Consider the following 72,089-nt stretch of genomic DNA (forward strand, 5'->3'; position numbering starts at 1 on the left):
ACGGGCGTGCGTGACGTACGTGACGTCATGCGCTTCGTTGGCTAGAGCGCCCAAATTGACGGGCGCTCAAGCCAATGAAAGCACATGGACGCGCGTGTGACGTCACGGCGTACGTCACGCGCGCCCGTCCATGTGCTTTCATTGGCTTGAGCGCCCGTGCACTACGGGCGTGCGTTCGTCCGTCTTCGCCGGCGGGGGCAGCTGGAAGCCGCTTTCGCCGCCAGCTGCCCCCTCCGGAGGACGGCAGAGAAGGCTGAAAGGGCTGAAAAAGAAACAAAAAGTAAGTTGGTTACATTTATTCACATATTTTACATGTCGAGTCGCTTCGGGAGGAGGGGATTTTATGTTTTTAGGTTTTCTTTGGTTGAAGTTGGGATCCACTTCCTGGTACCTGTCATTTGAAATGACAGGTACCAGCGCACCCAGGATACTGTATAGGCGCTGTATAAAGCACCTATACAGTAAAATGGGTTGCGCGGGCCTAACGCTTCACGAACGCGGCTTGCATTTGCATGCGATTTTAATACAGTATCGAGCGGTAGGTGAGCTGGGCTGTGCGTGCGGCAAACGCGGGTGCGCCCGGCACTAACGCAGCTCTTCCTACCGCTCCTTACTGTATCGGCCTGCTAGCCAGATGTGGGGATCTCCTGATCACCCATTAGATGGTCCTATATCCCTACCATAGGAGTTAGATAGCTTGAGATAACATCATATCAGCTCCTGCCCCAGAGGCTTTCTGAGATGGGTGGACCCCTTTCTTAAAAGTGGGGGCTAGGAGTAGGTAAGGTATGGCATTTTAGTTCAGTGTTTGGTATATTTTGGAGGCTACTCCTTTCTAGGTATTTCTTGCCAGTCTGGATTTTGGCCTCTAGTTCAGTACAGAGATTTTGTTAAATGTTTTACTATTTTTGAGAAGTTACACTGGAGTGGGAGCCTGGTCCTTTTGGTAATGGCAGTTCCTCGGGTCCGGAGGCCAGGACCCTGTCTAGGAGAAGGACAGATCCTGCAGTGACAGTGAATTCCCTCCAGAGTAGATTTTTGTCCGTCAGAGACTGATACTAATTTGTTTGGAAGAAGGGTTTTGTCCTTTCCTCCTAGGCTGGGCTTTATAGCCTGGTCTTGGTCAGCTACAGACCTTTCCCCCCTGAAAGGTTATCAAGACGGAGTTTGGAGACAAAAGGAAGAAGACAAGAATTGGAGACCCACCACTGGATCTCCCTCCACATACAGGGTCGCAGGCTGCATGACAAAAAAACCCAACCCCAATTGTGGACTCAATTCAACTCGCCGGCCGTTTTCATTACTGGCAGACAGGCCGGTTCTGAAAAGCGAGGCCGAGTTTACCGGCGTCGGTCTTCATAACCTGCAGCCGCGGCAGGTCCCGTTAGCAAGGAGGTGCTAAGGTCGCGCAAGTGACCCTTGCGCAACCCCCTAATTTGCATATTGCATGGCGCCCGCCGTGCGTTAAGAAAGCGGTCGCTGAAAAAAAATCAGCGCCCGCTTTCCGCGAAGATTATTGCATCGACCCTAGGAGAGCAGTCGCTCACTCGTGATATTGCATCGGCCTATGTGTGCAAAAAGCCATGCTTCGAACACAGGATCTGAATGGTGCCAGAGAGGGAGCATGAGGCACAATCTCGGGGAATCTGCTCCAGGCATGCGGCACAACAAGGTAGAGAGCACGGGGTCGGGGTCTGGCGTTGGCACACTTTTACTGCTTCCGGTCCTGCAGTCTATCGGTAACCAGACGGAGAGTTAAGATTTCTTGTTTAATAAGCTCTCTGGCACTTTCACATTATAAAAATCTCCATCAAGTGTAAAGTCACAAAATCGCTGAACAACAAAGACCAAAGTAAAGCCTTGGCCACCCACATTCAATTTGTACTCAGCATAAAGCTCCTCCCCCTCCCCGTGTGACGTCTTCAGTAGGTGCCGCAGTGTAAGTCATCATTCCGTGTGATGTCATCAATCTGTGCTCTCTGCATAATGCTCCTCCTCCTCTGGGTTATGTCATCAGTTTGTTCCAGCGCGTAATGCTCCTCCCCCTATGGGATGTCATCAGTGTACAACGGTCAGACAGAGGACTGGAGACAGAGATGCAAAGGGTCTTTTCTTTAATTTGCAGATTAACATCTCAACCCGGAAGCCTCCCATCCCAAATCTCAGCTTCTGCCCTTCCTTCCCCTTCCTCCTGCTCCTGGAACAGCCCCCGAGCTGCACTGCAAGAGGCAAACCCTCAGCTCTTACCCAGCCCGTGAAAGAGCCCCCGATTCATTTCTAGTCCTGAGAGCAGCAAAAGCAGAGAAGAAAATGCCTGCAGGAGCTTCTGCTCAGGTAGGAGGTTGCCCCCAACTTCCTGCCCTCCCTATACAATCCCTGCTGCAGCTTTCTGACCAGCGATGCTGCAGAGTCAGCCCTGACTTTAATAGCACCCCGAGCAGACCTGGAGTGCAGAAAAGGCACCTCGGGATTCTCCTGAGTGTAAGGAAAGAGATCAGGAGTCTCACAAAGTGAGATTTTGTGTCCCGTGTTCTGTATGTGTGTAACTGGTTTTCAGATGCTGTACCGCTGCTCTTGGTCAATGTGTTATATGACTGAATTATTTACACCCAATAATCTCTTTCCCGCTCTGCTTGAGATCAAGCAGTGGGAGCTCTCCTGATGGATATGATGCAGAAGGTGCTGAGTGTGTTTCTGGGTTGTGTTTCAGGTCCCAGTAACCTTTGAGGACATCGCTGTCTATTTCTCCCAGGAGGAATGGGAGGATTTAGAAAAACAACAGAAAGAGCTTTATAAGGAAGTAATGCAGGAGAATTTTGAGACTCTGATCATGCTGGGTAAGAATCTTTTTACTTTTTATTAACAGCCTTAGGACATCTTGATAAAGAAAATTTACTGGTTTTATTTTATAAAGTGAAAAAGTAAGCAATTGCTGCAGTGATCGCCTTGCCTCTTCTCAGCTGTAGATATTTGGGGTTATCGCCTAGTAGAAGGGAAAATGAAAATTATCTTGGAGGGTATAAAAGCTGACTTAGCATACAGACAGGTAAATCCAAAACCAGTGGGTTATGCACCTTTACCACAGATGGAGACATAGCAAAGCTGACATCACAGTGTATGTACCCCTGCACTGACATCAGCCTGCACGTATTCTCCGTCACCAGCAGAAAGGGGACATGCATCTCCTTACTGGGGATTGCTTTAAGTTTTAGAAGGAGAAAAGAAGAAGGAAATTTAATTTGCTCCGCGCTCCTGTGGTTATACCTTATGGTCCCTCCCTCAGTTGAGAATACTTGAAGTGATTTCCGTGGTCCCTCAGATGAGTGCCTTGGTCTGGTAGCTGTTTTTTCAACTGCCGTGGACTTAGCTGAAAGGCATGCACTGGGTGAGGGAAGCCGAGCGCTGCGGTGAAGGTTTATGCTCTCTCTCCCCCCACAACCGGAGACCGACTTTGTACTCAGCTGGGATGGGCTGAACCTAGGTAAAGGGTAACTAAAAAAAAAAGAGAAAGAGAAAGGGAGCTGACTGGGGATTCCTCTCCCCGGTCTCCGTGTGCTCGGCATGCGATCCAATGGTTGTTCCCGCCTTCGGTGGAGTTCAGGGGATGGGAGGGAGAGTCTAGCGGGTTGAGCAGCCCTTGCGGCTAGGCTCCACTCTAAGGCTAGTCTGGTTCGCTGCATGGTAGGCCGCCGCAGCGTTTCACATGTTTTTGTGCACTACAGATTGCCCTCTTCAATTTCCATTGGCTTGTGCTCGTGTGCCCGACTGTGCGGCCTGCTGTGTGTTTGGTTGTGTGCCTACCAGGACGCACATGCCTTTTGTGCGCATTATCTGAGCATCCTGGGGGAGCTCAGTTTGGGCACTTTATAGGCAGTGTTGTGCGCCTAATTTGTGGGTGCGCTGTTGTCAGATGCCTGTTGGGGCGTATTAACAGACTGATGATGCCCATCGTGAAGAAGCCTAAGTGCCTTGACCTATGCGTTGCTGGTCACATCCAGGCATCTCAGCCTGGCATTCCCTCTGATTTGTGTCAGTGCTGTTTGGAGGCTCAGGGAGAATTACCTCCGTCTGATTTTACTAAGACTGGTTCTTCCCAGCCTGGTGCGGGAATGGAGAAAGAGCTGTCAGAAGGCTCACCTGATCTTGGAGCTCCCCGAACTGGTTCGTCAGCGGGGGAAGGTAGTTCAGTGGGCACAGGACAGTTGCCCCCTGGTTTTGGCATGGATCCTTCTGCCTTTTCTTGGGTAGGATTTTTTCAGGGACTGTACTCCTTCCTTCAGGCGCCGTCCCCGGCCCTGTCCAATCTTAAGTCAGGATCGCAAGTGGTGAAATCCCGCATGCCTGGTGCTGCAGGTAAGCATCGGGTACATCTGGAGCCGGTCTTCTCGATAGTGACCCAGATGGCACAGCTGATGAGACCGATCCTTACTCCCTGGAGCAGTGTTTCTCAACAGGTGTGTCGCAAAGTCCCGGGAGGTGTGTAGCAGAGCCAGCAGAAGACTGCTCTTTCCTCATCAGTCTGGGCAGGAATTGGCTGACTTCTCCTTTATTGGTTATGACAGGAAGCTGCTCTTCCTTCTCCTTTTCCTGGCCAGTGGGAGGTTGTTCTTTCCTCCTTCACCCAGATCAGAGCGCGATATCACCAACTCCTGTTCATATGGTCCCGGCAGGACATCAACATTAACTTCCTCTGCCTGGCCTGGCCTGGCAGTGAGGCTGCTGATGCTCTCTTCACCTCATGGGGCCTGGAAGTGAAAGCAGGAGAATAAGGGAGAAAGGTGCATGCTCTGTAGATCCGCTGCTGCTGCCTCCTCATCTTCCTCTCTGTAATGCTTCTTGCCCTCATCTGCTGCTGATAAAGAGGGAGGGAGACTCTGGATTGGACAGGTCTTTTCTGCTGGCTGGGAGCCAGGAGAAGGGGGAAATGTACTGGGCAGGAAGGTGTGGGAAGATAGGAGTTCAATAGTCTACTGGGCAGGAAGGCATGGGGAGATAGAGAGTTGGGTGGGGGAAAGGAGGATGGCATTGCTGGGTAGGGAGAGGTGGAGAAGGGAAGGGTTGAGGCTGCTAGACAGAGAAGAGAGATGGAGGTGTGAGGTGGCTGGGTTGGGGGAGAGGGGAGTGGGGATGCTGAGCAGGAAGGGGTAGGAAAGAGGTGGTCAGAGGGATTTTGGTGAGGGAAGGGCAGAAAGAATTGAACAGGGGAGAGAGGGAGCACGGGGAAGAGGGTGTGTGAAGGGATGATTGAGTAGTTGGGAGAAGTGAGGGGTGATGGGGGCATGGAGGGGAGTGACGGGGTACAAGGGCCATACTATGTCAGTTTTGAGAATATGCATTTCTTTTCTCTTTGAACTTTGCTTACTGTAGGAGGAAATATATTTCTGTTTCTAGTCTCCAGTTTTGCACTGCATGCAGAAGGTCTTCTTGGGGTTTCCATTCCAGGTTTTGTTTCCACGTTTGTAATTTGTGGCCTTTTATTCTATATTTGGTGAAGGCAGGTCTGTCTGTGTTCTGTGTGTATGTGACTGAGGTGAGGTACTTTACTAGAGGTTTGTATCAGCCTTATTTGTTGTATTTTCTCAATATTATATTGCACTGGTGGTGAACGGTTGCCTTTTCATGGGTAGGGCTATTGATGTTTCATTTCTTGGAGTTAATGCTGCTGAGGTATGGCAGGTTTGATAGATGTGTACAGAGTGGGGTTTGTATTATTTTACAATGCACCTGGTAGTAGAGGGAGTTTGTGATGCTGCTGTTAATTTGACACCAGAATCAGAATATCTTTTTTTGTATGGTGATTTGTACAGGGAAATGTCCTAGTTATGCTTTACACCCATTGTTAGGAAGTGGGGGACTCCTGTGGATGCAGAGCATATACTTATATTAAGTCCCATGATGGTCATGTGAACATCATCTGTCAGGTGTGTCCTGATTGAAAAAAGGTTGAGAGCCACTGCCCTGGAGGATGGGGAAATTTCTCCGGAATTGGAGCCATATAGAACGATGTTGTGGTTCTTTCATAGAGCTGAGCTACCAGCTCTGATTTCCCAGACATTGAAGATGCTGGAAGTATCTGGGGCTGAATCCATGTCTAAGCCAAAGAAAGATCCCATTTTGGTTTCCTTTCGTAAAGTCTCATGCTTCTTCCCTCTTATGGAGGCCATTCAAGAATTAATTGATCTTGAATGGAGCGCCCCAGAAGCTAATTTTAAAGGGGGACAAGTTTTGGAAGGACTGTGTACCCCCTGGATCCAGTTGTGAGAGAGCTACTACATCTTACGAAAGTGGATGCACTTGTGTGTGCTGTTAGCAAGTGGACGACTTCCCGTGGAAGGGGGAGTGGTCTTGAAGGATACGCAGGATAGGAGAATTGAGTCTATCCTTAAACAGGCCTTTGAAGCAATGGCAATAAATTTGCAGATAGCTTACTGTTATTTCCTGGTGGCTCACTCTTGTTTACTGCTCTCTCAGGAGATCGATGAGTGTAAACTCCAGGGAAGTGATGGAACCAGCAGTCGCCTTTTTGCAGGCTGCGATTTGGTCCACACTTCGGCCAGTGGGGTGGCTTCAGTAATAGCGGCTAGGGGTCAGCTGTGGCTGAGAAATTGGTTAGCTGGTACAAAGTCAAAGACTAACCTTACAAAGTTGCCCTTTAAGGGCTTGCTATTATTTGGGAGTGAGCTGGAGAAAATGGCCAATAAATGGGGTGAGTCCCCGGTTCCTCGATTACCCAAGGATAAGAAACAGGTGCCGTGATCCTTCAGCATGAGAGGTCATACTAGGGGGGGTTCAGATGTTTTCAACCCTAGAGAGGAGAGACCTTTCAGAGAACTTGACCTTTGGGTAGATCTCAGTCCTTTCGTCCCAGGCAGCCCAGACGGGACGCAGGCTCAGGTGGTGGAGCACCCCGATCCTCCCAATGAAGGTGTGCTGCTCCACCTCCAGGTTCAGGAGATAGGAGGTTGCCTCTCTCTTTTTTTATCGGAGATGGGTTGAGATCACGCCAGACCAGTGGGTTCTGGAGGTGATAAGGGATGGCTAATTGCTAGAGTTTTGCAGTATTCCTCATGGTGTCTCCCTGCAACTCTGCAGAAAAGACAGGCAGTGGAGTGTATATTGTCAAGACTCCTCAGCCTTCAGACTGTGGTTCCAGTGCCCACATATCAAGAAAATACGGGCCGATATGCCATTAATTTTGTTGTGCCCAACAAGGAGGGCTCTTTTTGTCCCATCCTGGATCTCAAAGGAGTCAGCAGTCATTTGCATGTGACTCTTGGCAGTACAGTCGGGAGTTCCTGATGTCTCTAGATCTGTCCGAGGCGTACCTGCATATTCCCATCCAACTAGAGCATCAATGATTTCTGCATTTCGCGGTTTTGGGATGTCATTATCAGTTTCGAGTACTACCTTTTGGTTTGGCCACTACGCCTAAAATTTTTCCAGGGTTATGGTGGTGGTGGCGGCGGAGTTGAGAAAAGATGGGATCCTGGTACTCCCGTATTTAGATGACTGGCTGATTCGGACCAAGAATCTGGAAGAGAGTCTCCAGGTCTCGCACAAGGTAATCTCCTTGTTGCAGGAGCTAGATTGGGCCGTGAACCTGGCCAAGAGCAATCTTCAGCCATCTCAGTCACTGGAATATCTTGGTGTTCAGTTCAACACACAACAGAGCAGGTGTTTTTGCCAGAGGGCCATATTCAGAAGCTGATGGTGCAGGTGCGTTTATTGACGAACACAATGCGCCCAACAGTATGGTCTTATCTTCAGGTGCTCGGATTGATGGCAGCAACCCTGGAGATGGTACCGTGGGCGAGGGCACATATGCATCCTCTTCAGTGCGCTCTGCTGTCTCGTTGGAGCCCACAGTCTCAAGACTATTCAATTCGGCTCCACCTGCCATTGGAGGTCTGCTCTCAACTATAGTGGTGGTTAAAAGCGGATCATCTAACAAAGGGGGTTTCCCTAAGATCACTGGACTGGCTAATACTCACAACAGATGCGAGCCTCCAGGATTGGGGAGCTCACTGTCAGGAGCTGACAGCACAAGGGCACTGGAGTGTGGAAGAGTCTCTCTGGAACATCAATTGGCTGGAAGCCCGTGCAGTCTGGTTGGCATGCTTGCAGTTCGGTATCAGATTGCAGGGTTGAGCGGTATGGATAATAGCAAGTTTCGCAGGAAATAGTCCAATTTATGGAATGGGTGGAAGTGCATCTTCAGGAGATCTCAGCCTCCCACATTGCAGGAAAAGACAATGTAAGGGTGGAATTTCTCAGTAGTCAGAGTCTGGATCCAGGATAATGGGAGTTGTCAAATGCATTTTAGCTAATAGTGGATCGCTGGGGCCTTCCGTTTCTGGACCTGCTGGCGACTTCTCTCAATGCAAAGGTTCCACACTTCTTCAGTCACAGGAGAAATCCAAAGTCATTGGGCATCGATGCCCTCATGCTTTTCCCCCATGGCCCATGTTGGGCAGAATGATTCGGAGGATTGAGAGTCACAGGGGGATGGTGCTTCTGATGGCACCAGATTAGCCCAGGAGACTGTGGTATGCACTTCTGCGAAGGCTCCTGGTGGACTGTCCCCTCTGGTTTCCGGCGCACATGGATCTGCTACAGCAGGGGCCTGTTCATCACAAAGATCTGAATCGATTCTTTCTTACGGTATGGCCCTTGACAGGGCTCGGTTTCTGAAGTGTGGATATTCTATTGCAGTGATTGCCACCTTGCTATGAGCACGAAAGTTCTCCACTTCCTTGGCCTATGTGCGGGTTTGATGATTGTTGGAGGCTTGGTGTGAGGATCGAAGGGGTTCTTATTTGTTCGGTTAAGATCCTGCTCATTTTGGAATTTTTTCAGGATGGATTGAGTAAAGGGTTGGCCCTTAATGTCTTAAAGGTACAGGTAGCAACTCTTGCCTGTTTTAGGGTTCAGATGAATGGTGGTCCCTTGTCGGCTCATCCAGATGTGGTCCGTTTTTTGAAAGGCGTGAAGAATCTTCATTCTCCCTTGCAGTTGCTGGTGCCCTTGTGTGGAGTCTTAATCTAGTTTTGGAGTTTTTATTGGGCCCTACTTTTCGACTGATACGTAATCCTTTCCTTGAGATTACTGACCTTAAAAATGGTGTTTCTTGTGGCAATTTGTTCTGTGTGTCGAATATCCGAATTACAGGCTTTGTCTTGTCGAGAGCCGTTTCTACGAGTGACTCCAGGGGTGATCCTTCCTTTTTGCCAAAATTGGTTTCAGAGTTTCTCTTGAATCAATTTCCCTGCCGTCTCTGGACAGGGAAAGAGATGCAGAGGAATATGGTCCTTGAATGTCAAGGGCATATCTTGAGGTATTTAGAGATTTCTGAACCTCTCAGGAAAATGGACTGACTGTACTCCTTGGTGGGAGTAAACAGGATGAGCCGGCATTGCGGGCTACAATAGCCCGCTGGATTAAGGAGGTAGTCACGGCCGCATATGTGGATGCTGAGCAGCCGTTGCCTAGTCAGGTTAGGGCTCACTCCACTAGGCCTCAGACAGTGTCACGGGCGGAGATTAAATTGCTGTCTTCTGTTGACATTTGCCGAGCTGTGACATGGTCCTCTTTGCACACCTTTTCCAGGCATTATCACCTGGATGTGCAGGCCCAGGAGGACGCAGCCTTCACAGGTGCAGCTTTGACTGGGCTACGGGTGGCCTCTCACCCTGTTCGGGAGTAGCTTTGGTACATCCATTGGTTTTGGATTCATCTGTCTGTATGCTAAGAGAGAAGAAATTACTACTTACCTGATAATTTCTTTCTCTTTAATAAGGACAGGTGACTCCACCTTCCCGCCCTTGGCTTCTAGATGGTGGTGCTATTGTCCTCCTTCATTTGCTGCATGTTCCAGGGATTACTGGTAAGTGTCATTTCAGTCCTTAGACTAGTGTTAATACACTCTTTGAGCTCAGTGTTTTCCTGTTGGCTGAGTGCTGGAATAGTTATCTGTTAATAATCAAGTTTTATTAGTTTGTCCATAGTTGGCTTTTGCAGAGCATACTGGCAGGCTGATGTCACTGCAGAGGTGTATATACTGTGATGTCAGCTTTGCTCTGTCTCCATCTGCTGGTAGAGGTGCATAACACACTGGTTTTTTTATTCACCTGTCTTTATTAAATAAAAGGAAATTCTCAGATAAGTAGTAATTTCTCCATTGTTTGGGCTTTGGGCTGGAAGTAATGTGAATGAGAGAGAGGTATGGTGCTGGGTATATGTATTAAACGAGATAGGATCTGCTTCTTCTTACAAATCTTCCTCTCCCATAATCCTAGACCCTCCTCTCCCTTCCCCATTTCTGATCCTTCCCCTGCTCTCTTTCCTCCTTCTCTCTCATATTTCTCATTCTCTTCTTTCCTGTCTCATCTCCAGTTCTCCCCTATATTCACTTTTTTTCCACTGTTTCAGACATCACTTTCCTCCCTATGCCTGAGATGCCATCCCCATAACAATTTCACTTATTCCCTTCCCCCCATAACTATTGAAAGACGGAATGTAAATTAAATAGATAAGATTCCTTTTTCACTTCCCATAAAAAATCACACATGAACAAAATAAATTATCCAGACACACAAGAAATGTTAGTTATTTTCATTTTATAAAGTAATATAGGTCCATATTTAATAAACTTTTGGAAATCTTCTATAGAATTTTTGTAACTTTGCCACAGAATTTTCCAGCTCATGATGCAGAATCTACACCTGAGCATTCACAAGAAACAGGGGGTTCTGATTAATGGGAGAGTCGAACAGTTGTCACACAGGATTGTGCAAGTGGGTTATAGTGAACATGGAATGAATTTCACATGGGACTGTCAGTGCCGTATAGTGACGGTAGAATGGATGTCATAAGAACCATTGTGAAGGTGGCTTTGGAGAAATCCACTGTTTATCCCTGGGATAAGCATCGTGGAATCTATTTACTTTTGGGATCTTGCCAGGTATTTGTGACCTGGATTGGCCACTGTTGGAACAGGATACCGGGCTTGATGGACATTTGGTCTGACCCAATATGGCAGAAATTATGTTTCTGGAGTTTTTTTCCAGGACCTTGTCCAACCTTTTTTAAATCTAGTTACACTAACAGTTTTCACCACATCTTCCAGCAACAAATTCCTGTTAGGAATGCAGCTCGTGGAAAAACCATGTAAGCCGTGGTACTCACCTTGACGCCACCCAGTGTGGCTCAAGTCACCATCCTGCGGTATGGACTTTGCTGACTTCCCAGTGCCACGAAGCGCAGCCTCTCACGTCACCAGCCTGCTCCTGCACAGATGTCCATAGGTGTACATGCACAACTCCTCCTTTTAAAGGATCCGGGGTGGGAAAAGCTCCACGGTGCCCCTTGTAGATGTCATTCAGCCCTTACTGTATAAGGGCAGCACAGACTGAGCTCCAGTGCATGAGAAACAAGTCTCCTACTTTGGCTGTGTAGTGCATGTTGCTGCTTTGAATCTCTCCAATGCTGCCTTGCCTCGTCTTCTCAGCTCCACTTATCTCCTAGCCTTTCCTCAAACTGACTCCTGGATTCTATTCTTGCCTATACCTTGGCCATTCTAGCTTGCTGCCTGTCTTTGACCCTAGCCTGGCCCTGGATCGATGCTTACACTATAGCCACAGAGACTCTCACCTAAAACCTGCTGGCCCCCAGAACCCAAGGGCTCAACCCAAGGGGAAAGGGATTGGTATAGGTGAAGCTCCTAGTCTCTGTCTTTCCTGTGTAGCTGCACCAGCTGTCCGTGGGAACTTATGGGGCTTTCCCCGTAGGTTGAGCCAATCTTGCCACAGCAGCAAGGGTCTACAGATCTTATAGATTGCCGAGGACATAGACCCAGAGTGCCTGACCTGGCTCCAGGCCTGGCCCAGCACATCCAAGAATAGCAGGAGGTTCTTAACCAAGTTAACGCTCTACTTGAAAGACTTGTGCACCATAAGGCTGCAGTGGCACTGGCTCTGCTTCCAATAGCCCTGTATTCTCCCCACCCTGTGCCTCCACACAGACAGGTTCTTCAGCTACCGCCGCCACCACGCTGTCATGGGGACCCCAAAGAATTAGTGCCGCATACATTTTCAGCTACAAGCTGCTCTCTTCCCCACTAGTTGGTCCAAGGTGGCCTACATTCTGTTACTGCTAGGTGGCAAAGTGCTGGCTTGAGCCTCTCCCATATGAGAACTTGAAGATCCGTTGCTCCAGAGCCTCCCAGACTTCCTCCATCAGTTTCAGCTGGTGTTCGAAGAGCCAGGTCGGACTTGTTTGGCAGCTGATCTGCTCCAGATTTGGCAAGACTCAAGGCCTCTCAGAGAATATGCTATAGAATTCTGCACACTGGCATCTGAACTGCACTTGGGGGGGGGGGGGGGGGGGAGGACAGTCTCACCGCCATTTTCTGGCAAAGCTTTTCAGGCCAAAGATGAATTGGTTGGCAGAGACATTTCTAATTCGTTGGATGCCTTGATCTCATTGGCTGGTCGCCTTGATCGCCACTTCCAAGAAAGGGCTCAGGAGAATAATGCTACTCAGCGTCTTGTGGTGTTGACCCCTCACTTCTAGTCTTCTCCCAGCCTGGTGTTGCCTCCAAAACCCAAGGGCTCAGAAGAGCCCATGCAATTGGACCAAACCAAGCTTCCCCCCAGAAGAGAAGCTTTTTAACTACTCTTGGTTATAGCGTATTGTTTTATGGTTTATTTTATATTTAATTTTTAAAGCTACGTTATTGTTTATGATTTATTTTAATTAATCATAAAGTTTTTACTATTAATCTTGTATTTGAATTGTAATTCTCTTTAAGTTTATTTATTTTGCTTTTTAACATAGTTAATTTTGTAAACCGCCATGATTGATTGTTAGAATGACGGTATATAAAAGTTTTTAAATAAATAAATTGGACTTGTGCTTATACTGTGCTAGCTGTAGACACCTAACATCACAGTGTCCTGAGAAATCAGGAAACTCCCGTGCCTAGGGTTGATTCAGGGAGCAACCTTAGGTTGTACTTACTCTTCCCCAACTACTGGTCCTCATCTCCAACTCCTCCAAACACTGTTAGTTCAATGCGGAAGCCTTCCTGGATTCTGGAGCTGGAGGGAGCTTCACTGATGAAGTCCTGGTTCGTCAATATCTGATTTCCTAGCAAGTAGACAGATGGACTCAGGTCCAGTGGATTTATACTCCCCTGCCAGCAGATGGAGACAGAGCAAGCTGACATCACAGTATATATAACCCTGCAGTGACCCCAGCCTGCCAGTATTCTCCGTCTCCAGCAGATGGTGGACGTGCATCTCTTTCATGTGATTCCTCAAGCTGTAAATTCGGTAATCTTAGGTTTGCTCTGGCTACAACAACCCCAGCCAGTTATCAACTGGCAATCCTTGGAATTGGCACGTTGGGGTCCCACTTGCTCTGCTACCTGCCCACTTAACTTTGGCGGTCACTATACCACAGTATACTGATTTTGCTGATGTGTTTTCCAAACAGTGGGCTAAAAGCTTCCACCGCATAGCTCCTACGATTATGCCATAGACCTCCTTCCTGATAAGGTGCCCCTGCAGGGAAGGGTCTATCCAATGTCGGTTCCAGAAATCGAGGCCATGAGCCAGTATGTCAAGGAGAACCTGGCAAGGTGCTTTATTTGGCCACCTTCTTCCCCTGCTGCAGCAGGTTTCTTCTTCGTAGGCAAGAAAGATGGGACTCTCAGGCCCTGTATCAATTACAGAGGCCTCAATGCCATCACAAAAAGGAACTTGTACCCGCTTCCTCATCTCAGAACTGTTTGAATGCCTGCAAGGGGCCAAGGTCTTCATCAAGTTAGACCTACAGGGAGCATACAACCTCATTCGCATCAGGGAGGGAGATGAGTGGAAAATCACGTTCAATACTTGTCGGACATTATGAATATCTCATCATGCCATTCAGACTCTGCAATGCTCCAGCAGCTTTCAAAATATGGAAATGAAATATTTTGAGATCTCATGTACTCCTACATTGTGGTCAACCTTGATGACATAGTCAGACTGTGAATAGATGAGTGAGTACATATTAAACAGAGTCTACAGCGACTACGAGATCACCATCTGTATGCAAAACTTGAAAAATGTCTCTTTGAGCAAGAGCAGCTTCCCTTCCTGTGCTACAACATTTCTCGTACCGGCTTTCATATTGATCCTGCAAAGCAGAAAGCAAACCTAGATTGGCCCCAGCCAGTCAGCCTTTGGGCGCTATAGCGTTTGCTAGGATTCACCAACTATTATTGCCATTTCATTCCTGGTTATTCTAACCTCGCAGCACCACTTACTGCCTTGACCAGAAAATCGGTCCACCAAAGGTGTCAATGCCTTCCAGACTCTCAAGGACCTTGTCTACCTCACTCAAATCCTAATTGCCCCTATGTCCTGGAAGTAGAATATTTTGGGGTAGGGGCTGTCCTCACTCAACACAGAAACCAAGAGAGCCTCCTGCCATGCTCCTTCTCTTCCAAAAAGTTCTCTCTGGAAGAGAGGAATTACACAATTGGAGATTTTGAACTCCTTGCGGTGAAATTGGAACTGGAAGAATGGTGGCACCTCCTAGAGGAGGCCAAACATCAGGTTGCGATCTACACCGACCACAGGAATCTGGAATGTCTTCAGCAAGCACAGCAACTTAATCCCAGACAGGCTTGCTGGTCTCTCTTCGTCAACTGTTCAATTTTGAGCTCTGCTACTGTCCCGCAACCAAGAATCCGAAAGCAGATGCTCTCTCCCTGCTAATGAAGGAAGGCTGGAGAGACACAGACCCTAAAAAAAATCATTGTCGTGGCTGTAATGCTAGTCCCTCTTGGGAGGATGGTAGTACCCAAGTGCCTTGAGGGAAAGCTGTCTGTGGGAACCTACGGGGCCTTTCCTGTAAGCTGAGCCATTCTCACTACAGCAGCAAGAGTTCTCAGATCTTGCAATTCCAGAATTTAATTATGCATTGAGTAAAAAAAAATATTTTCTCCTATTTGTCTTTAATGTATCTCCTAGTAACTTCATTGAACGTCAGTGAGCTATAGGAATGGTAAATTAGATAACACATGTGGCTGTATCATTGGCTGTAGTGAAGTCAGAATGGATGTTACATGTGGCAGTGGCATCATGTGAGAATAGGGTTATATGGAGGCTCTCTCCAGGCTCCCCCAAGCAAATCCTTGGTCCACAACTCCATTCATAAACGAGCACTTTCGACAGCGGGTCCGCTCCATTGGAATTCTCTTCCCCCTGATATATGCCAGGAACAATGCCATCTATCCTTCAGAAAGAAACTGAAAACCTGGCTGTTCGCCCAAGCATACAGTTGAAGAAGCCTCTTTCAACCTATATTGACTCTCTCACATACCCACCCGTTACCTCCCCTGCTCTACCTTCCTCTGGAAATGTTATGCTAACATCTGCCTAAGATAAATCTCCAGCCGAATTCAGCAACCTTATGTTAATCTCCATATGTCTCGCTACCATTTTGGTACTCTCCAGTTGTATTAGTTTGAAATCTTTCCTTTCTTCCAAAGCCCATGTTTATGCTCCCTGTTCAATGTAACTTTACCTTCTTTATATTGTTAATTGGTTTCCCCTAGTTCCATTGTAAACCGGTACGATAAGACCTCATCTTGAGCATCGGTATAGTAAAAGAATTTAAATAAATAAATAAATATGGAGTGCCTGGTAGTGGAGAGTTTGTATTGCTGTTACTGAGGTGATATCAGAATTTGTATATTATGTACACTGTACTGCACCTGTAAAGGTATAATTGGGTGTTTCTGCTATGGTGCTTCTTTTATAGATAGAAATGTCATGGATCTGTGGTGTTTTTTAATTACATATTCAAATAAATTAATGTATTTCTCTTATGTAAAGTTTGTGAAATGATAAAGTTGTAGATGGGACCACCGTGTGTGTGTGTGTGTGTGTGTGTGTACGCCTGCGCCGAGTGACCCATGACTACCTCCTCCCACACTTGCTCAAACACCTCCACCATGCAGGCCTTTAGTTTCTCAATGTAATTTATTTATCATGTGTTATATATATATTGTTGTGTACAGGGTGAGGGAGGACTATTTCACATGACCATAGGTACCAAATCTCTTGGCTTATGGTTCTGCTTGCACTGTTCCTGGAAAATTGTTTTGGTGTCCTGTCTTTTCTCCAAGATGGCATCAGTCTGAGAATGCTCCGAGGGCTTTCCCCACCCTAATCCGGATGTTCTGGATGTCATGAAAAGAGACTTGCACGTTGTGTAAGGGATAATGAAGGCTCACACGTATTGAAACGAAGCTGATAATGTAATGCACTGCTCATGGTGGGAACCAGATTAAAAGGATGAGTTAGGAGGAGTTATGAGACATTTCTGAGACCTGCAGGGACTTTAAACTGTTTGTCTTTAACTGAAGGCTTGAATATTTTTCTTCCCTGTAGCTGGTGAATATCTTTTATGCTGGAAATTCTTCTAAATCCTGAATTTGGAGGAAACACATTTAGAGTAATTATGGGGAATCTAATGCAGTGTTCTTACCCCAGGAACAGGCTCTCCGACCGTCACCCCTGATATTATATCCCACATTGAACGAGGAGAAGAGCCGTACATCAGGGATGAGCCGGGATCAGAGGAAAGAGAAACTGGGAGAAGCAGCTGCTCAGGTGAGTGCAGGAATAAGAGGGACCGGGGTAAAACTGCTGAGAGGAAGAGTGGAAGGAGCAGCTGGGAACTGCAGAGACCCCTGCACAAGCTCCTCAGGAGATCTCTCTAATCACTCACAGGGTTTCTGTCACATCAGACAGTGCTGCTTACGGTGCACTGCAGGAAAGTTCTCAATGTGCCGCAGCAACCACAGCCGAGCTCAGTGCTCTTCTCCCTCTTGTTGGCAGGAGGAGAGCAGCACTTCATGCTCCATTTTCTGCTTCCTCCTCCTATTTGATTCTGAAGTTGAAAGCACGGGGCTCTGTAGTCTCAGAGGACTGGCCAGCTCTGTGCATTCAAACACCAGAGAGACTCCAACAGAGGGGAAAGCAGTTGCACCTTGCTGATGACGAGAGGGTGGAGGGAGGCTGTAACATTATAATGATGGCAGAAAAAGACCCAAGTGGTCCATCCAGTCTGCCCAAGTTTCTTGGGGTTGTCATTGCTGCTCTGTGTAGGTTACCCCCATGTGTTTTGTTAAGGGTAGGAACTGTAAGAAAAGATCACTCCTAGCTGGGACAGAGAAACAATTATCCCCAATCAGCCCTGCCTCCACTGAAATCCCCATTACCAATTTCGCTCATTTTCAGAGATCCCGGGACCTGACGTTTGCTTTCCCCTTGATAGTGCTCCAGCTCCAGCTCGTGCCTCTGAGTTAGGCCACTGTGGTTCATCATCTCATCTTCTTAAATGAGAAAGCACACTTAAATACATTTCAAATAAGGTTACATATCTCTTCTGAGCCCTGGTTTATCAGGCTGTCTCACAGTGAAAGAGAGGATGGAAGGGTAGAAGGCACAGGAGAGGATCGTGGGGAGAGGGAATGAGAGAGACTCAACTCATTGAGGTGGGGGTTGGAGTAAGAGAGGATTATTTCAGGAGAGGGAGAGAAGAGTGGATCATGGAGAAGGAAGGAGATGAAGGACCCAAAAAACACAAAGGAAGGCGATCTATAAAAGCCGTCAGGTTGAACAAAGGAATAGATGCCGGTAGTCTTGAAAAAAACTTTTATTAATGTGGAGACACGAAGTAGCCCGACTCAGGCCGAGTTTCGCCGTATCAGGACGGCTGCCTCAGGGGCTTGCGTGTATTCTCTTCAGTACACAAATTAGACAATTTATGTATGGAGGATCATATATACCATTATATGACCAGCAAAAGTAGTGTATCTTGTAGTCGCATGCACGGTTCGATCTCCACTTGTGCGGAAAAACCGCATAATGGTATATATGATCCTCCATACATAAATTGTCTAATTTGTGTACGGAAGAGAATACACGCAAGCCCCTGAGGCAGCCGTCCTGATACGGCGAAACTCGGCCTGAGTCGGGCTACTTCATGTCTCCACATTAATAAAAGTTTTTTTCAAGACTACCGGCATCTATTCCTTTGTTCAACCTGAAGGAAGGAGATGTTCATGGTTAGGGATATTGTAGAGATTTAGAAATCATCATAGGGAGGGTCATGTAATTTTATTGCCGGGTTGTAACATATTTCTTATGTATTCTGTACATAATCTGTATATATAACTATATGATCTAAAGGTTAGGAAGGGGAGAAATTGCTATTGACTATAATGATATTTGCATTAGGTGGCTAAAAGGAGTATGTGGGCCATGGCTTTTTACTGTAATTTGCTGTGAGATTCTGTAATTAAAAGTGAATAAATGTATGAAAATAAATCAATAAAAGGATCTTAGTGAATAGTGGTAGGGAAGCAGATCTTGGAGATGGGAGCGTAATATGTCTTCAAGGAGGGGGGGATTGGGACAGGGAGAGTGAATGGAGGCCCTAAGGGAGAGGAGGAGAAGGTTAATCCGGCATAGGGAGGAAGGATCGTGAGAAGAGGGAAGGGGAATTGGAGATGAGAAAGTGGGGAATCCCTGCTAAGATCTGGGATCAGGAAAGGAAAGAGGATTCCCCCTGTCACACACCACCCCATGACGCCAGTCCTCCTCCTCTCGCTCACATCCCAGCCCTCTCTCCATTCTGCTCATTCCCAGTCCTTCCAAACTCCTCATTCCATTAGCTCCTAAGATCCTCTCCTCCTCTCAACTCGGACCAACTAGTATCCTCCCCCATATTCTTTCCCCACAAACCTGCAGTCCTTTCACTCAGTCTCAGTCTCACTCCTCACTTTCTCCAACACTCTCTCAAAGCTCCTTACTCTCCCTCAGTTTTTCCCACGTCCCTCATTCCCTCACATGCACTCCCTCCCATCTCTCGCTCACCCTCCCATCCCAGCCTAGAGCTCTTGTACCTGAAGATCGTCGGATGGCCAAAAGCGACCATTTCCCGCTGGTTAAAAGTTGCTATTGCTTCTGCCTACATTATGTAAAGGAGTCTTGGTTCCGGAGGGACTCTGGGCTTATTCCACTACGGCGCAGGCTGAATTCATGGGTGGAATGCCAGCGGGGATTGCTGCAGGAGATCTGTCAGATGGCAGCTTGGTCTTTGGCAAATAGTACAGGTTGGATGTTCATACTCTGGACTCACCTGGTTTTGGCGAGAGTTGTCTTATGATCAGGTCTTTTGGGCTCCTGCCCAGGGTAGGGGGAGCTTGGAGACATCCCATGCTTCTGGACTGATCTGGAGATGATAAGGAAAGGAAAATTTGGTTCTTATCTGTTCATTTTCCTTCCTGGAGTCCCACAGATCAGTCCCGAACCCCGCCCTGGATATGAGGACCACATTCTATTCTATGTGTAAATAGGTCAGAGACTTTAGGGAGTTCAAATTCCTCTTTGTACCGATGCCCTCCAGTTGGGGGATTACCTTCCCCATGCTTGGTTGGGAGTGGGGATAGTGGTTGTCATAGTTTTTTGCTTGGGTACACTGCATACTGAGTGACTGCAGATGGCACACTGACTTATGTAAAGCTTTTCCATCTGCTGGTAAGGGAGAAAAACCCATGCGCCTGGACTGATCTGTGGGACTCGAGGAGCGAAAATTAGCAAGTAAGGCCCAGTTTTCCTTTAGTAGCCCTTTCCCCAACAGCAAACCTGGCGGCAGAGAGGCGACATCATATAGAAGCTGTCTACAGCAAGTTTTAATCGTTCATCTCTATCCTCCAAAGGTTGGTGATGTCAATGAAAGCAAAAGGAAGCAAAATCGGTCTGATCTCACCATAATGAAGGGCTACCTGGGGTAATGCAGGTGTCTGATGTTGTTATAGGATCCATCCCTCATGGCTTTTCCAGGGCGCTTATATATAAAAGCAGGTACATAAGGGCTCATAGCCCATCTTCCTAGCTGCACCTTGTCTGGAAAAAAGGGGAGCCCTGTTAAGATAACAAATTTCCAGCAAGGGGAGGTGAACCTTCTTGTGAAGGAGATTATGAAGGTCCAGAATATCTTGTATGGGAAAGTATCATGGAAAGTGGGATCCTACTCGAAAACAGGGGATCTGGGAGAAAACCCACCACTGACTCAATGCAGCCTTTCCCTACAAGAGGAGTGTGCAAGATTGGAGTCACAAGGGCAAGACCTCCAACACCAGATCAAGAAGAAACAGGCCAGAATGAAGGCTGAGGGGGCCCGCAAGGCAAATTTTATTCACCCAAGCTGAACTGAGGATCCTCCGCACCATTTCGGAGGCAGCTGTGGGACAATTGGACGCCTCATGCTGTCAGGGCTACCAAGTTGAGCTGTGTTTGTAAGAAAACCATAAAAGGTGTCATGTCATTACTATAATAGTGTGTCATACCATTCAATTTCAATGGCTTGCAAAAGTATTCGACACCCCCCCCTCCCCTAAAAAGTCAGTAAATTTGTGTTGATTACAAATGACACTTTCCTAGTATATAGACAGATGGACTCAGGACCAGTGGTTTTATGCTCCTCTGCCAGCAGATGGAGATGGAGCAAGCTGACGTCACAGTGTGTATAGATATATATATATATATATATATATATACTTGAAAGGTTTTAATGATCCAAAGACAACGACAAACCTTTTCCGTCAGAAAAAAATCAGCAGAACCAGGGGTCACGATTTGAAGCTCCAGGGAGGAAGACTAAGAACCAATGTCAGGAAGGATTTCTTCACGGAAAGGGTGGTGGATGCCTGGAATGCCCTTCCGGAGGAAGTGGTGAAGACCAGAACTGTGAAGGACTTCAAAGGGGCGTGGGATAAACACTGTGGATCCATAAAGTCAAGAGGACGTGAATGAAGAGTGGTGGCTCGCGGGAATGACGGCTACTACCTGGAGATAATACCCTTTTCCCTGTACGTATCCGGATCAGTCCAGACACCTGGGTTGTGACTCCGCACCAGCAGGTGGAGACAGAGCAAGACTTGTGAGGCTTCCCTACATATAGTAAGGTGCCACCCACAGCCCCTCAGTCTTACTCTGTCTCCAGCAGGTGGTGCAGGGTCACTCACAGCCTCTGGGATCCCTGGGGTTTTTTCGTATAGATAGTCAGGGATAGTTGTTTTTGGAGTTTTTTTGGCGTTTAAAAAAAAAAAAAAAAGGGAAGAAGATTTCCAGAAGACAGTCAGCAGTCTCCCTCGTCCGGTCGCCTCCCAGGGGGGTTGAGAGGTTCTGAGGGGACCATCCCCCCCTGGTTGAGGCCGCTGCTGAGGGTTGAGGGCCCGGCCGGTCACAGGCAGCAGCGTCGGGGGTGACACCGGGGAGCCCGGTTCACTCACCCCCGTGGGAGCAACACATCAGGACCCAGGACAGCGCAAGTAAAAAAAAAAAAAAAACGCACTGTTTTTATTTCTGAGCCGGCTCTCCGTTGTTCCCGTGTTCTGCCGTGGTCGTCAGCGATTTTTTATTTTCGGTCACTGTGGGTCTGCTGCCGCGGGCGGGACACGGTCGGGGATGCCGAGGGGTGCCTCTTGCCGCGCGTGCGGTTCCGGGCGCGCGCGATTGTCGCTGTTCCTCCTGCGTTCCCGGGGGCGAGGGGTCGTCCGGAGGTCGGGGGCCCGATTCCGGCCGGCGCGTTCGCCACCGCGGGACAGCCAGAGACAGGAGGTGGGGGCTGAACCCGTTCCCGCTCAGCGCGGGAACGGAGGCGGCCATTTTGGAGGACAGTGCAGGAAGCCACGCGGAGGGCTCTCTGTAATGGCGCCCAGCCTCCTGCACTGTCTCCACAGCAGCGCCCACCCGGGGGAAGCCTTCCGGGAGGGGGCGGTTCCCCGGATGAGGAGAGCGCAGGAATGACGTCATCGGGGTCGGAGGCGTCCTTTTCGGCGGATTTTGCGCTCCTTTTGCGCAAAGTCCTCAAATGTAAAACGGCTCGGAAAAGAAGTAAGGCAGTGGGAAAGTCGGCGCATAGGCCGGCTTCCCGGAAGAGGAAGGCTGCGGATGGGTCCAAAAGTTCTTCGGAGCCCCCGGCAGGGAAGCGCCCGGTACGGGGCGTCCCTCAGGATACGGACAGTGAATCCACGGACTCGGAGGACGAAGACCAGCTTCCTGAGCCCCTGGGGGGGCCGGGGGACCCGGATGCTGCGGGTCCGAAGCCGCCGGCGGCCGGTAAAGGGACACCGGCAGGTGAGGGGGATGATCCGAAGGTAGTCCGGTTGTTTCAGAAGGAGGAACTGGCTCCTCTGATTCCAGCCATTCTGCAAGAGTTGGGCATAGAGGCTCCGCCGGTGGAATCCAGGCAGGGAGCCAATATGGACCCGGTGCTGTTGGGTCTTGCGGGGCCGGCAGTCGCTTTTCCTTTCCATTTTTCTGCATCGGACATCCTCTTCAGAAAGTGGGATACCCCGGAATTGGGCCTGAAGGTCAGTAAGACCATGGACAAGCTATACCCGCTCCCTGAGGACACGCTGGAACTTCTCCGTCTTCCTAAGGTGGACGCAGCAGTCTCGGCTGTGACGAAGAGATCCACGATCCCAGTCACAGGAGCCACGGCCCTTCGGGATATCCAGGATAGAAAGCTGGAGATGCAGCTCAAGAAGGTGTTTGAAGTTTCCGCGCTGGGAGTGCGTGCAGCGATCTGTACTAATTTTGCCCTGCGGGCAGGGCTACGCTGGGCACAGGTGCTTCAGGCTAATGCCGGTCTCTCGGCGGAGGAATCAGCGCAGGCGGACCAGCTGGAAGCGGTCATTGCTTATGGGGCAGATGCGTTACATGATCTGCTGCGCACTTCGGCCAGGGCCATGGTCTCGGCGGTTTCGGCGCGCCGCCTCCTCTGGCTGAGGAACTGGGCGGCGGATGGCTCGTCTAAGGCTCACCTGGGTGCACTGCCTTTTAAAGGCAGGCTGCTGTTTGGCAAACAGTTGGACGACCTGATGCAGTCCATCGGTGAGAACAAGGCTTTTAGGCTGCCGGAGGACAGGCACAGGACCCGATCGTCTTTTCCAATCGGTCTCGCTTTCGTGGGCCTAGAAGATCGCGACCACAGAGATCGTCTGGCTCCTCCTACCGGCCTGCCTCCTCTGCCAGGTCTACCTCCTGGACCCCGTCGTTTCGAGGGAAACGCTTTGGCAGGCAGAGTGGATCCATGGCGGGGGCAGGGTCCAAGGGCCCACAATGAAACGAGGTTGGTCCATTCCTCGGGGCAGCATCTCGCGGGCGTGCCGAATGTGGGAGCCCGATTAACAATGTTCGCCGAGGAGTGGGCCAAGATAACGTCGGACCAGTGGGTCCTCAGCGTGATAAGACACGGTACGGTTTTAGATTTTGCACGAGTTCCCTTCGACAAGTTTCTGGTGTCTCCGTGCAAGGGAAACTCAAGCGCGCAGCGGTCTGGGACACAGTGCGACGGCTGGAGGCCCTGGGGCCATCCGTCCCGTGCCGCGAAGACAACAACGGGCAGGGTCGGTACTCCATTTACTTCATCGTACTAAAGAAAGAAGGCACCTTCCGTCCCATTCTGGATTTGAAAGGTGTAAACAGGTGCCTTCGCATTCCCCGGTTCAAGATGGAGACGATCCGGTCGGTGGTAGCGTCGGTGAGACCAGGCGAGTTCCTCGCGTCCTTAGATCTCACCGAGGCTTATCTGCACATAGGCATTCAGCCAGCTTATCAGCAGTTCCTCAGATTCTGCGTACTGGGCAGACACTACCAATTCCGAGCCCTTCCCTTCGGTCTGGCCACCGCTCCCCGGACGTTTACCAAGGGTGATGGTAGTCGTGGCGGCCCAGCTCCGGAGGGAGGGGTTGCTGGTGCACCCCTACTTGGACGATTGGCTCATTCGGGCGAAGTCTGCAATGCAATGTCAGCGAGCGGTCGACAGAGTCCTCCAGCTCTTACGCTCCCTGGGATGGGAGGTCAATCTAGCCAAGAGTCGCTTGGTTCCCCTCTCAGTCCTTGGAGTATCTGGGGGCACGGTTCGATACCAAACGCGGCAGAGTCTATCTCTCCGAGGAGCGAGTCTGCAAGCTGCAGGGCCAGGTGCGACGTTTACTGGCCCTCCGTACGCCTTTGGTGCGCGATTACCTAATGGTCCTGGGCTCGATGGCGTCCACTCTGGCTTTGGTCCCCTGGGCTTTTGCGCATCTACGGCCGTTACAATCGGCATTACTATCCCGCTGGAAGCCGGTGTCGGAGGAGTTCCTGCTTCCGCTTCCTCTTACAGACATCGCGAGGGACAGCCTTCACTGGTGGTTACATCCCGACCATCTCCGGTGTGGAATGTCTCTGCTCATGCCCGACTGGACAGTGGTCACGACGGATGCAAGTCTCTCCGGCTGGGGAGCAGTCTGTCTGGGGCGCTCAGTGCAGGGACTGTGGTCCAGGGAGCAGTCACGGTGGTCCATCAATTGTCTGGAAACCAGGGCGGTAACGCTGGCACTGCAAGCTTTCCTTCTGCTGATCCGGGGAAAGGCGGTCAGGGTGTTGTCGGACAATGCAACGACAGTGGCGTATATCAACCGCCAAGGAGGAACGAGAAGCCGGCTGGTGGCGGAAGAGGCCCGCCGCTTGATGAGCTGGTCGGAGCGGCACCTCTCCAACATTGCGGCATTGCACATCGCCGGGGTGGACAACGTACAGGCAGACTTCCTCAGTCGCCATCATCTGGATCCCGGAGAATGGGAGTTGGCGGAGGAAGCTTATCAACTCATCTGCAGGACGTGGGGTCAGCCACACATGGATCTGATGGCTACCGCGCAGAATGCGAAGGCTCCACGTTTTTACAGCCGAAGGCGAGAGCGAGGAGCCGAAGGGGTCGATGCGTTGGTGCTTCCGTGGCCGACGAACGTGTTGCTGTACGTATTTCCTCCGTGGCCACTGATCGGCAAGGTCCTTCGCCGGATCGAGTTGCACCCGACGCCCGTCATCCTGGTGGCGCCGGAGTGGCCACGGAGACCTTGGTTTGCGGATCTTCTGCTCCTGGCGGACGGTCCGCCTCTCCGTTTTCGGGGATCCGCGGCGCTCCTCCGTCAAGGCCCTGTTTGTTTGGAGGAGGCGGATCACTTCTGTCTCGCGGCATGGCGTTTGAGAGGCGTCGCTTATTAAAGAAGGGTTACTCTGCTGCGGTGGTGACTACCTTGTTGAGGTCCAGAAAGCAGTCGACGTCTTTGACCTATGTCCGCGTGTGGACAGTCTTTGAGAACTGGTGTCGGGACCGCAGGGTAGATACTATGCTAGCTCCCGTGTCAGAAGTCCTTGCTTTTCTTCAGACTGGCCTCTCATCCGGGCTCTCTTCGGGTCCAAGGTCCGGGCTCTCTTCGGGTCCAAGTAGCGGCGCTCGGGTGTCTTCGGGGCAAGGTTCATGGGGTGTCTTTGGCCCTTCACCCGGATATCGCCCGTTTCCTTCGGGGCGCCAAACATTTACGTCCTCCATTGCGTCATCCTTGTCCGTCCTGGAACCTCAATTGGGTCCTTTCCGCTTTGTGTTCGCCTCCGTTTGAACCTCTGAAGCGGATTACGCTGAAGGACCTTACCATGAAGACGGTTTTCCTTGTGGCGATAGCTTCGGCGAGACGGGTCTCGGAGTTACAGGCGTTGTCGTGTAGGGAGCCGTTCTTACGCTTCTCGGATTCGGGAGTATCCTTACGGCGGTTCCCTCCTTCTTGCCGAAGGTGGTGTCGAGTTTTCATTTGAATCAGTCTGTGGAGCTTCCGGCGTTTCCGGAGGCCCGAGGTTCGCAGGAGTTACGAAAGCTGGACGTTCGTAGGGTGCTTCTCCGCTACCTAGAGGTTACGAACCCTTTCCGAACCTCGGATCACCTCTTTGTGTTGTACGCTGGTCACAAGAGAGGTGGGGCAGCGTCCAGAGCTACGATTGCTCGGTGGCTCAAGGAGGCTATTGCTTCGGCCTATCTTCTGCGGGGTAAGCCGGTCCCGGTGGGGCTTCGAGCTCATTCCACGCGGTCACACGCTGTGTCTTGGGCAGAGTCCTCTCTGGTTTCTCCTCAGGAGATTTGCAGGGCAGCGACTTGGAAGTCGCTGCACACTTTCACGAGGCATTATCGTGTGGATGTCCAAGCGGTAGACTCGGGGGGTTTTGGAGAGAGAGTTCTCCGAGCGGGACTCTCCGGGTCCCACCCGTAGTTTGTGGCTTTGGTACATCCCAGGTGTCTGGACTGATCCGGTATGTACAGGGAAAGGAAAATTAGTATCTTACCTGATAATTTTCGTTCCTGTAGTACCACGGATCAGTCCAGGGACCCGCCCAGGAGATACAGATACTGAATGTTTTATGTTTTTTTCTGCAGAACGGAGAGTCCGCTCGGTTACTTCAGTTGCGGTTCAATTTGTTTCGATTGATTAGCCTCTAGTTCCGGCTGTGTTGTTCCGGCTGGGGGGTTGTTGTGGAACCGGCCCGGTTTTTTTCGGGTAATCTTGTTAAGTAGTGTGGTTGCAGTTTTGCTTTGACATTACGTAAAACTGAGGGGCTGTGGGTGGCACCTTACTATATGTAGGGAAGCCTCACAAGTTTTGCTCTGTCTCCACCTGCTGGTGCGGAGTCACAACCCAGGTGTCTGGACTGATCCGTGGTACTACAGGAACGAAAATTATCAGGTAAGATACTAATTTTCCTATTCAATAAACATACACATGGTTAATGCAACGCCAACATTGCTCTAAGACTCCAACATTGCTCTAAGCTTCAACGGCAAGAGGAAATGTGGAAAAAAGGATTTGCATTCACAAAAAAGCGGGGCATAGCTTGCTTGTTACGGCAGTTACTACCCCAAACCAAATAAGCCTGATACTTCACATTCAATGCATATTCAGCATAACTCTCTGCTTCAACGGCAGGGGGGATGAAGAAAAGTGGATCTATATACAGACAACAACCAACAAGGACTGAATTACATAGTCTGGGTAAACAAATAAGCATGGGTGTAGCTTGCTTATTGCGGCGGTTACTACCCCTAACTAACTAAGCTAGATATTTCACTTAGATGCAGCTCCATCACTGCTCTCTACGTTAATGGTGGGGTGGAAGGGAAATAGAACCAAAAGGTTACTAAGAGCCAAGAGTAACAGATAAGTATGAGAAGTATGAGAAAAAATAAAAAGTGCGAAACTTGCTGGGCAGACTGGATGGGCCGTTTGGTCTTCTTCTGCCGTCATTTCTATGTTTCTATAACCCTGCAGTGACCCCAGCCTGCCAGTATTCTCCGTCTCCAGCAGATGGCGGACATGCATCTTCCTATGGGGATTGCTTCAAGCTTTTTGGAAGGACAAATTTTAAATTCTGAATTCAGAAAAGAAAGTCCTGCTCTCCAGTGGTGATACCTAAAGGTCCCGTCCCCCCCCCCAGCTGAGAATTCCTGAGGCGATTTCCGTGGTCCCTCAGAGGTGTGCCTTGGTCCAGTAGCTGGGGTTCTGGGCGTGGTCTTAGCTGCTAGTTCAGCTGAAAAGCAGTGGGTGCTGGAGGCTGAGCACCGTGGTGATGGCAGATGCCCTCTCCCCCTGCAGCCAGAGACAGTCTTTGTACTCGGCTGGTAAGTACTGAGCTCAGGTAAGGTTAAAATAGAAAAGAGACAGTTGTCACCTGAATCAGAGACAGTTAGAGGGGTTTCAGCATTTCCTCCGGTCTCCGTTCTCGGCATTCGTTCCTGCTCCCATTGGGGTTGGGGAACTGGGCAGCCGGGCGGGTTGAGCGGCCCCTGGTGGGCTAGGCCCCGCATTTAGGCTTTGTTCTTGCACATCGCATGGTAGGCTGCAGTGGTCGTTTTCGCGTGCTCTTGTGCGTGTTCTGCTGCCTTCGATAGGCTGTCGGTGTGCACAGTGCGTCGGCTCTGCGCACGCGTTGTGCACTTAGTTTTCGAGCGTGTTTTTTACATGCACAAACTTTTTTTTTTTACGTGCTTCACTGGATGCACAAGTTGTGCACGTGCTTGGCCATGTTTTCTTCTAGGCGCTTAATTTTGGGGCGCACCTCTTTTTTTTAGGCGCGAACTGTGCCAACGTATGCTTACCACCATGATGGTGCCAGTAAGCAAGAAGCCTAAGCATCTTCTTATCTGTGTTGCCTGTCATATTAGGCTGTGTCAGCACTGCTCAGAAGCTCAGGGAGAGACGTCTTCCTCGGATTTTGCTAAGCCTGGCTCTTCCCACTCTGATGATGGGTTGGTCATGGCCTTGACTGGGGGGACGCCAGATCTTGGTTCTCCCTTGAGGCGAGGGCAGTTCTGTGGGACCAGATCCAGTTCCTTCTGGGCTTGATCTGGACTCGGCTGCTTTTTCCTGGGTGGAAATTTTTCAAGGCTTACAAGCTTTTCTTCAGGCGCAGTCCTCCGTTTCCCCTGTGTCTGTCTGGTCAGACCCTCAGCCGGTGGCTCCTCCCTCTTCCAGTCCTATGCTAAAGCACCGGAGCTCACCTCGGCTTCCTGCGGGTGTTCCCAAAAGAAATCTGGATGACATTGATGATGAGGTTGATCCTGATTCCCTGGAAGATGGGGAAATTCCTCCAGGACTGGAGCCGTATTGAACCATGTTGCGGTTCTTTCAAAGCTGTGAACTGCCGGCCCTGATTTCCCAGACCTTGAAACAGCTGGGTGTTTCTGGTTCAGATGCCATGTCGGAGCCAAAGAAGAATCCCATTTTGGTTTCCTTGCGTAAAGCCTCTTGTTTTTTCCCTTTGATAGACGCCATTCAGGAATTGATTGATCTGGAATGGAACGCACCGGAGGCAAATTTTAAAGGGGATCGGACATTAGAAGGCCTGTACCCCTCGATTCAGCTGTGAGAAAGCATTTACGGTTTCCCAAGTGGATGCTCTAGTTTGTGCCATTTCTAAGCAGACAACTATCCCTGTAAGAACATAAGAAATTGCCATGCTAGGTCAGACCAAGGGTCCATCAAGCCCAGCATCCTGTTTCCAACAGCGGCCAATCCAGGCCATAAGAACCTGGCAATTACCCAAACACTAAGAAGATCCCATGCTACTGATGCAATTAATAGCAGTGGCTATTCCCTAAGTAAACTTGATTAATAGCTGTTAATGGACTTCTCCTCCAAGAACTTATCCAAACCTTTTTTGAACCCAGCTACACTAACTGCACTAACCACATCCTCTGGCAACAAATTCCAGAGCTTTATTGTGCGTTGAGTGAAAAAGAATTTTCTCCGATTAGTCTTAAATGTGCTACTTGCTAACTTCATGGAATGCCCCCTAGTCCTTCTATTATTCGAAAGTGAAAATAACCGAGTCACATCTACTCGTTCAAGACCTCTCATGATCTTAAAGACCTCTATCATATCCCCCCTCAGCCGTCTCTTCTCCAAGCTGAACAGCCCTAATCTCTTCAGCCTTTCCTCATAGGGGAGCTGTTCCATCCCCTTTATCATTTTGGTTGCCCTTCTCTGTACCTTCTCCATCGCAACTATATCTTTTTTGAGATGCGGCGACCAGAATTGTACACAGTATTCAAGGTGTGGTCTCACCATGGAGCGATATAGAGGCATTATGACATTTTCCGTTCTATTAACCAGAGGGAAGAGTGGCCTAGAAGGATTGAGGCTATTCTTAAGCAAGCCTTGGAGGTGGTAGCCTTGTCTAGGCAGTGTCTGAGGGGTAGGATGCAGCTTCCATTTCCTCACAATTGACCCAACCGTGCTCACTGGGATATCCATGCACTTGTATATTATTTTGTAGCCTTTTCCTGTCTTGTGCATGTCTCTGACTTTATCTTTAATTTCCTTAAAATGCTCTTTGGGCTTCATTTTCACAGCTTTCCTTCAGATTCTCAGTCTGACCAATGGTACTGGAATTAGGGGGTATTTTATTTATTTATTTGATGAGTTTTATATACCATCATTCGGTAGAGCCATCATAATCCATCATTATCATTATCCAGAAAAAGTGACCTTTTTTCATGATTCCTAGGTAGAGGCCAATTACTAGGGCAATATCTTTCCTCTGTGTAAACTTGAAGCTTCCACAGCACAGGGGTTGAATACTTATGCAGGCAGCAGTTTTCGTTTTTTAATTTTATTTTACAAAAGATGCAGAGAAATTTTGAAATGTGACATTGAGAATGTACTTTAAGGTCGTAGTGGTTTGCAGTAAGCATACTGTCTGGAACAATCTGTGTAAGGGTCATTTGTAATCCACCCAAACCTGACATTTTAGGGGGTTGGTTACTTTTGCAAGGCACTGTATATACATGTGTGCCTTTTTAGATATATTCAGTGGTGCTAAAGGCAGATAGGGCCAGCAGCAAAGAGCCCCACCAAGTTGTCTTTTCTCTTTCTGTCCATACATGTAGATGGAAAAATAGTGCATAATTTTAGCTTTGACCCCCATGGGAATGCTAGATTAGAAGGACACTGTAGACTTGGGAGCATTGAGCTGTTGTCTCTATCTAAAAGGAAGGTACAGTGGGTGAAAAGAGAAAAGGCTAGTAAGTGTATTGGGAAGCGAGTGGCCATGATTCTGAAGGTCCTGGACCCGGTGGCCTTGGAAGGGCTAGGCAGCATGCATGAGTGCTCTCGGAAAGCCCGGAGGAAGACAATTAGGGTGAAGAGGAAGGGTTCAACAGAGTCCATTGCTGACAGAGAGAAGCATGACAGATGCTGGGGGCTGCCAAACTTTGAGGAGGAGCCCGGGGCCACCTTCACCCAGTAACCTGCTCCAGAGGTCTTGACGCACGCTGTACACGAGGGGGAAGCCAGGCAATTGGAAAAAGGGCAACTTCCGTGGTAGAGAAGATGACGGGCCTTGCACCCTAGTGGAGAACTGCATGCTGCCACTCAACAAGAGAGTAGCAGGGCCTGAAGGAAGGTAGTGCAGGAGAAATGTCGGGAGTCCATCAAAAAAGGCCTGGCCTTGGCCGAGTGCTACAGGAAGAATCGGAGGCCATGGCCTCAGACTGGAGAGAAATGCTGCAGTGGCTGCCAGTCACAGCCTGCATGGGATGCTCCTTGGCAGCCTCCCCCAGCATTTGCTGCTGCACTAGCACTCTGAATTGTTCCTTTGCCTGCTGTAGTTCCGCCAGCCCAGTGTGTCTGCCACTACTCATGATGGGACCTCCTCCTCCAGTGCTTACACCACCTGCTCCAACACCTTCTCCAGCCACGCACCACCACTGCAGAGGAAGGCTCCCCACTCTGAATGCACAGGTGCGGGTCCTCCTCTTCATGTGCTGCTGCTGAAGAGCAGAGACCCACCACTGCTGGCAGGCCTTCATCCTCTCCCCTCAGGTCAGCTCTCTAGAGCCACTCTGCTCTTCAAGGCCCTCTTGGAGCTTGTACTCTCTGCCACAGGCCTCAGTGCCCAAGCTCTCTGAAGGCACTGTGAATAGTGACCATATACCACCGCGGAGGAGCATCAGCCTGGGCCAGTCCAAGGCACCAGGGTCATCCCCGAAAAGAGAGGATGCCTTAGGAAGCATTAAAGTTTAGATCTCTATGCACAATATCACCTTTTATTGTAAAGAAATGCAGCTTCATTGTTGAAAGTTTGCTTGAATCCAAGTGTTCCTTTCCCCTACAGGATAGGAACATCCTGCTGATGAGTCTGGCAATGTATCTGCTGCAGTTCCTCCTCACTCAGGTCATATGCCACCCCTCCTCAAGATGATCTAGTCCCTCTGGAGGAGGCAGGCCTCTGTTTTGGCAAAGTTATGAAGCATGCAGCAGGCTCAAAAGACCTCCTATCTTTGTTGAGTTGTATAAAAGACATCGCCAGGAGAGGAAATGTGGTTTGAGTAGGCCAACGGGATCAGGCCTTGGACCAGTTCTTGTGAACGGTTTTGTGAGCGACATAACAGAAGGGTTGTCGGGAAAGGTTTGTCTTTTTTTTGCCAATACTAAAATCTGTAACAGGGTGGACAGGAAGGGGTGGAAAACTTGAAGAGAGATCTAGCGAAGCTCGAGGAGTGGTCTGAGGTCTGGCAGCTAGGATTTAATGTAAAAAAAAAAAAATGCAGAAAATGCATTTAGGATGCAGAAACCCAAGGGAAAGGTACAGTATTGGAAGTGAAAGTCTTCTAAGCACACGGGAAGAGTGGGATCTGGGGGTGATTGTATCTGATGATTTTAAGGGGGCCAAACAGGTGGATATAGTCATGGCAAAAATCAGAAAGATGCTTGGCTGCATAGAGGAATGGTCAGCAGAAAAAGAGAGGCACTATTGCCCCTGTGACCTCACTTGGAATACTGTGCACAATGCTGAAGGCCACATCTTCGAAAGTATAGAAACAGGATGGAGTCGGCCCAGAGGGTGGCTATTAAAATGGTCAGTGGGCTTCGTTCTAAAGCATATGAAGGATAGACTTAAAGATCCAAACATGTACACCCTAAAGGAAAGGTGAGATAGAGAAGATGTGATTATAGACATTCCAATATCTCCAAAGGTTTCCATGCACAGGAGGTGAGCCTTTTTCAATGGAAAGGAGGCTCTAGAACGAGGGGTCATGAGATGAGGTTGAAAGGGGGTACATTCAGGAGTAATCTTAGGAAATATTTCTTTACGGAGAGGGTGGTGGATGTGTGGAACGGCCTCCCAGTGGAAGTAGTGGAGACAAAAACAGTATCTGAATTCAAGGAAGCATGGGATAAATACAGGGGCTCTCTAAGTTTGTGATGAGAATTATAGTGCTAAATTATTGAATGGATGGACCATACAGTCTTTTTCTGCCGTCCTGTTTCTAGGCTGAAAAAGAAATCCAACAAAAATAGAGGTTACAGGCAAAGACACTTCTGGGCTAAGACCTTGATTTCCCTGATTGCCCCTTCATCCTCTCTCACCGGAAGAAAGCAGCTTGCCAATCATCAAGTCAAAAAAGAGAATGCAATTTGAAATTGGTGCTTGAAATAGCACTGGTAAAAGTGATAAAATAGCACAATTATACCCTAAACATTCCCACTTTGCTCATGAATAAATGTGACCTACTTGAAGCATCAGCGATGCATACAAATGTCACTCATATGCACATATATGTTGTTTTTACGCATGCAACCCCTTTGAAAATGTATGCAATTGTGTATAACTGATCTCCCTCACTATGACCAAAGTTTTCAGACAGCCAGTTTCGAAATCTAAATTAAGAGTTGTCCATTATTAGCAAAAGAGACATGCATGGCAGTGTTTCTTAACCTTTTCACCTCTTGAGGCAAAAATATATTTACAAAACTGCGTGGCACACCATCCTCTCCGCAATAGCAATGTGGCGCATCAGATCAACGCTCAGTGCACGCTCTCCCTGTCTCACTCAGCCTGGGGATAATCAGAGGCTGGAATAACTTGAAGGGGGCAGCTCAGGAGGAGAAAGATAAGGTACAAAGCAGGGCTCGGTTAGTCATGCCCTGCATGCTGCCTCTTAATTACCACTTTCCCTGGCTCTTGTTGTAGCTAAGAAGAAAAGGCATGCATGATTACACATGTTCGCAGAAAGGGGTTTGAGTCACCACTGGTGTCTCTTGTTTCTACAAAGTGCTGAGCGCAGGCGCTGGTCTAGATCTGACCATCAGGCAGTGGTGACTTTTCCCGGGCCAGCCTGATCAGATCTGACGGTACAGTGATTGGGAAACACTGATGTACAGGATCCACAAATATGTTTTGCTTTCATGGGAAAAAGGAAATGACACCGTTGCTGTACAATGTTATGAACCAATGCTTGTAAACATTTAATATTGTGTCTCTTCTAGAGAACAGCAGAAACAAAAAGAAATGTGCTATTATATTACTGAACTAACAACATTATTTCTCCTATACCCAATTTTTACATTTGTATCTAGAAAAATATGATCGCAGAAAGAGTAATACAGAAACATATGCCTGGGAGCTCAGTGAGAATCTGGAAGGGAGCAAGATGTTATCAGAAAGACACAAAGAGAATATGTCGTCCTGTTCTGACTGTGGAAAAAAGTGCTGGAATCAGTGTATCAGAGAGAAGAAGCAAAGAAATTCTGCAGGAACCCCAGCTGAGGATTCTCCTGTGTGGGAGCAAAGGGCCAGTAATAAAACATCCACAGGAGATGAACTGAGAAACCAGACAATAGTAGAAAGATGTTTCTGTGATGTATGTGAAATATTCCAGAGGAATCCTGTAACTCTGAAATCACGGAAGATATCCAACACTGAAAAGAGATCATCTACATATATAGGCTCTAGGAACACCATCAGTCAAATGGAAGACCTAAAGGCACAACAGAAAACATGCAAAGTAGAGACATCTTTTACATGTTCTGAATGTGGGAAGGGTTTCAGTAGGAAGAGAGAGCTAATGCAACACCAAAAAATGATCAAAGGGAAGAGACTGTGTTCAGCTACAGAATATGGGAAAAGCTTTCTTAACACAAACCTCCAAAATTCCCAGGCAAATGACACTGATGACAAAACATGTTCATGTACTGATAGTAACAAAAGTTTTAATCAGAAAACAAATTTCACAAGAAATCCAAAATTCTACCCAGCAGTAAGAGCAATTTCAAGTAGGGAATGTAATAAAAGCTCTTGTCACAAAAAGTATACTGGTGATACACCTTTCGCTTGTACTAAATCTGACAAGTGCTTGAATAGAAAGTTGGACATATCTCATGACCATAATAACCATAAGGGAGAGAGAGAATTTCAATGTACCCCATGTAGTAAAAGCTTCAATAAGATGATCTTTCTTACATGCCCCCAGAGAATCCACAAAAACAGAAACCCATTTACCTCTGATGACTACTTCCCTTGGAAAGAACAACTTATACATCAGCAAAGAATCCACTCAGGAATAAAACCATTTACATGTGCTAAGTGTAGTAAGTCCTTCAGTAGGAAGGAAAACCTCATACACCACCAGAGAATTCACACAGGAGCAAAACCATTTACATGTACTGAGTGTGGTAAGAGCTTCCGTTTGAAGGCACACTTCACAAGCCACCAAAGTATCCACTCAGGAAAAAAACCATTTATATGTAATGAGTGTGGTAAGAGCTTCCGTTTGAAGGCACACATTACACGTCATCAGAGTATCCACTCTGGTGAAAAACCATTTATGTGTACTGAATGTGGTAAGAACTTCCGTTTGAAAGCACACTTTACACGCCACCAGAGCATCCACTCAGGAGAAAAACCATTTACATGTACTGAGTGTGGTAAGAGTTTCCGTTTGAAGGCACAATTCACAAGCCACCAGAGAATCCACTCAGGAATGAAACCATTTACATGCACTGAGTGTGGTAAGAGCTACAGATGGAAGGAAAACCTCATACGCCACCAGACAATTCACATAACTGTGAAACCATTTATATGCATTGAATGTGGTAAGAGCTTCAGTTGGAAGTCACACCTAACTCACCACCAGAGAACCCACACAGGGGTGAAACCATTCACTTGTACTGAATGTGGTAAGAGCTTCAGTCGCAAGGCACACTATACACGCCACCAGACAATCCACACGGGGTTGAAACCATTTACATGTACTGAGTGTGGTAAAAGCTTTCGTTTGAAGACACATTTCACAAGCCACCAGAAAGTCCACTCAGGAATGAAACCCTTTACATGTTCTGAGTGTGGTAAGTGCTTTATTTCTAAAGAAAGCCTCACACGTCACCAGAGAATCCACGCAGGAGTTAAACCATTTACGTGTACTGAGTGTGACAAGAGCTTTTATTTAAAGGAATGTTTCACAAGTCACCAGAGAACCCACTCAGGAATAAAACCATTTATATGTTCTGAGTGTGGTAAGTGTTTCAGTAGGAAGGAAAGCCTCAGATGCCACCAGAGAATCCACACAGGAGTGAAACCTTTTACATGTGCTGAGTGTGGTAAATGCTTCAGTTGGAAAGAGCAACTGATAAGCCACCAGAGAATCCACACAGGAGTGGATCCATTTATATGTAGTGAGTGTGGTAAGAGCTTCATTGTGAAGTCAAGCTTCACAAACCACCAGAGAATCCACTCTTAATAAACCATTAATATGTTGAGAGTGCAGTAAGGGCTTCAGTAAGAATGAAAGTCTCTCATGTCACCAAAGAATCCACACGTAATTGAAACTATTTCAAAGTATTAGAGATGGTAAAAGCTTTCATTTGAAAGAATGTTTCACAAGTCACAAGAGAATCCACTCAGGAATAAATCATTTACATATTTTGAGCATGCTAAGAACATTATTGTGAAGGCAGATCTCACAGTCCACAAGAGAGGCAGATATAACATGTGCCTGGCAAAGTGAATGAATGTAACCACAGTTGTACAAAAGCTTTACTTCCAATGGCAACAAGGAATTTTGCACAGAATATATGTGCACACAACAATGTGTTTATAGATTAGCACTCTCACATTCAAATCCCATTTTAACAACAGGATTCGCTATTATCCCTCAATCCAGAGAGATGTGCTCAATTTCCTCCTGTTTACTTAACACTGGATTGATTCCTGGTCAATAGTGAAGTAAAGTTTCTAGTGCTAGTTTTAGGGATGCAGGCTGCATAGCCAACAACATTACTCATCAAAGCCTGACCAGTAAATCTCTTCCTGCTCCTCCTTCTCTACCAGAACCCCCACCCCCTATCCTAGTGTTGCTGCTGTGACAGTTTTCTGCTGTCTCACACTGCTGCTGTGTCAGGGTATCCCCAGGCTCCGCTCTTTTCTCTCCCTTTGATACATGCACACAAAACAAAAGATTTTCTGATGCATCATAACATGATTTATGAGTGTAAAAGACTTTTAGATGTACAAAACATGATTTTTGTGTGCATAAATCACATCTGAAGGATCTCCCCCACCCCCAAGCACACATTTTAACTGGCTTCAGTGCACACTTTTAATTCTTAATGCATTTTTTAGCGGTTCTAGTAAGAGGCTGTGTCCTAATTCCAGTGCACAATGTTAATGCACAGCTTATTACATTTACCTGTCAGAATGCATGCAGGTGTAAAACCATTTTTATGTACTGAGTGTGATAAGAGCATGTTTCCTAGCATGTAGATGGATTCAGAACCAGTGGGTTATGCACCCCTACCAACAGATGGAGATGGAGCAAACTGACATCATAGGATATATACTCCTGCAGTGACATCAGCCTACTAGTATTCTCTGTCTCTAGAAGATTGTTAATGTGCATCTCCCTACTGGGGATTGCTTCAGATTTTAGAAGGAGAATTTTGAAAAAAGGAAAATTGTTCACCCTACTCTCCTGTGGTGATACCAAATGGTCCCTCCCCTAGTTGAGAATTCCTGAGGTGATTTCCATGGTCCCTCAGATGTGTGTCTTGGTCCAGTAGCTGGTTTTTCAGCCGGCATGGATTTAGCTGATTGTACAGCTGAAAGGTGCAGGAAGCAGAGCACGATGGTGACAGCATATGCCCTCTTTTCCTGCAGCCAGAGACCATCTCTATTCAGCTGGGAAGGGTTGAGCTCAGGTAAGTTTAAAAAAAACAAAACAGATTAATTACAGAGATACTGATAAGACAGGCTAAGAGAAAATTTGAAAAGAAGTTGGCCATAGAGGCAAAAACTCACAATAAAAACTTTTTAAAATATGTCCGAAGCAGAAAGCTTGCAAGGGAGTCAGTTGGATTGTTGGATGATCAAGAGGTTAAAGGGGCACTTAGAGACGATAAGACCATTGCGGAAAGATTAAACAATTTGTTTGCTTCAGTGTTTACTGAAGAGGATATTGGAGAGATACCCGTACCAGAGAAGGTTTTCATGGGTGATGATTCATATCAACTGAACCAAATCACGGTGAACCTGGAAGATGTGGTAAGCCTGATTGACAAACTGAAGAGTAGTAAATCACCTGGACTGGATGGTATACACCCCAGGGTTCTGAAAGGTCTGAAATTTCATTTTTTAGTTCTATTAGTAAAAATTTGTAACCTATCATTAAAATCATCAGATGTATCTGAAGATTGGAAGATGGCCAATGTACCCCTGAAATTTAAAAAGGGATCCAGGGGTGATCTGGGAAACTATAGACCGATGAACCTGACTTCAGTGCTGGGAAAAATCGTGGAAACTATTCTAAAGATCAAAATCATAAAACATTTAGATAGACATGGTATAATGGGACACAGCCAGCATGGATTTACCCAAGGGAAGTCTTGTCTCACAAATCTACATTTTTTTGAAGGGGGTGAATAAATATAGAGATAAAGGTGAACCGGTAGATGTGATATATTTGGATTTTCAGAAGGCGTTGAACAAAGTCCCGCATAAGAGGCTTCTAAGAAAACTAAAAAGTAATGGGATAGGAGGTGATGTCCTTTTGTGGATTGCAAGTTGATTAAAAGACAGGAAACAGAGAGTAGGATTAAATGGTCAGTTTTCACAGTGGAAAAAGGTAAACAGTGGAGTGCCTCAGGGATCTGTACTTGGACCGGTGCTTTTTAATATATTTATAAATGATCTGGAAAGGGGTACAATGAGTGAGGAGATCAAATTTGTGGAAGACACAAAATTATGCAGAGTAGTTAAATCTCAAGCGGATTGTGATGAATTGCAGGAGGATCTTGCGAGACTGGAAGATTGGGCTTCCAAATGGCAGATGAAGTTTAAGATAAATGCAAAGTGATGAAAAATAACCCTTGCTGTAGTTACATAATGTTAGGTTCTATCTTAGGAGTTACCACCCAGGAAAGAGATCTAGGCATCATAGTGGATAATTCATTGAAATCATCGGCCCAGTGTGCTGTCACGATCAAAAAAGCAAACAATGTTAGGAATGCATTAAGAAGGGAATGGTGAATGAAACAGAGGATGTCATAATGCCTCTAAATAGCTCCATGGTGAGACCGCACTTTGAATGCTGTGCGCAGTTCTGGTCACCGCATCTCAAAAAGGATATAGATGCACTGGAGAAAGTGCAGAGAAGGATGACCAAAATAATAAGGGGCATGGAACGACTGCCGTATGAGGAAAGGCTAAAGAAGTTAGGGCTGTTCAGTTTGGAGAAGAGATGACTGAGGGGGGATATGATAGAAGTCTACAAAATTATGAAAGGACTTGAACAAGTTAATGTAAATCAGTTATTTACTCTCTCAAATAAGGACCAGGGGACACTCCATGAAGTTAGCAAGTAGCTCATTTAAAACAAATCAAAGAAAATTCTTTTTCACTGCATAGTTAAGCTCTGGAATTCATTGCCAGAGAATGTGGTTACAGCAGTTAGTGTAACTAGGTTTAAAAAAGGTTTGGATAAGTTCCTAGATCCTCTAAGATAAACTGCTATGACAGTAATTAATAAGCAATAGTAGCTTGTGATCTGTCTAATGTTTGGGTATTTGCCAGGTACTTGTGACTTGGATTGGCCACGGTTGGAAACAGGATACTAGGCTTGATGGACCCTTGGTCTGACCCAGTATGGCCTATCTTATTTCTAAGGAGGGTTTATTTAAGATATTTCCCTTTCCCGAGCTCTGTTTTCAGCATGCCGTTCCGATGTTCGCCCAGCCCCGAGAGTTGTTAAGGAATGGGGGCAGCCTGGCAGGTTGAGCAGCCTGTTTTGGCTAGGCCCTACTCCAAGGCTTTTTCATGGTGTGCCGAGTGGTAGGCCATGGCAGCGTTTTCGCACACTTTTGCCGTGCGTTAGGCTGCCCTCTACAAGACGTCAGTTCAGCTGGTGCATCTCGCTGTGCATCCAGGTTGTTTGTCCAGGTTTTGGATGCTTAGTTGGGCATCGGCTTGAGTGTACAGTTTACAGCAATGTCTGGTTTAGACGCATGCTTATCCTGCATGCCCAAATTGGGCATATGTTTGTGTGAGCTTAAATTGAGACGCCTAGCCTTACAGCACCTAGTCTTGGGATGCCTAGCCCTTGGACTCCTAAATTTTGAATACATATAAAAAAAATAATAAATGGTGCCTATACTAAGAAACCGAACCACCTTCCCTTGTGTGCTGCCTGTTATATTTAGGCATCTCAGCCTGGCGTGCCTCTAACTTGTGCCAGTGCTGTTTAGAGGCTCAGGCAGAATTATCTTTCTCTGATTTTACTAAGCCTGGTTCTTCCCAGCCTGATGAGGTTAAGGGTAAAGATGTGTCAGGAGGAATGCCTGATATTGGAACTCCCTGGACTGGTTCCTCAGCAGGGGATGGCAACTCAGTGGGCAACTCACAAGTGCCTCCTGGTTTTAGCATGGATCCTTCTACCTTTCCTTGGGTAGAAGTTTTTCAAGGATTGCAATCCTTTCTTCAGGCACAGCCCTCACCCCCGTCCAATCCTGTCAAGTCATTTCCTCAGGCGGTGGTCTCTCCCTCTTCCGGTACTACTTTTAAGTGCCAAAGTACACCTCGAACTGCAGGTGTTCCTGACAGGAATCCGGTGGGCACTGATGATGAGGCAGATCCTGACTCTAGAGGATGGAGAAATTCCTCCGGGACTGGAGCCGTATAGGAGTATATTGCGGTTCTGTCATAGAGCTGAATTGCCCTGATTTCTCAGACATTGAAGATTCTGGGAATCCCTGGGGCAGATTCCATGTCTGAGTCAAAGAGAAATCCCATTTTGGTTTCTGTGTGTAAAGCCTCTTGTTTTTTCCCAGTTATGGAGGCCATTCAAGAATTGATTGATCTTGAGTGGGATGCCCTGGAGGTAGGTCTTGGTTGGCCTGTACCCCCTGGATCCATTGGTGAGAGAGTGTCTGCATTTTCCGAAAGTAGATGCACTTCTCTGTGCCCCATGAAGGGAGGAGCGGCCTTGAAGGATGTGCATGCAGTGGCGTAGCCAGAATTGATTTTTTGGGTGGGCACAAGGTTAAGATGGGTGGGCTGTAGGCATGCAGGTCTACTAGTTGTTTTTTTACTGATAAATAATGCCAAATTATGCAGCATAGCATTCACATCTACGCCTAAGTATGAGGTTTACTTAATGATACAAACATAATTCACGGTGATTTGTGGTACTTTAGCCTTCTTATTATTACGATTTTATACACGGCTCCTACCTGTCCATAAATTTTGAGAGAGCGGTTGTGTTGCTTATATTTAAATTGCTAACATCTCAAAATATAGATATATATTTTTACCTTTGTTGTCTGATCTTTGTATTTTTCTAATCAGTTGGTCCTGGTCTCTTTTTCCCATTTTTTCCCTTATAGCTCATTTCCTAATTCCTTTTCAGTGTCTTTCTTCTATTACTGTCTTCTTCCCTTCCACACACACACACACACACACACACATACACGCTTTCTCTCACAGACTCCCTCTCACACACTCAAGCTCTCACTCTCATATGCTCTCCCCCCCCCCCCCAAGCTCACATTCTCTGCAGACACACATACAAGTTCTCACTTTCTCACCCCTCCCCAGGCTTATATTCTTATGCACACACAGACGCACATCCAGGCACCCATTCTCACCCACACACATAACCCAGACTCCCATTCTCACCCACAAACCCATGCTCCCAGTCTCACCCACACATATTCAAGCTCCCATTCTCATCCATACATATACACATTTAAGGTACTATTCTCACCCACACATACACACATTCAAGCACCCATTCTTATCCACATATTCAAGCTCCCATTCTCACCCACCCACAAACCCAGGCTCCCATTCTCAACCACACATACACACATTCGAGCTTCCATTCACCCACATATTCAAGCTTCCATTCTCACCCACATACACACCCAGGCTCCAGTTTTCACCCACACACACTCCCATTCTCATCCACACATACACATTCAAGCACGTGCACAGCTTCCGCTTTCTCCCCCAGAGCAGGAAGATCAGCTGCCTCTCCTGCTGCCACCGGCCTCCTGCTATCTTCGGGCGTCGGGCCGTACTGCCCGCCGAACTTCCTGTCGGGGGGGGGGGAGCGGAAGCGCAGCGCACAACGTCCGCTTCTTCCCTCCCCCCCAAGCAGGAAGATCGGCCCGACGCCCGAAGATAGCAGGAGGCCGGTGGCAGCAGGAGAGGCAGCTGATCTTCCTGCTTGGAGAAAGCGGAAGCTGTGCGCAGCGCTTCCGCTCCCCCAAACAGGAAGTTCGGCGGGCCGTTTGACCCGAAGATAGCAGGAGAACGGGTGGCAGCAGGAGAGGCAGCTGATCTTCCTGCATTGGGGGGGAGGAAGCGGAAGCTGCGCGCGGCGCTTCCGCTCCCCCCCCCCCCGAACAGGAAGACCGGTTGGCCATACGGCCGCAGCAGCGCCTCCCCATGTGTGCCGTGATGGCGCGCGAGGCATGGGTTCTCTTGTTCGCTGTCGCGGGGATGGGATCCCGCGACAGCCTTGCAGTTCCGGTGCCAGTTGGGTGGGCCTGGGTCTAAGTTGGGTGGGCACCTGCCCACCCAGGCCCACCCATGGCTACGCCACTGTGTGCATGATAGGAGAATTAAGGCCAACCTTAAGCAAACATTTGAAGCAGTGTCAATGACCTTGCAGATAGCTTCCTGTTGTTCCCTGGTGACTCGCTCTTGTTTGCTTCTCTCTCAGGAGGTCGATGATTCTGGAGTGAATTCCAGGGCAGTTATGGAACCCGCTGCCACTTTCTTAGAAGATGCAAGCTGCAGTATGGTCATAAGAAAATGCCATACTGGATCAGACCAAGGGGCCATCAAGCCCAGCATCCTGTTTCCAACAGTGGCCAATCCAAGTCACACAAGTACCTGGCACGTACCCAAAAACTAAGTCTATCCCATGCTACTGATGCTAGTAATAGCAGTGGCTACTTTCTAAGTCAACTCAATTAATAGCAGGTAATGGACTTCTCCTCCAAGAACTTATCCAAACCCTGCACTAACCATACCCCCCTGACCACGAATTCCAGAGTTTAATTGTGCATTGAGTGAAAAAGAACGTTCTCCGATCAGTTTTAAATGTGCTACATGCTAACTTCATAGAGTGCCCCCTAGTTCTTCTATTATCCAAAAAAATAAATAACCAATTCACATTTACCCATTCTAGACCTCTCATGATTTTAAATACCTCTATCATATCTCCTCTCAGCCATCTCTTCTTCAAGCTGAACAGTCCTAACTTCTTTAGTCTTTCCTCATAGTAGAGCTGTTCCATTCCCTTTATCATTTTGCTTGCCCTTCTCTGTACCTTCTCCATCGCAACTATATTTTTTTTTAGATGCAGCGACCAGAATTGTACACAGTATTCAAGGTGCGGTCTCACCATGGAGTGATACAGAGGCATTATCAGGCCGATACAGTACAGTGCCCTCCGATGGAACGCACTGTTAACCCATGTTTGGATGCGCATTTTTGACGTGCTAGCTTTACCCCTTATTCAGTAAGGGGTAATAGTGTGTCGAAAACGCGCGGCCAACCCCCCCGAAACTAATAGCGCCCTCAACATGTTGAGGGCCCTATTAGTTATTACCACGCGATTCAGTAAGTAAAATGTGCAGCCAAGCCGCACATTTTACTTTCAGAAATTAGCGCCTACCCAAAGGTAGGCATTAATTTCTGCCGGCACCGGGAAAGTGTACAGAAAAGCAGTAAAAACTGCTTTTCTGTACACCCTCCGACTTAATATCATGGCGATATTAAGTCGGAGGTCCCAAAAGTAAAAAATAATTAAAAATAAAAAAAAATTTTTAAATCAGCCCACGGCTCGCAGATTGAAAACCAGACACTCAATTTTGCCGGCATCCGGTTTCCGAATCCGTGGCTGTTAGCTGGTTTGAGAACCGACGCCGGCAAAATTGAGCGTCGGTTGTCAAACTCGCTGACAGCCGCCACTCCTGTCAAAAAATAGGCGCTAGGGACGCGCTAGTGTCCCTAGCGCCTCTTTTTACTGTGGGCCTTCATTTGAATACTGAATCGCGCGCACAAGAGAGTGGTCTGTGCGCTCTCCCGTGACTTTTACTGTATCGGCCTGTATGACATTTTCCGTTTTATTCACCATTCTCTTCCTAGTAATTCCTAACATTCTTAACATAAGGAATGGGTTTACTTGATTCCTTTGATATAACAGCAACATCATTCTTCACTTTGATGGTGGGGCATATGTGTGTGGAAAGAGATATGGGATTCAAATGACAACCAACATGGGCCTCGACCAGAAGAGTGGAAACGGTAATAGCAGCCAGACGCCAATTATGGCTGAGGAATTGATCGACTGATGCAACCTCCAAGTCTGACCTTACGAAATTGCCTTTTACAGGCTCGCTCGTGTTTGTGAGCAAGTTGGAGAAGCTGGCCAGTAATTGGGGCAAATCTCCAATTCCTCGGTTGCCAGAGGGATAAGAAGCAGTTGCTGTGCCCCTTTGGTATGAATGGTCGACTCAGGGGTTCCAAACGCTTTCATCCCTACAGAGGGATGAGCTTTCAGAGGACTCAGCCTTTTGACAAGTCTCAGTCCTTTCATCCCAGACAGCCTAAGTGAGATGGTGGCTCTGGTAGTAGAACTTCCCAAGCCTCCCAATGAAGGCTGGCTGACCCATCCCCAGGAACAGAAGATAGGGGTGGTGTCTCTCTCTCTTTTATCATAGGTGGGTTGAGATCACATCAGATCAGTGGATCCTGGAAGTGATATGAGAAGGATATGCCCTGGAATTTTGCAGTGTTCCTCAGGATGTGTGCATGTCATCTCTCTGTCCCTCCCTGCAGAAGAAGCAGGCAGTGGAGTACACACTTTCAAGACTCCGAGGGCTGAGGTCCCAGTATCCACTTCTCAAGAAAATACGGATCAATTTTCCATTTATTTCATTGTGCCCAAGAAGGAGGGCTTCTTTCATCCCATCCTTGATCTCAAAGGGGTCAACCGTCATTTGCAGGTGACTCATTTTCTCATGGAAACATTGTGCTCAGTGATAATGGCCGTGCAGTCGGGTGAATTCCTGACTTCCTTGGATCTGTCCAAGAACGAACCTTCATATTCCTATCCGATTGGAGCACTAACATTTTATGCATTTCAAGGTGTTGGGGTGCCACTATCAGTTTTGGGCACTGCCTTTTGGTCTGGACACTGCTCCCAGAACGTTTTCCAAGATTATGGTGGTGGTGGCAGCAGAGCTGACAAAGGATGGGATCCTAGTCCTCCCGTATTTAGACGACTGGTTGATTCGGGCCAAGTCTCTGGAAGAGCCATCTGGTGACCTGCAAGTCATCTCCCTGTTACAGGAGCTTGGTTGGGTGGTGAACCCAGCCAAGAGCAGTCTTCAGCCAGGTCAGTCGTTGGAGTATCTGGGTGTGCGGTTTGACATGAAGCAGGGCAAATTTTTTCTGCCACAAGCTTGTATTCAGAAGTTGATGTCACAGGTGCGTCTATTGGTCAGCACTTTACACCCAACAATGTGGACCTATCTACAGGTAACTCAGTTTGATGGCACAAACCCTGGAAGTGGTGCCGTGGGTGAGGGCGCATATGAGTCCACTTCAGCGCTCCCTGCTGTCTCATTGGAACGCACAGTCTCAGGACTATTTGATTCAGCTCCACCTGCAGATGGAAGTCTGCTCTCAGAGAAAGGGAGAAAAGGAGTTTCCTTGACATCGCCAGACTGGTTGGTACAGATGCGAGCCTCCAAGGTCAGAGAGCTCTCTGTCAGGAATTGATGATGCAAGGGCACTGGAAAACAGAAGAGTCTCTTTGGACTATCAATTGGCTGGAAGCCCAGGGAGTCCAGATGGTGTGCTTGCAGTTTAGTGGCTGGCTGCAGGGTTGAGTGATCTGAATAATGTCAGACAACACAACAACAGCTTACATCAGTCAGCAGAGAGGAATTAAGAGCCAGCAAGTGTCGCAGGAGATAGATCAACTTATGGAATGGGTGGAAAAGCATCTTCAGGTGATTTCGGCATTGCACATTGTAGGAAAAGACAATGTAAGAGCAGACTTTCTCAGCAGAGAGAGCCTGGACCCACGAGAATGGGTATTGTCAGACGAGGTATTTCAGCTGACAGTGGATTGCTGGGGCCTTCCATTTCTAGACCTGCTGGTGACGTCTCGCAATGCAGAGTTCCTCGATACTTCAGTCGCAGGAGAGATCCAAAGTCCTTGAGTATCGATGCTCTCCTGCAGGTTTGGCAGGAAGACAAGCTGCTGTATGCTTTTCCCCCGTGGCCCATGTTAGGAAGAATAGTTCGAAGGGTCTAAGGCCACAGGGGGATGGTGCTCCTGGTGGCACCAGATTGGCCCAGGAGGCCATGGTATGCAGATCTGCAAAGACTCCTGGTAGAAACACCCCCCTCCCCCCCATCTTCTGCTGCACAGGAATCTGTTGCAGCAGGGGCTTGTCCTTCATGAAGATCTAACTCTGTTTTGTTTTATGGTATGGCCCTTGAGAGGGCTCGCTTGCTGAAGCATGAATATTCTTCTGTGGTGACTGCCACCTTGCTAAGAGCAAGAAAGTTCTCCACTTCCTTTGCTTATGTGCGGGTTTGGCAAGTGTTTGAGGCTTGGTGTGAAAATCGAGCTGTGCTTCCTTGTTAGGATGCCACTCATTTTGGAATTTTTGCAAGATGGGTTGAATAAAGGGTTGGCCTTTAATTCCTTGAAGGTACAGGTATTGGCTCTTGCCTGTTTCAGGGGCCATGTGCATGATGAATCTTTATTGTCTCATCCTGATGTGGCCCGTTTCTTGAGGGGAGTGAAACATCTTCGTCCTCTCTTGTGGTTACCGGTTCCTTTGTGGAGTCTTAACCTAGTGTTGGATTTCTTGGCAGGCGTCTATGTTTCGACCACTGCATAGCTTTTCCTTGCGGTTACTGACCTTGAAAACAGTGTTTCTGGTGGCAGTATGTTCTGTGCGTCGAATTTCCAAGCTGCAGGCCTTGTCTTCGGGTGACTCCAGGAGCAATACAGCGGCGTACCATTCCTTCCTTCTTGCCTAAAGTGGTCTCAGATTTTCACCTGATTCAGTCCATTTCCTTGCTGTCCTTGGATAAGGAATGAGATGCGGAGGAATATCGCCTGTTGCATCCCTTGGATGTCAAGAGACATGTCGTGAGGTATTTGGAGGTTTCTAAACCTTTCCAAATGGCAGATTGCCTGTTTGTCCTTCATGGTGGAGGTAAACAGGGTGAGCCAGCTTCGTAGGCTACAATAGCTCGCTAGAGTAAGGAGGTAGTCACGGCCGCAAATGTGGCTGCTGAAAAGCTGTTGCCTACTCAGGTTAGGGCTCATTCCACTAGGGCTCAGGCAGTGTCATGGGCGGAGGTTAGATTCTTGTCCCCCATTGACATTTGCCGAATGGCAGCATGGTCCTCCTTATACACCTTTCCCAGGTATTATTGTCTAGATGTGCAGACCTGGGAGGACACAGCTTCTGCATGTGCGGTGTTGACTGGTCTGCGGGCAGCCTCCCACCCTATTCGGGAGTAGCTTGGGTACATCCCACTGGTCCTGAATCCATCTATCTACATGCTAGGAAATGAGAAATTACTACTTACCTGATAATTTCCTTTTCCTTAAGGTAGATAGATGGATTAAGCTATCTACCTTGGCTGCTGAATGATTGTGTTATGGTCCTCCTGTGTGGCTATGTGTTCCAGGGGATCACTAGTAAGTGTTCATCCAGTCCCTAGATTAATATTCATACGTTCTTGCCTGAGTTCAGTGTTTCTTGCTGGTTGAGTACTGAAATGGTTGTCTGTTTTTAATCAAGTTTTTGCTAGTCTGTCCACAGTTGGCTTTTGAAGAGAATATTGACAGGCTGATGTCACTGTAGGGCTATATATACTGTGATGTCAGCTTTGCTCCGTCGCCATCTGCTGGTAGAGGTGCATAAACCACTGGTCCTGAATCCATCTATCTACCTTAAGGAAAAGGAAATTATCAGGTAAGTAGTAATTTCTCAATTGCTAAGCCTTAGCAGCTAAGGCAAGCCTCCCCCCCGCCCCGAGAATCCACCAAAACTTGCTGAGTATGTTCTTTATAACATCTGGACTAAATCTCTACTATTGAAGTAGGACAGGAAAGAAGAAAGTGAAGTTACCTGAAACATTTGATCTCTGTTGACAACAGTATATCTCTCCTTACACTTGGGTAACATCAGAAAAAGTCATATATTGCTCAGGATAAATATGTGCCCACGCTCAGGATTAGGGTTAACAGTGGTGGGAGTGATTGTGTATGCATAACAACCTTGATACAGCTGTAGGCAGTGCCACCAGGCTCCCACAATTCTGTGGCCTTGGAAGAAACCACATAATTAGCCTGTTGCTACCTAATTTACAATTTGCCTCACAACAAACCTGAAGCTTTCCTACTTCTTAATCATTTGATGAAAAGCTTACGGTGTGCTTGGCTTCAATTTCAGCGGTCTATTGGGCTGATGTAATAAGGTGCGTGTAATACAGCCCAATTTTATCCACATTTTTTGTGTACATCTGATGCAGCAAAGAGTTTTGCACACAAAAAATATGGGTGTAAAACTGTGTGTGTGTGTTAGCGCCTTCACATACATATCTGAAGCTAATGAAGGCATTAGCTATTTCTCCTCACTGCAGAGAGGTGCATAGGCTTAACCCATTTTATATTAAAGATCAAAATGTAACTCCTGGATAGAGGTGGAGTAAAGTTCCTGGGGCTAGTGTTAGTCTGTGGAGGCTAATTCTAGAGTTCTTGCTGCTGGGATCCTGTTCTCAGGATTTCTGTGCAGAAAACAATTTTTGTGGATATAAATCACATTTTGGGCCTGATTTTCAAAATGATTTACGTGCATAAGAGAGCTTTTTAAAATTGCCCAGGGGAAAATGGGTAATGTACATAAAAGTATACATGTAATCATGCATGTAACATAACAAAGTAATGATGGCAGATAAAGACCAAATGGTCCATTCAGTCTGCCCAACATGTTTCTTATGGTAGTAACCGTTACTCCATACAGGTTACCACCATGTTTCTGTTAAGAGTATTTAATGGTACTCCATGCAGATTACCCCCAAGCCTTCTGTTAAAGGTAGTAACTGCCGATCTGTGCAGGTTACCTCCAAGTTTTCTGTTAGGGTTGTAACTGCCGCAATGAGCAGATTACACCTATGCCTTCTGTTAACAGGCATTCTGGGAGGAGGAATTGGAGCAGAGAAATCATTTTTCCTCTTCATCCAGGCAAGCCAGTCCACACCAGTGGGTTATGCATTCCAACCAGCAGATGGAGACAGAGAACAATGATTCGCTGATCTCACACTCATATAGCTCAGCACAGACACCAGCCAGCCTATATTTCTCTGTCTCCATCAGATGGTGGAAATGCATCCTTGCTTGTAGTCTTCAGCCTGCCAGGATTGGGCAGGTGGCCTTTCAGACCTACTGCAGTGATAGCTTAAGCTCCCTCCCTCAGTTGAGTGTCTCGGCTAGGAAGAACAGGAGTGAGGTGAAGGCTGGTGCCTTAGCCCTCCTCCTGACAGTAGAGTCCTAGTGAGGTAAGGAGGCTTTGGGCTCTGCCCAGCTAAGTTATTGAGTTTTTACCTCTGTCCTGTCCTCCCCTCCTCCTGCTACGCTGCCCCTGCATTCTGCCACTCCTGCTGCCGCGGACCTTTTACTGTGCGGGTGACTTTTGGGGGGGGGGGGGGGGGAAGTTGCAATCGGGTTTTACTGACTGTGCAAGTGCTTTGCCATCTGGGAGCCATGTCGGGCAACGCTATGTGTCAGCTACCGACACGCTGTTTTGGGGGCCGGCCAGAAGTGTTTGCAGCATTTATTGAGCTGTCTGGAGGTTTTGAATTATTTTCGTAAGACTGATTGATTTTTATTTTTCTCCTTCACTGTGGAATGAAGAAGGGTGAGGCAGCTTCTCGTGCCTCAGTGGCTCATTTGTCCAGGAAGTGGAGGCAGCAATCTGGGAAGCTTCTGCCAAGGCAAGTGAGGGCACACTTGACCCGGGTGCAGGCGGTTTCCTGGGTAAAAACTACGTTTGCTCTCTCCAGCAGAGCTCTGTAGGGCAGCAACGTGCTCTTCCTTGCATACGTTTGGCAGATGCTTCCAGTTGGATTTGGCGGCACGGGAAGGTTCGACCTCTGCTAGAGCAGTGCTGCTTGGACCTAAGGCAACCTCCTGCCCCACTGGGGAGTAGCTTTGGTTCATCCCACCGGTGTGGACCGCCTTCCTGGATGAAGAGGAAGATGAAATTACTTCTGATAATTTCCTTTCCTCAAAGGAAGGCAAGCCAGTCCACCATCCCGCCCTGGACTGCCTTGTGTCAGTCGAATTTCTTCTGTCATGTCAGATCCTTGTCAAGGGATTTATTGTGATTCAAAATCTCAAACGGTGACTGGACCAGCGTAGAACCTGGTAAGTGGGTTCCACTTATTCCTTCTTACTGTTTTCCTGTGTGCCTGTTAGTGGAGCTGACACTGAGTCCCAGCGTTTAGTTTCCATTATTTGAAAGAAAAAAAAAAGGATAAGAGAAAGGAAAGTTCAATTGCAAACAGTGAGAGCTTGTTGGATGCAAACAGTTGTAACGTTTAGTTGGTTTAGAGTCCAGAGCTGACTTTTGAAGGAAAGACTGGCTGGCTGGTGTCTGTGCTGAGCTATATGAGGGGGACATCAGTGAGTTGTCGTTCTCCGTCTCCATCTGCTGGTTGGAGTGCACAACCCACTAGTGTGGACTGGCTTGCCTTCCATCCAGAAAAGGAAATTATCAGGTAAGACGTCATTTCACCATGTGCATACTTTTGATTTTCAGGATACGTGCATACAAGTAGGTGCATACATTGACACCAGCTCCAGGGCATGCATGCATGTAAGTCTACCCTCATTTTAAAAGCAGCCTAATCAACAGACTGAAAATGTGGTCTTTCTACTCACAGAATTTAGCTCTGTATGCACATTTATAAAATGACTCTCTTTGTGCACAGAAAATGTGATTTCTGCACGTAAATCAGGTCTTCTGTAGAGAAAACGTGGTAATGTACATAAAGTCAATATTACAAAATTGGAGATCTTCAAATCCTTCTTCAGTAATGCCATGGAGAAAAGCGTTGCATCATTTACTTGTAATGAAAAAATCTGCAGGGAGGCTCAGCTGGTCTAGGAAGAAAAGAGCTGTTTGGAATATCTGGGATTCCTACATTTGTTCACTACCACATTGACCAAGGAGCAGAGCACGCAGTGATTTCTAGGATTGCATTTGTCCGAGAGATGTTGGTATTATGTAGAAATAGATCTTGCTGAATATTTCAGTAGACCGATTTTCCAAGGATAAGCAGGTCTGAATTAGTCATGACGTGTGGGTGCTGTCATCCGATGGCACCAAATGGACTTCCTTCTGTTAGCTAGCAGAGCTTTTGCTGTACTGAACATGTGCGGGAATTCCCTCTTGAGTGTTGCCTCTTGAGCCCCCTCAGTCTTTTTTCATCCGAGCATAGCACATACATGCACTTCTGTTTTCTCTGTTTTTCTGTTCAGTTATTTTTCTTAAAAGTTGCATTATTGCCCCAGCAGCCCCCAAATAGCACTTTTCAGTACTATTACAAAAAAAAGAAAGAAAAGATTTTTAAAAAATCACTTTTTTCTTCAGATGTCTAGCAAAATGAAGGCACAGTGAGTGGCTTCAAAGACTGTATTTGTGGCAAAAAAAATGTCCATTACCAATGGACATTATTTGGGTTACTGTTATCTGGGGCCAGACCAGATAACTGTGGATGGATATCTCTGTGTACTCAAAAGATTAAGGGCCTGGAAAATGGAGGAACTGTGTAAGTCAGAAGTGTATTTAGACTGAGTTTTTATTATGATTTTTATTGCATTTTATGGTGTATGTATAAATAGTGTGTATGTTTTATGATGTAATCTGCATTAAAGTGATGGACATTGCAGAACAAAAATGGAATAAATAAAGTTGCAGTCAGTCTTCATCCTAAAGTGCAACCTAATCTGCCTTCCGGGGGTCCAGAGTTGAGCAGGAGATCCTCAAATCTCTCCCAGTGGAGGAACAGGCCAAATCCTCAGAGCTGAGTAACCCAAGCAGCATGCATCGAAGAAAAACAAATCACTCTGTGGAAGCACCAGTGAAGAAAAAGCATCACAGTGTGGAGCATATTTCATCAGCACATGACACATTAGCGCTGTTGATGTACTGGTCCCCTTCTGGCAATCCCAGTGATACCAGATGCTGCCTATACTTCTGCAACAGCCACAACATCTGGCTTGTCCATGAGTATCATCAACCTAAAGCAATACAACAAGTCCAGCCCAAGCCTGAAACAAAATTTTTTTTTACCATACTTCAAACCCAGTAACCATCCTGTCCAATAGATGGGAGAACCCAGAATTACTTGGAGGAGTGGTACAAGATTATCTAAGATTGCTGGGTTCTCAAGATTGTAGAGGCTGGTGGTTCCCAATTGCATTTCTTCTGGCTACTTATGCCTCCTCATCACTCATCCTTCAAACCGGATCCATCTCACTTGATGCAATTCTGGCGGGTGGTGGAGTCACTTCTACAACAGCAGTCAATAGAACCAATTCCACCCTATTATTGTGGCCAGGGGTTCTATTCCCACTATTTACTTATCCCAAAAACTCTGAAGGACTGAGACCCATCCTGTATTTAAATAGCCTGAACAAACATCTACTCTGGGAGAAATTCAAAATGAATTCCCTCCACACAGTCCTCCCCTTCAAGTAGAGAGGGGAGCGGATGTACGCTCTAGATTCTAAAAGATGTATATGCTCATATTCCCATCCATCCCTCCCACTGGCATTACCTGCATTTCATGGTGGTCTGTTCCCACTGTCACTATAGAGCCCTCCACTTTGGCCTATCAGCAACACCGAAGGTATTCACTAAGTGCCATGCTGCAGTGGCAGCACATATGTGACAGCAGGGCATTCAAGTCTCCCCTCACCTGGATGAGAGATGTTGGTACTCGCTGGTATTTCTGGTATTCGCTTGTGACAGCAAATTCAGAGGAAAGTGTACTAACCTTCCCGCAAAACTCGATACCACTCCTTTAGTCACTAAGGGCTGGATTTTCTAACACCGCAGGGATTTGTGAATCCCGCGATAACGGGAGGCAAAGCAGGGGAGCGGGCCTGCGAAAGCCAGCAGCGATTGCACCACCACGGTGGTATTGCTGCCGGCTTTTTGCACCCAATAGCGCCATCGTAAAAGGTGGTGCTATTGGGCACGCTACTGACATCGATAAGTGGTTTTACCTTATCGCCGCCAGCGAAATCGTCGCAGAGTCCGCACTGCCGCCACCCCGACTCCGCCCTGATTTAGCTATCACACGCGAAAAGTCCCTTTTCACGTGCGATCCCATTAGAAAATGACGCCCTAAGTTTCCTAGTGAATTTCAAGAAATCAACTCTAATTTCTTCTCAGAAGATAAAATTTATTGGAGCATGGATAGATTCTCTACAGGAAAGAGTGTTCCCTCAGAATGCTTTCAGCTTATTTGTGTGCAGACTGCTAAACACAAAGCAGTCAACAGCCAGAAATGTAATGGTTGTTCTTATCCACATGGCAGCAGCAATCCACATAGTTCCATTAATCCCCTTTCACATATGGTTTCTACAGTGGGGCATTAATTCGCAATGGGCCAACTAACTCATCCCTTCACAATCAAGGTGCAAATTTCAAAAGAATTGAAACAGGGTCGGCACTGGTGGCTAAACCCCTTTATTCTTCAGGAAGGAGCACCATTACACTTGACACCTCACCAAGTAACCTTGGCAACAGATGCCTCTACAAAAGGTTTTGGGGCCCACATGGGCCCTTTTCAATCTCAAGGGACTTGGTCATCCCTAGAGAAGTAGTTTCAAGTCAGCCCCCTGGAACTTAGAGTGATCAGATATGCTCTCATAACCTTCACTTGTCTCCTCAAGAGGAAGATTATTCTCATTCAGACAACCAAGTCACCGTGTTCATTGTGAACAAGCAAGGACGCACAAGGTCATGGACTCTGTCTGGAATTGATAAAGATATGGGAATAGATATGCAAATAATACACTACCCTGTAAGCGATCTACCTTCCAGGGATCTCCAACATGTTAGCAGATTGCCTCAGCAGAGTCTTTCAACCACATGCATAGTCTCTGCAGTAATCAACACTGTTCAGTATGTGGGGACTTATGATGATTGACTCTGTTTGCAGTGGAACAAAACAGAAGACTGGAAAAGTTCTGCTCCTTTCTTCCCAGCAACCTAGGAACCATTCAGGATGCTTTTCTGCTCAACTGGAATACAGATCTCATGTGTGCTTTTTTCCAATTCTGCTGATATCCAGAACAGTGAAGAAAATGCTGAAAGACTGGGCCCATAAGATCAGTGTGGTGCAGACAAGTTTGGTTTGCCTATCTAGTACAGCTCTCCAGCAGTCCTCCAATCCTAGGATCAGACTCGTTCTTACTAACTGAAGAAGAGAGTCGTCTGTTTCATCCAAACCTTTCCTCCCTCAGCTTAATAGCTTGGATGTTGAACCCTCAATAATTGCTGGATTGTACTTACCCAAGGAAGTTGAAGACATGAGGAACTGCAACAGAGGATTCACTCATCCGATGTTCCTGCACTGTCAATGTGGCTTGCTGTCCCTCACTAACATGTCTTCCTGCCTCTCCTCTGTCAGTGAAATAGAAACTAGCACAGTACTGACCAAACCTCCTAATTCAGGGTCTTCAGCTAATTCCTCTCCCATCTCTGCTTCAGGAAATCCTTTGAAGGGAGATTCTTCAAACTCTGAATCAGAAGAGGATGGCAAAACTGATTTTATAGCCTCTGCTGCACTAAGGGTTTGCGGTGCTGGTTTTGGTTTCACCACGTACTTGTACTTCTATACACACTGGAGGTTGTACTCTGCTGTTACTAGTACTGCTAGTGTCTTTGCTTTCCCTCTCCTCTGAGACAGCAGAATCTGGCTGAGACCCTGATGGAACAACTGGCATATCCTCCCCAAATCTCAGCTTCTTGCGGCTTGACATGCCTGTCTTTCCTGCTGAAGTTTGGGATTTGACAAAAATCCCTCTATATCTTAGTTGGGGGGCTCACCAATGTCTAGAAAATCCCTTGCCAACAACTGCAGACTTCCCTCATCCTTTGCTTGACATTATGGATTTTTTTTTTTTTTTTTTTTGCTGAAGTGCTAGAAAAAAGGTGTTGTCAACTAATCTTTATTTCTGAAAATTTGGTGGATAGTCACACTGATGACACTAATGTGATGAACTACTACAGTGATCCTTCTGTGTGTACGGTTGAACAACATACACACACAGAGAACACGCTGCAGTAGAACAACAATTTTAGTATTTTGCTCTGCTAGTGACTACAGTGCTTGCTGAATCACACATCAGATGTGTCTGTTAGAAAATCATCAACGCAGAGATACTACAGTTTTTTAAATGGAAATGGATTCCATGTGGTGTCAACACAGTTCTTTGGATCTGTTCGCATATGAACCAAAAGAATTAGTGAACTGTTTGCCATCTCTTTCTGCTTTAGGATTCAGCACCTCATCAGTGAGAGTACATCTCAGCGCCATAGCCAACGGCAAATGTAACTCTACTCATCAGTTAGTATCTAAATTCATGAAAGGTTATGACATATTAAACCTCCAGTTATAAACCACCTGACCCATGGGATTTAAATATTGTTCTAGGACAACTGATGAAACTGCCATTTGAACCATTGGAATTGGCTTGTCTTAAGTTTCTGATACGGAAAGTAATATTACTGGTAGCAGTAATGTCAGCCAGAAGAGTCTGTGAGTTTCGGGGTTAAGGTCATTATCCTCTTTATATGCAATTCTTCCACACAAGGTGGTGTTTTGCAAATACGTTTAGTATCAGTTTTCCACACATTCACGAAGGTGAATAAGTCCTTCATACCTTAGACTGTAAAAGAACCTTGGCTGATTATAAAAGAAGGACTCAGACCATCATCAGGCTTCACAACTACTTGTCTCATGATCTAATTGAAGAGGTAAAGTAGTGGCCAAGAGAATATTGTCCAACTGGCTAGCTGACTGCATTGTGCACTGCCATAGAGGTAACAAACCTACAAATTACAGACTTTGTCAAAACTCTTCAAGTTAGAGCCATGGTTACATCGGTGGCTCATCTCAGAGTCCTACCTTTCAAGAATATCTGCAAAACTGCACCATCCTCATCAGTACATACCTTTGCATCCTGTTACTGCCTGGATAATCTTTCAAAGAGTGACAGTAAATTTGAACAAAACGTTTTGGGTAGTCTGAACTCCTTGGTGGGATCTGGGTTGATTATTTTGTAAATGCTCCGCTGCAACCCTCAACTTGGGATTCCCTGCTTATCAATGAAAAAAAGCCTAAACAGTGGATAGCAGAATGAATTAGCTATACAAAGTACCTGCCCACCTCCCTGAGGAACATAAGAAGTTAACTCCCTGGCTAGAATTATCTCTCAGATGGACTGAGGGTACTTACAAGGCAATACCTGAGCAGGAATTCCCACACATGATCAGTACAGCAAATACTCTACTAGGTAACCCCAAGATGTATCAAAATGATATATTTATAGCGGACATAGTGCCCATGATAAAAAAAAAAATAATAATGGGCAGGGTTAGGCTTTGTTCCAAAACACACACTGCGTTGTGTTATTTAACACATTGCAGCATTTTTTAGAGAGCGAGAGAGACTCTATAGAAATCACTGTGTCACTCTCTGTTTATACCATTGTAAGAGGGGGCACTTTTAACTCGGAGTGGGGTTTGGAGGTGATGCTTTTACAAACACAGTCACTGGTACGAACAGCTAGGTAGGGAGTGCATTGTACATATCAACTCATCTTGTAAATTTCATTGATTGAAATAACAGAAAATCTTCAGTGATGTCAACTTTGCTGTTTGTACCTCTGATTGTGTATGTAAAACCATCCCTCCCCCGCCCCCGAAACCTCACTCCGAGTTAAAAGTGCCCCCTCTGTAGACAGTGTCATAGGTACCTTGTACCTCTAAGTTCATTAAGCACTAGCCCGTTTTCCCTATTGTATTATATTACTAGTTACTGCCCTCCCAGGCCTCTCTTTCCAGCTGATTAAGCCTCCAAGTTTACCCTCCTTGTTGAATGTAACTTTGCCGCCTCTGTTCATATGTTTATTTTTTGTTTCAGTTTTACCCTATTCGATGTAAACCAATCTGATATGGTTATTACCATGAAGGTCGGTATAGAAAAGTGTTAAATAAATAAATAAATAAATAAATAAATAAATAAATAAATAGTGATTTCTATATAGCGTCCATCTCTCTCAGCAAATGTGATATTTGTATTCCAGCTTGTGTTGTGCTATTAAGGCTCTATTGTGAAATGATAAATGACCAGGTGATGCCACTGGATGACGTCATCCTGCTATCTATGGAAAATACTGTTTTAGTAAGCAAACTTGCTATTCTTCTGCAAGACCAAAATTGTCTCAACATACCTACTTCGATCTGTCAGTCTCTGAAATTCTTGAGTGAAAAGTCCTTTTCTGAGAGAAATAAAATCTCATCAGAAATGTATATTGTGTTTCCCTTAAAACCACTCTGCTTAAAACAATCCTGATATACATTAACAGGTAACTACACGTCTAATTCTTGCTTCTATTTATGTATTAAGACATCAACTCCATGTTTCATCTTTGTTTGCAATAATGTAGAATAAAGTAATAATATTCTATGAGTTTCTCAGTTTTCTAAATTGATTATTTCTTCTGTAACAACCCTTGATTTTTAAATAAACTCTCTTTTTCTAATGAAGGTATGTAGTTACATGCTAGAAATTAGGCAAAGGTTTCCTAATTATCCATGTCAGACCAGTCCAGTCAAGTGGGTTATTTCCCCCCTGCCAGCAGATGGAGACAAAAAAAAAGCTCAAAGCTGATTTCACTCCTCCTCTAAAGGTCTGGTGCCACCTTCAGCTCCATAGTATTTCTCTGTCTCCAGCAGATAGTACAGACATGTGGACTGGTGCTGCAGATAGGAGCAGACCCAAGAAACAGCAAGGTAGGCGATCCAATATAGCCGTGAGGAAACAACAAAAAAAGGTGGATGCCACAAAGAAGTCTTTTCCAATTCTTTATTAGCGGAGACGTGTAATATGTGATTGTTCTTAAAAAGCCCTGTTCTTAAAAAGCCCGATTCTGGCCGAGTTTTGCCACACTGAGTGACTGCCTCAGGGGCTAAAAACAAACATATATAAATAATAATCAAACATAAATACATATAAGACCATAAAATCATAAAAATGTAAATAAGGATTCACAATTAATATTGTAACATGTAAATACATTCATAAAACATTAATAAAAGAAGAACAAACTTAAAAACATAAATAACAGTGACAGAGGAATAACATATGAGCAACATCAATGTGCAAAGTACCTACAATAACGGTGTTGAGAAAAATAAGTTAAATACCTTAATTATAAAAGCAAGTCAGAAGTCAGAAGAAATTTCATAAAACTCATCCGCAATACACATATGTCTATAAAAATGAAAAGATCAAATTTACATAATGTGGCAAAAAATGAATCTAAAAAGAATCTAAATTAAATAATTAAGTAACAAACCTTAATAAAAATATGATGTTCTTAATATTTCCACATTTTCAATTCCAAACCGGCGCTGTTAACTGAAGTAAAGAATATTTAACAAATGATAAAAGTAATGAATACTCATAATTAATTTAAAAAAAAAATTTAAATCAGTAGCTCATACACATGTAAATATTATATATGGCTTTATCAAAAAATAATAAATATCAACCTCAAAAAATAATGAACCTGTTAAATTCTATAGGTGAAATTTGACCAAGAGCAAACAACTAACTAGTGTGAATGTAAAATACTGAAAACCACCCGGAGACAGAGTAAAATCTAACCAATTAATATAGGAAACAATAGAAAGAGGAACATATTCATTTAAGGTGTCGCGCTGATAACAAATAAATGAATATGCTATACTATTTTGAAAGGGACCTTCACGAAGACAACCGCTACTAACTCAATCCTTCATAACTACAGTATTAATAAAGGGTTGTAAATAAAACTTGATATAATCACCGATATCCCAGACTTTGATAAAAACGAAAACGCAAGGAACTGCATTACTCACCCAAACCGATATAGCTGACGCTATCAGTGCGTGAAACTGTGTCTATTGGTAAAGGTAACTTCCAAGGGATAAGGGACTGATTCTCCCTTACCCCTTGGGGATCAACTCAGTTGGTCTGAGTTCCCACACCGATGGGTGAAAAGTTGGGTGATTTTTATTCCTTTGGTGAGTGAGAGCACACTCTCCTATTCTGGGAGATAGTAAAGTTTACTTTAAAAAAATAATCTTGCAGCACAGCCTTTTCCCTGGACTGCCTTCCAGTTTTCTACGGTGCTGTTCCTGATTTGGTCTCAGTCAAGGGTCTGAGGTGATTGCTTTCCCCTCTGCCTCGTTCTGCCACCCTAATCGCCAAAGACAATAGGAACAAAAGGAGCTGGAAATTCAAATAAAATCCTTGGAACAGGCCCCTAAATTGAAGGTATCAGCTAAAACCCTTAAAGAATTGACATTGGCGAGAGATAAACTAAAGCAGCTGCAAGTCATATGAATAGAGATGGCACTACTGTATTCTAAGCAAAAATATCATCATGAACATGGGGGGAAAGCAGGATCCTTACTGGTAAAAATGGTTAAGATGAGGCTAAATAGTTTGGCCATTTATGGTATTAGGGATGGACAGGGAAATGTTAAATATTTACGCTCAGAAGTCAATCAGTAGTTTGCCTCACGTTTCTCTACTTTTTATAGTGCCCAGCCTGAACCAGATAAAACAGACATGGTGGCTTTTCTGGAACCCCTGAGTTTGCCACATCTCCGGAGGCTGCTGCAGTAACAACAGCTCCCATTACAGTGGATGAGATAATCCGAGCAATGAAAGCACCGGCTGGTGGCAAAGGTCCAGCTCCAGATGGATTTCCAGTTGAGTTCTAGTAGGCCTTTGCAGATTTAATGGGCCCTCTTTTAAGTGCGTTATTTAATCACTTGCGTACCCCTGGGGCGGAGGTGGGAACTTTGACAGAGGCCCTTATTGTTTTGATAGATTAAAAAAAAAAAAACCAAGGATCCATTGGAGTGTTCATTGAAAAGACCAATCTCATTGATAAACGCAGAGGTGAAGCTTTTAGCAAAGATTCTTCAGCTTAGGCTGGAAGACATCATGCCAACACTCATTCATCCAGACCAGACTGGGTTTTTAAAAGGACACATGCCACCTATTAATACAAAATACAAAAGGATCCAGCTATGTAAAGAACTCAATGTGAACTTACTTGGCAACCGTCATACATAGCCTCAGTAGTATATTGGCTTATGGTGTCAAGCCCTTGCAACTCTGGGCTTGAATAATCATAGGTTGCTGTAAGAATTTAAGAACCAAACACTGTGTGAAAACTACAAATGTTAGCTCTTAACGTTTTCCACCAGCCAGGGGAGAAATATCTTACTACCTGAAGTGCACGCTCCAACACGGCAGTGTTTCGGAGTGTCAGACTCCTTCCTCAGGGAACTTCAGGGAGGTAATTTGCTGGTGTAATTCTGTGTGGAGTCTCAGCCAACGGCTCCATCTTGGAACCCTTAGCTAAATTCATGGACATTTTTCTTCGAGTCCCAGTCAAGAATGCTACTTCATATATACAAGATACCTCAGACATGCTGAATAAACTATCTACGGTCAGTGACATACCCAGCAGTTATTTCCTAGTCAGTTTAGACATTGAGTCTTTGTACACAAACATTCCGCAATTGGACGCACTCAAGCTTGTCCAAAAAATTGTTGAAAATAGGATGAGACCGCAGCGCATTCCGTCAGAATTTCTGGTAGAATTGACAGAAATCATTCTTTATAACAATTTTTTCTCGTTCGAACAGCAGTTTTATCTCCAAACCCATGGAGTAGCCATGGGTTCACCTATTGCACCAGATGTCGCTAATCTATATGTGACACAATTCGAGGAAAAATATGTCTATCCATCTCCTCAATTCCAATTCGTCCAATTGTGGTCACGTTACATTGACGATATATTTTTTATCTGGACTCATACAGAAGCGCAATTGCTACAGTTTCACCATTTTCTCAATCACATTGATCCACATTTAAAATTCAGCATTGTCTATGATCAAAATTCACTAGCATTTCTAGACATCAAGATTTTGAAGGATTCAAAAGGCATCAGCACGACGCTGTTTAGGAAACCCACCGACCGTAACAACTACCTTCGCTTCCAGAGTCACCACCCTAGAAAATTCAAAGAAGGCTTACCGGTGGGCCAATTCTTCAGACTTCGAAGACTGTGTTCCGACATTGAAGACTTTCATACACAGGCTGGACATCTTTGCAACAGGTTTTTGGAAAGAGGATATCCCTCCCGAGTTATTCGAAGAGCCCACAAAAGGGCCACATGTTCTGACAGATCTCAGCTTTTACAATATAAACGTCGTAATGAATCCCCCAGCATTATCTGCGTTCTACCATACACAGAACTCACCACTCACGTTAAACAAGCCATCATGAACAATTGGCACGTTCTTAGTCCCCATTCGCTGTTTCACGAACCCCCCATGTTTGCATATTCTCGAGGACACAACATCAAACAGAAGGTTGTCAGAGCAGCGCCTCGCTCTCAATGTGGCTCTTCACCAGGGTCATTCACAACATGTGGAAAATGCTCTTGTTGTAATCAAGCTTTGACTGGTTCCCATTGGACTGATCCTCACACAGGCTTAAAGATTGTTCACAAACATCATGTTGATTGCAATACAGATTTTGTAATTTATGCACTTCAGTGTCCCTGCAATAAAATTTACATAGGACGCACTCGACGTAAGATCCGCATTAGACTTGTGGAACACCGGAGTAGGATCAACACTCAGGACATCAAGGCTCCATTAGTCCAACATAGCATAGCCCACACACACACATTTGATGAATATAAATGGACTATTCTGGAACACATTCCCCAGCATTGGAGAGGAGGCGATAGAACTTCACAGCTCAACTATAAAGAAAATCGTTGGATCTTTCAACTGCGTTCCACAGAACCACAGGGACTGAATGAAAGAGTGGAATGGTTTTCCCTCACTTAATATTACATTTTCACAATGTGTTTTCTTTTCTCCAAACTTTATCAGGTCTTTTAAATATTTCAAATATCATAATCTGTGTATGTTTTTCAATTTTGACTATACAGTCACCATTATAATACGGTTTCTATTTCACATTATATGAGCCAAGCACAGGCCTTTTGATTTTATTATGGGCCATCCAAAATTTTTTCACATCTAGTAAGTATGGAGGTTCCCCCATGCGCTGCCCTGCTTCTCCGATTCAGTTTACATCTGTTTTGTTTTTTCAAAATGGCCGCTGCATGACGTCATTGCCCATATATGGATCTCAGCTGGGCTAGTATTTTCCCACACACGTCATTCACCTTATATGGTCATCACCAAATATGGAGGTGCATTCGTCATTTCCTGCCAGCACTGACTGCAGTCGACAGATCCCCTTTAAAACCGGCGTTTTTACCTGCGGTTAGCTGTCACTTCTAGCGGCAAGGATCTCGGCAAGGCTGCTCACTTTTTTGGGGCACGTAAGTTTCTAACCTTTTTTACTAGGTTACTGCTATGACAATATTGAGAGACTCTTACACTTCTATAGATGTTAAATTTCATTTTTTAACGCATTAGTTCTTTCTATTGAGAAGGTTGTCTGTACCCCATATGTTTGTATCCTATATGCGTTTTTTCTCACACATTGTCTTTTTAGCGATTTCAGCCAGTGTCTTGCACCGCTTTTGATTGACCATAAACATCGTTGCAAAGTAAGTTTTTTCATTGCTTCCAAATCTTTGCCATTTGCTTGAACTATTAGCCTTTGGCATTTGCAGAACTCTTTTATTGTATTTCCACACAGAATTACACCAGCAAATTACCTCCCTGAAGTTCCCTGAGGAAGGAGTCTGACACTCCGAAACACTGCCGTGTTGGAGCGTGCACTTCAGGTAGTAAGATATTTCTCCCCTGGCTGGTGGAAAACGTTAAGAGCTAACATTTGTAGTTTTCACACAGTGTTTGGTTCTTAAATTCTTACAGCAACCTATGATTATTCAAGCCCAGAGTTGCAAGGGCTTGACACCATAAGCCAATATACTACTGAGGCTATGTATGACGGTTGCCAAGTAAGTTCACATTGAGTTCTTTACATAGCTGGATCCTTTTGTATTTTGACAGTTTCTGATTTTCAGCTATCCTGAGTTGATCAAAACCTATTAATACAAGGCACTCATTTAATATTTTGCACAATGCAACCAAAAAGAAAATTGCAGGAACTATAGTAATGGACGCGAACAAAGCATTTGATCAGGTTTCATGGCCTTTTATGTTTGCAGTACTAAAACATTTTAGGTTTCCAAAGGCATGTATGTCTTGGATATGGGCACTATAAGTGGGCCGAGAGCAAGAGTGGTTTTGGGTGGAACACTATCAGCTCCTTTTAGTATAAGTAGGGGGACAAGGCAGGGGTGTCCCATGTTACTCTTGTTATTTGACTTGGTAATTGAACCATTGGCTCAAGCTGTCCGAGGTCCCAGAAATATTCAAGGAATCAAACTGGGAGGAGGTAGTCACAAAATATCTTTATACGCAGATGATACACTCCTCCTATATTTAACAAATGTACCAGGATCTATAGCTACGTTACGAGAACTATTGGATCTTTATGAATCCTTGACAGGCTATATTATTAATTATTATAAGTCCGAAATTATGTTGGTAGAAAGGGAGGAGTGTTAGAGGGATAAATATGTTTCAAAAGACCCAAAATGGGTTTAAATACCTGTGACTATGGGTCTCTAGAGATCTTTTGAAATTATATAAAGACAATTATATTCCATTTCAGTGGCCGGACCTAAGCTCTGGAACACCATGCCAACAAAATTAGGACTGGAATCAGATACCAAGCATTTTAAAAAAGACCTAAAAATGTGGTTATTTGGAATCGCATTTCAGCTCCCAGATACAGGATAGTAGTCTTAGGTCAACATAAGAACATAAGAAAATGCCATACTGGGTCAGACCAAGGGTCCATCAAGCCCAGCATCCTGTTTCCAACAGTGGCCAATCCAGGCCATAAGAACCTGGCAAATAGCCAAAAACTAAGTCTATTCCATGTAACCATTGCTAATGGCAGTGGCTATTCTCTAAGTGAACTTAATAACAGGTAATGGACTTCTCCTCCAAGAACTTATCCAATCCTTTTTTAAACACAGCTATACTAACTGCACTAACCACATCCTCTGGCAACAAATTCCAGAGTTTAATTGTGTGTTGAGTAAAAAAGAACTTTCTCCGATTAGTTTTAAATGTGCCCCATGCTAACTTCATGGAGTGCCCCCTAGTCTTTCTACTATCCGAAAGAGTAAATAACCGATTCACATCTACCCGTTCTAGACCTCTCATGATTTTAAACACCTCTATCATATCCCCCCTCAGTCGTCTCTTCTCCAAGCTGAAAAGTCCTAACCTCTTTAGTCTTTCCTCATAGGGAAACATGGATGGAATGCAGTTTAAAAACACTTTAGATCAGCGGTTCTCAACCGGTGCGTCGCGACACACTAGTGTGTCGCCAAGCACCGGCAGTGTGTCGCGTGGCTCCCGGTCCCTCCCGCTGCTCGTTCTTCCCTGCTGCCGTTGCCGCCGGGCTATCAGCACGTTCAAGCCCAGCGGGAACGGCAGCGGTGCAAAAAAAAAAAAAAAGCTGTGGCATCCGCGGCTGCCCTTTTCTTCTTCCCGCGCCTGCATTCCCCCCCCCCCCCCGGGAACAGGAAGTGGTGCGCGGGAAGAAGAAAGGCCATGCCGCAAGAGAACCCACGCCTCGCGCGCCATCACGGCGCACATGGGGAAGCGCTGCTGCGGCCGTATGGCCAACCGGTCTTCCTGTTCGGGGGGGGGGAGCGGAAGCGCCGCGTGCAGCTTCCGCTTCCTCCCCCCAATGCAGGAAGATCAGCTGCCTCTCCTGCTGCCTCCGGCCTCCTGCTATCTTCGGGCGTCGGGCCGTATGGTCCGTCGATCTTCCTGCTTGGGGAGGGGGAGCGGAAGCGCCTCGCACAGCTTCCGCTTTCTCCCCCAGAGCAGGAAGATCAGCTGCCTCTCCTGCTGCCACCCGTTCTCCTGCTATCTTCGGGCGTCGGGCCGTACTGCCCGTCGATCTTCCTGCTTGGGGAGGGGGGGGGGGAGGGAGGAAGCGGACGTTGTGCGCTGCGCTTCCGCTACCCCCCCCCCGACAGGAAGTTCGGACGCCCGAAGATAGCAGGAGTCCGGTGGCAGCAGGAGAGGCAGCTGATCTTCCTGCTCTGGGGGAGAAAGCGGAAGGGAAAGGAGAGAGCAGCATGAGCCTCCCGCGATCGATGGAATTCTTCCTTCTTGGCCTGCGGGGGCTGGAGGAGCAGCTACCGTTTGTGCTGGGGGGGGGGGAGAGGAAGTGAGTGACAGAGAGAGAAGCAGCCAGCCAGCCTGTGTGTAAGTGAGAGAATGTGTGTGATTGAGAGCCTGTGTGTAAGTGAGAGAATGTATTTGATCGAGAGTATGTGTGTGATTGAGAGAAACTGGTCAGAGAGCTGATGTATGTGTATATGTGAGAGACAATGAAAGTGAATGCTCAAGGAGATGACTGATGTGTATGTGAGAGTGTGAGACAGTCAGGGATGTGTGTGTGTGAGAGAGAGAGAGAGAGAAAAAGCATGGAAGTGAGAAATCTGGGTATGTGAGAAAGCATGGGAGTAAGAAGCCTGGTGTTGTGGGGGTGTATGTGAAAGAAAGCATGGGAGTGAGAAGCCTGATTATGTGAGAGAGAGCATGGGAGTGGGAAGCCTGTGTGTGTGCATGTATATGAGAGAGACTGGTTGGTAAGGTGACGGTGTGACTGGTGTGTATGTGAATGTGAGAGAGAGAATGTGATTCAGGGAATGAGAAGCCTGTGCACGTGGAGAGCGAGCATGGAAATGAGAGAGAGACTGGGGGGTGTGTGTGTAACAGAGAAAGTGATTATGGGAATGAGAAGCCTGTGCATGTGAAGAGAGTGAGCATGGGAGTGAGAACCTGGGTGTGTGTGAGACACAGCATGGGAGGGAGAAGCCTGTGTATGTAAGACAGAACATGGAAGTGGGAAGCCTGTGTGTGTGTGTATGCATGAGAGAGATCAGGTGACGGGTGTGTGTGAGAGAGAGAGAGAGAAAGTGATTATGGGAATGAGAAGCCTGTGCAGGTGAAGTGGGCATGGGAGTGAGAAACCTGTGTGTGTGTGAGACACAGCATGGGAGTGAGAAGCCTGTATATCTGAAAGAGAACATGAGAGTGGGAAGCCTATGTGTGTGTGTATATGCATGAGAGAGATCAGGTGACTGGTGTGTGTTTGCGTGTATGTGAGAGAGAGAAAGAAAGTGATTATGGGAATAAGAAGCCTGTACATGTGAAGAGTGAGCATGGGAGTGAGAAAGCTGGGAGTGTGTGAGATACAGCATGGGAGTGAGAAGCCTGTATATCTGAAAGAGAACATGGGAGTGGGAAGCCTGTGTGTGTATGCATGAGAGAGATCAGGTGACTGGTGTGTGTGTATGTGGGAGAGAAAGAAAGTGATTATGGGAATGAGAAGCCTGTGCATGTAGAGAGAACAAGCATGGGAGTGAGAGACTGGTGAGTGTATGTGAGAAAGAGAAAGTGATTATGAGAGTGAGAAGCCCATATATGTAAGTGGAACACGGGAGTGGGAAGCCTGTGTGTGTGTGTATGGCATGAGAGAAACTGTTCAGGAAGGTGACTGGTGTGTTTGTCAAAGACTGGGAGATGATTGGTGTGTGAGAGACAGAAACTGGTCATGGGGGCATGACTGGTATGGTGTGTGTGTGAGAGACATGGGCCCTAAGGAAGAGGACCATGAGTATAGAGCTTAGCCACTACTGCTGCTTCTGGTGTGTGCTACAGCCTGCATGGAAGAGGAGTAGGAAAGCTGCTGGAGGGGGTAAGTAAAGGTGGCTTTTTAAGTTTATTTTTCTTGATTCTGCTATTTTAATTATTTAATATTATGTGATGTGTCTGCTTTTTTTGAAATATTTTATTGGTGTTTGGAGAATTTTTAATAGTTTTTATGAGTTTTTAATTGTTGGATGTTATTCTGTTCATAGTTGTTGTGAAACATTTATTCTGCTTATTAGTATAGTTTTACAATTATTTCTGTGTGGGGATCTATAGCTGCTTGCTAGTTCTGTTTTCCTAATAAGAGGTGTATTGGTTTTTAGGGCCTGATTTAATATTTGTAGTGTTGCCTTTTCATAGATAGGGTTGCTCCTGTTTGAGTGTATTCCATAATACAGGTGTAACTGTGTGTGGATTAGTTTATGTGCATTACTACAGATCCTGGGAGTATGTTAGGTCGGTTCTGTGTCTGTTACAGAGATATTTTACTAGCATGTAAGTGTTTTATCAGTCTTATTTGTTGCGTTTTCTCAAGAGGACATGCATTGGTGGTAAACTGCTGTCTTTTCATAAGTAGGGCTATTGAGCCTGAAAGTAGAAGGAGTTTGAGTTGCTGTTACTGAGATGACACCAGAACCAGAATATCTTTTTTGTAGGGTGAGTTGTATGGGGAATGTCATAATTCTGCTTTACATCCATTATTGTGGATCAGGGGGGTTCCCGTGGATGCAAACTGTACATTTACATCTAGCCCTGTGACGATCATGGGTCAGTGTGTCACGCATGTGAGAACCATCTGTCAGGTGTGTCCCGACAGAAAAAAGGTTGAGAACCACTGCTTTAGATTATTTATCATGTCTAGTTTTTTTTATGTAGATTTGTATTTTGATTTTAATGTATGATTTAGTTATCTGCATGCATTTTATTTTAGTTTTATTGTAAACTGCCAAGTTTGAATCCCAGATTGACTGTATATATATAAATAAATAAATAAATAAATAAATAAATAAATAAATAGTTTAAAAAAGAAGAAAAGATTTAAATAGTTGAACTCACCTCCCTATTTCACTGATAGGTAGAGTTAATGTGGCTATATTACCTCGCTTAGTGTACCTGTTTAAGCGTCTGCCCTATGACATAACAGTGATGACATTTTGACTTCTTAGGAGTGCAGTTACCTGTTGTTTTCTTTGGCAAGGAAGGCCTCCGAAGTTGAAGTATGCGGCACTGGTAAAGCACAGGCATGCAGGAGGTTAAGTCTTTCTGAGTTTCAGTAGTATTATTAGGCATGTCATCTGGCATACTTGCGTACATGGATACAAGCTAACACCGCCCCCCCCCCCCCCACACACACACACACCCCCAGTCATGATCAGAAATGGAAAGGAAGGCGGTGAGAGGGTGTAGCCTAGCATCCAGGCCATAAGAACCTGGTACTTGCCAGGTTCTTATGGCCTGGATTGGCCACTGTTAGAAACAGGATGCTGGGCTTGATGGACCCTTGGTCTGACCCAGTATGGCATATTCTTATGTTCTTATGTTTTTCTTATGTCCTTGCTTTATATGCTTTTTTCCTCTAATGTTTTAAGATCTAGTCTTAGGGACCACTTAATAATAGCATATATTTTAAGGCTCTGGAGATCAGTTCAGCACCACATGCCATTATCAGATGACTTCTCTACTGAGAAATCCACAGATAGCCCAGTGCACATTCTCTTTTGTTATGGAAAAGTGGGCAGTGGTAGGATTGAGATATCTAGGCCAGCTAGTGGAGGACAGACGTTTGAAGTCTTTCACAGATCTGGTAGGTGAATTTCAGATCCCTCCTTCCACTAGCACTCTGTATCTGCAGTTGTGCAAAGATTTCATGAAAACATTGCCATTGGACTCTGATTGGAGGAATGTGAGGGGGTGGAGGGGGTAGTGTGCTGCAGGGAACAGATGTGTGAATCGGAGACCTCCCCTGGTTGGCTGCAGCAAAGGAATGTGGATCTAAATAAGGATTGGGATGGTAAAGACTGGAAATCTATTTGGAGAAGGTCAGGAAGTATTATGATATGTTGTACAGAGTAAGAGTTACTGCACATGTTGTTGCACTGAATGTATGGCACACCCATCTTTTTTGCTAAATTCAGCACATCTGGGAAAGAGTGCTGGAGGCGGGATGGAACACATATGCAAATGTGGTGGGAATGTCAACAAGTATAGTTCTTTTGGGCAAAGGTTACGGACTGTATTGTGGAGATATGTTCTCAAAGGATGGAGCCCAACGCTGCTTTGTACCTTCTGGGATAGTAGCCTGGCAAGTCTAGAATGCAAGGAAATCGTCGCCTAGTGGGTCATTTCGTGCATGCTGCATGGTTTACAGTGGCTCCTCTGTGGAAGAAATCCCCAACAATTGCCTGCTGGAAGATTAAGTTTGCGGATATCACTCAAATGGAAAAGCTCATGTATTTGTTAAAAGATAAAGCAGACACAACAGAGAGTGGGGATCTTCTTGATCATGGCGAAGAAAAGAAGTTATTTCATAATAGTTTGCAAACTGATGATAAATAGAAGATAGAGAATATAGAGATTCTCATAAATGATATTCTGATATCCTTGTTCTTATTGTATTTGAAAGATGTTGATATCTGTTAAAAAGTGAACCTAACTGTGTATGAGTGTGGTTAAAAATAAAAAGTTATTAAATAAATGGCTGGGAGATTGGGTGAATGGGGACTGGAAGAAGATGAGGTCTGGAGGAGGGTCGAGTATTATTGCAGCAATGAAGACACATCAGGCAGGATTCATGGCAAGAAGGAAAAGGGCCGACCACTCCCGTGGGTCCCCTTTTTATTGTACATACATCCATAGCATACAATGTGCCATCACATCATTGGCTCCCCTCTCCATAGCATACAGACGTGTCATTATATCATTGGCTCTCCTAGCCATAGCATACAGACGTGTCATTAGACTATTGGCTCAGGGGGTGTGTACAGATCATTTCATTGGCTGCTGAAGCTTATACCATATATGTGTCTGTCTTTTGCCTGCATCTGAATACGTGGCAGCTAGGTATCCTCTCCTAGGCAGTGAGGATTAATTATAAGCTAGAGAAATACGTGACAGCCAGGTATCCTCTCCTTAGGCAGTGAGGGTTAATCATAAGCTAGAGATTTAAGATGTGCTAGTGTTGCTGCATTCAGTGCAAAGGTCAGAGAGAAGGAAAGTTAGAGTTAACCCCTGATATGGCCTGCTGGCAAAGCTCATAATTCCCCACATCTCACCTTTTCTGTTTTTATTTAAGCAGCATAAGAATATCTCTGTATCCATGCTTTAGACCCCTACTGAAACCTGCTATGTCTTGCGTATGGGCTGGAGATAGGGGAAGGGGGGATATGGAGAGAAAAGCTGAGTCGGCGTGGTGTGCCAGCTGCCGCAGAGCTCTTGAGTCTCCACATCACCCAGAGCTGGTGCAGCGTGGTGTGCCAACTACCGCAGGGCTCATGATTCTCTATTAAGCAGCATACAAGACATCTTTGTATCTGGGCTGAGAGCAAGGTCTCAGTATGGATATGAGGTTGGGAATGCACTGAATACAGCAGCACAGGCAAATAATTAAGACAATTGCAATCATTATAATAGGAATCACCCTTTTGAGACCAGAAATATCAGGGAGCCAGGACCATAGCCAGTCCCATGGAGAAGTTGGTGTTCTGTCTGAAAGTGGTGCATCAGCAACCATGGTTTCTATCTGCTCTATGGTATGTGTGAGGTTTGCTTTATAATCTGATATGTATACACAGCAATGAGATCCAATTAATGCACAAACACCACCCTTTGAAGCTAAAACGGTGTCTAAGACATAGCGGTTCTGTAATGCTACTTCTCTAATCTGAGAAACTTCTGTTGTGAGTAGTTTTTCTTTTCTTTCACACCTTTTTGGTTCTCCCACGGAACATCCTGAGATCAGCCAATTGCACATATAGTGGGTAAAGCTATGCAAGTATTCTGTGATATTTTGTGGGAATTCAGGGTATGCTGTTACATTAGAGTACGATCTGATCATGACTTCTTCTAATACAATGGTTCGGCTACAATATGGATATTTTCCCACCTGAAGCCCCTTCCCATCCCCTGTATCATATTCCTAACAAAGAGCGGCAGTCTCTTGAATACAGCTGCCGATGGGTATTATGGCATTACCAACTGGAGAGTTAAGGGGATAAACTCCCGGCCACGGGAAATTCATCCATCCTGTAAGATTAAATGGCACGGCATGCATCATTAGTCCTCCGCGGGTATGGGTTGGCATGTGTGTGCAGATCCAACAGTCTGTTCGATTCAACAGGTGTGAAAAGTTCTGTGCATTGAGGATGTACATGTTGTCCTGCCAGAGTCCTTGTTGTTCCAAAAGTTGTGTAGATTGGCTGGATAACGCTTTGATCTGTCCCCAGGTCACCTGGTGCTGCTTGTTGCAGGGAGCTTGGTCTCGGTCCTTCTGAGGGTTGTGGAGGCTCAGGGAGGAGTTGGGGTCGGGTTCTGTGGATCCGGACGCCTTTCCATGGCTTGATACAATGACTTGGCACCCAAATTGGACCTGTGGGAGCAAGCACAGAAGCATATCCTCGTCCCCATTTTAACAAGGGAACGAGACCATGCCAGACAGGGTTAAATAGCATTCTATACAAAACTGACGGTTGTGGGTGACTAACCCTAGTCCCATAACGATTATCCATGGCTGTAGTTTGATTTGAATTTGATATGTTTAGATGATTTAATGTGAACAATACTTTGTTCAGCCAGTCCTGTTTAGTGGGAAGTCCAATGGCATTCCCTCCTTTTTGTTTGTGTTTGTCAAGGGCTGTCTTAAGGGTGTGATTGGCTCTCTCCACAATGGCTTGCCCTGTGGAATTGTAGGGAATGCCAAATATGTGTTTAATGTTCCATTGTTGACAAAATTCAGCAAAGGAATGGCTGCTGTAAGCAGGGCCATTATCAGTTTTCAGAACAGAGAGTAATCCCATTATAGAAAAAGTTTTTATACAGTGATTAATAACATGTTTGGTAGCTTCTCCTTTTTGGGGTGTGGCCCATAGAAAATGTGAGAAAGTATCAATGGTTACATGCAAAAACTTCCAGGGGGCAAAGGAGGGATATTGGGTAACATCCATCTGCCAGATTTCGTTGGCACGTAAGCCTCGTGGGTTCACGCACATGGAAGGGGCAGAGGTGA

The 72,089-nt window shown here is 46.1% G+C and overlaps 1 protein-coding gene across 2 annotated transcripts; it reads left to right on the forward strand.

Moving 5' to 3' along the window:
• The first annotated feature begins 1,987 nt into the window (after positions 1-1,987).
• On the forward strand, positions 1,988-36,149 carry LOC115085905 (oocyte zinc finger protein XlCOF6-like). Of its 2 annotated transcripts, none has more exons than XM_029592443.1 (4): positions 1,988-2,334; positions 2,711-2,837; positions 16,554-16,667; positions 33,803-36,149. In XM_029592443.1, exons 1-4 carry the CDS (start codon positions 2,311-2,313, stop codon positions 35,959-35,961), a joined length of 2,424 nt encoding a protein of 807 aa, XP_029448303.1. In that variant the 5' UTR covers positions 1,988-2,310; the 3' UTR covers positions 35,962-36,149. The 2 variants fall into 2 exon arrangements, with proteins under 2 accessions (XP_029448303.1, XP_029448301.1); XM_029592441.1 differs by having other exon boundaries at positions 1,990-2,334; positions 16,548-16,667.
• Positions 36,150-72,089: the final 35,940 nt, after the last annotated feature.

This window comes from Rhinatrema bivittatum, chromosome 2, assembly GCF_901001135.1.
Source record: "Rhinatrema bivittatum chromosome 2, aRhiBiv1.1, whole genome shotgun sequence".
Lineage (NCBI taxonomy): Eukaryota > Metazoa > Chordata > Amphibia > Gymnophiona > Rhinatrematidae > Rhinatrema > Rhinatrema bivittatum.

Coding starts and splice junctions, on each gene's coding strand:
- LOC115085905 (XM_029592441.1), top strand. CDS start 2,311: ATGCCTGCAGGAGCTTCTGCTCAG. Junction 2,335..2,710: donor CTGCAGGAGCTTCTGCTCAG/GTAGGAGGTTGC, acceptor GTTGTGTTTCAG/GTCCCAGTAACCTTTGAGGA. Junction 16,668..33,802: donor TGGGAGAAGCAGCTGCTCAG/GTGAGTGCAGGA, acceptor ATTTGTATCTAG/AAAAATATGATCGCAGAAAG.